The following is a 70,317-nucleotide window of genomic DNA, read 5'->3' on the forward strand; positions in this document are numbered from 1 at the left end:
CTCCCCTGAGTGAGTGCCTGAGGGCCCTGCTCCTTCCTGCCACTTACCATCTGGCCTGGGGCGGGGCCTGAAGCCTCACAAGGACTGCTTGCTGCTTACTGCCTCCTGCCCGGGAGGACTCCCCTGAGTGAGTGCCTGAGGGCCCTGCTCTTGTCACTTACCATCTGGCCTGGGGTGGGGCCTGAAGCCTCACAAGGACTGCTTGCTGCTTGCTGCCTCCTGCCCATGAGGTCTCCCCTGAGTGAGTGCCTGAGGGCCCTGATCTTGTCACTTACCATCTGGCCGGGGGCGGGGCCTGAAGCCTCACAAGGACTGCTTGCTGCTTGCTGCCTCCTGCCCGGGAGGACTCCTCTGAGTGAGTGCCTGAGGGCCCTGTTCTTGTCACTTACCATCTGGCCGGGGACAGGGCCTAAAGCCTCACAAGGACTGCTTGCTGCTTGCTGCCTCCTGCCCGGGAGGACTCCTCTGAGTGAGTGCCTGAGGGCCCTGCTCTTGCCACTTACCATCTTGCCTGGGGCAGGGCCTGAAGCCTCACAAGAACTGCTTGCTGCTTCCTGCCGCTGCCCAGGAGGACTCCCCTGAGTGAGTGCCTGAGGGCCCTGCTCCTTCCTGCCACTTACCATCTGGCCTGGGGCGGGGCCTGAAGCCTCACAAGGACTGCTTGCTGCTTACTGCCTCCTGCCCGGGAGGACTCCCATGAGTGAGTTCCTGAGGGCTCTGCTCTTGTCACTTACCATCTGGCCTGGGGTGGGGCCTGAAGCCTCACAAGGACTGCTTGCTGCTTGCTGCCTCCTGCCCATGAGGTCTCCCCTGAGTGAGTGCCTGAGGGCCCTGCTCTTGCCACTTACCATCTGGCCTGGGGCAGGGCCTGAAGCCTCACAAGGACTGCTTGCTGCTTGCTGCCTCCTGCCTGGGAGGACTCCTCTGAGTGAGTGCCTGCGGGCCCTGCTCTTCTCACTTACCATCTGGCCTGGGGCGGGGCCTGAAGCCTCACAAGGACTGTTTGCTGCTTGCTGCCTCCTGCCCATGAGGACTCCCCTGAGTGAGTGCCTGAGGGCCCTGCTCCTTCCTGCCACTTACCATCTGCCCTGCGGCGGGGCCTGAAGCCTCACAAGGACTGCTTGCTGCCTCCTGCCCGGGAGGACTCCTCTGAGTGAGTGCCTGAGGGCCCTGCTCTTGCCACTTAAGATCTGGCCTTGGGCGGGGCCTGAAGCCTCACAAGGACTGTTTGCTGCTTGCTGCCTCCTGCCCGGGAGGACTCCTCTGAGTGAGTGCCTGAGGGCCCTGTTCTTGTCACTTACCATCTGGCCGGGGACAGGGCCTAAAGCCTCACAAGGACTGCTTGCTGCTTGCTGCCTCCTGCCCGGGAGGACTCCTCTGAGTGAGTGCCTGAGGGCCCTGCTCTTGCCACTTAAGATATGGCCTGGAGCGGGGCCTGAAGCCTCACAAGAACTGCTTGCTGCTTACTGCCTCCTGCCCGGGAGGACTCCCCTGAGTGAGTGCCTGAGGGCCCTGCTCTTGTCACTTACCATCTGGCCTGGGGCGGGGCCTGAAGCCTCACAAGGACTGCTTGCTGCTTGCTGCCTCCTGCCCATGAGGACTCCCCTGAGTGAGTGCCTGAGGGCCCTGCTCTTCCCACTTACCATCTGGCCTGGGGCAGAGCCTGAAGCCTCACAAGGACTGCTTGCTGCTTGCTGCCTCCTGCCCGGGAGGACTCCCCTGAGTGAGTGCCTGAGGGCCCTGCTCTTGCCACTTACCATCTTGCCTCGGGCAGGGCCTGAAGCCTCACAAGGACTGCTTGCTGCTTCCTGCCGCTGCCCAGGAGGACTCCCCTGAGTCAGTGCCTGAGGGCCCTACTCCTTCCTGCCACTTACCATCTGGCCTGGGGCGGGGCCTGAAGCCTCACAAGGACTGCTTGCTGCTTGCTGCCTCCTGCCCGGGAGGACTCCCCTGAGTGAGTGCCTGAGGGCCCTGCTCTTGTCACTTACCATCTGGCCTGGGGCGGGGCCTGAAGCCTCACAAGGACTGCTTGCTGCTTGCTGCTTGCTGCTTGCTGCCTCCTGCCCGGGAGGACTCCCCTGAGTGAATGCCTGAGGGCCCTGCTCTTGCCACTTACCATCTGGCCTGGGGTAGGGCCTGAAGCCTCACAAGGACTGCTTGCTGCCTCCTGCCCGGGAGGACTCCCCTGAGTGAGTGCCTGGGAGCCCTGCTCCTTCCTGCCACTTACCATCTGGCCTGGGGCAGGGCCTGAAGCCTCACAAGGACTGCTTGCTGCTTGCTGCCTCCTGCCTGGGAGGACTCCTCTGAGTGAGTGCCTGAGGGCCCTGCTCTTCTCACTTACCATCTGACCTGGGGTGGGGCCTGAAGCCTCACAAGGACTGTTTGCTGCTTGCTGCCTCCTGCCCATGAGGACTCCCCTGAGTGAGTGCCTGAGGGCCCTGCTCCTTCCTGCCACTTACCATCTGCCCTGCGGCGGGGCCTGAAGCCTCACAAGGACTGATTGCTGCCTCCTGCCCGGGAGGACTCCTCTGAGTGAGTGCCTGAGGGCCCTGCTCTTGCCACTTACCATCTTGCCTCGGGCAGGGCCTGAAGCCTCACAAGGACTGCTTGCTGCTTGCTGCCTCCTGCCCGGGAGGACTCCTCTGAGTGAGTGCATGAGGGCCCTGCTCCTTCCTGCCACTTACCATCTTGCCTCGGGCAGGGCCTGAAGCCTCACAAGGACTGCTTGCTGCTTGCTGCCTCCTGCCCGGGAGGACTCCCCTGAGTGAGTGCCTGAGGGCCCTGCTCTTGCCACTTACCATCTTGCCTCGGGCAGGGCCTGAAGCCTCACAAGGACTGCTTGCTGCTTCCTGCCGCTGCCCAGGAGGACTCCCCTGAGTGAGTGCCTGAGGGCCCTGCTCCTTCCTTCCACTTACCATCTGGCCTGGGGCGGGGCCTGAAGCCTCACAAGGACTGCTTGCTGCTTGCTGCCTCCTGCCCGGGAGGACTCCCCTGAGTGAGTGCCTGAGGGCCCTGCTCTTGCCACTTACCATCTTGCCTGGGGCAGGGCCTGAAGCCTCACAAGAACTGCTTGCTGCTTCCTGCCGCTGCCCAGGAGGACTCCCCTGAGTGAGTGCCTGAGGGCCCTGCTCCTTCCTGCCACTTACCATCTGGCCTGGGGCGGGGCCTGAAGCCTCACAAGGACTGCTTGCTGCTTACTGCCTCCTCCCCGGGAGGACTCCCCTGAGTGAGTGCCTGAGGGCCCTGCTCTTGTCACTTACCATCTGGCCTGGGGCGGGGCCTGAAGCCTCACAAGGACTGCTTGTTGCTTGCTGCCTCCTGCCCATGAGGTCTCCCCTGAGTGAGTGCCTGAGGGCCCTGCTCCTTCCTGCCACTTACCATCTGGCCTGGGGCGGGGCCTGAAGCCTCACAAGGACTGCTTGCTGCTTCCTGCCGCTGCCCAGGAGGACTCCCCTGAGTGAGTGCCTGAGGGCCCTGCTCTTGTCACTTACCATCTGGCCGGGGGCGGGGCCTTAAGCCTCACAAGGACTGCTTGCTGCTTGCTGCCTCCTGCCCGGGAGGACTCCTCTGAGTGAGTGCCTGAGGGCCCTGTTCTTCCTGCCACTTACCATCTGGCCGGGGACAGGGCCTAAAGCCTCACAAGGACTGCTTGCTGCTTGCTGCCTCCTGCCCGGGAGGACTCCCCTGAGTGAGTGCCTGAGGGCCCTGCTCTTGTCACTTACCATCTGGCCTGGGGCGGGTCCTGAAGCCTCACAAGAACTGCTTGCTGCCTGCTGCCCGGGAGACTCCCCTGAGTGAGTGCCTGAGGGCCCTGCTCTTGCCACTTACCATCTGGCCTGGGGCAGGGCCTGAAGCCTCACAAGGACTGCTTGCTGCTTGCTGCCTCCTGCCTGGGAGGACTCCTCTGAGTGAGTGCCTGCGGGCCCTGCTCTTCTCACTTACCATCTGGCCTGGGGCGGGTCCTGAAGCCTCACAAGAACTGCTTGCTGCTTGCTGCTTGCTGCCTCCTGCCCGGGAGGACTCCCCTGAGTGAATGCCTGAGGGCCCTGCTCTTGCCACTTACCATCTGGCCTGGGGCAGGGCCTGAAGCCTCACAAGGACTGCTTGCTGCTTGCTGCCTCCTGCCTGGGAGGACTCCCCTGAGTGAGTGCCTGAGGGCCCTGCTCTTGTCACTTACCATCTGGCCTGGGGCGGGGCCTGAAGCCTCACAAGGACTGCTTGCTGCTTGCTGCTTGCTGCCTCCTGCCCGGGAGGACTCCCCTGAGTGAATGCCTGAGGGCCCTGCTCTTGCCACTTACCATCAGGCCTGGGGCAGGGCCTGAAGCCTCACAAGGACTGCTTGCTGCTTGCTGCCTCCTGCCCGGGAGGACTCCCCTGAGTGAGTGCCTGAGGGCCCTGCTCCATCCTGCCACTTACCATCTGGCCTGGGGCGGGGCCTGAAGCCTCACAAGGACTGCTTGCTGCTTGCTGCCTCCTGCCCGGGAGGACTCCCCTGAGTGAGTGCCTGAGGGCCCTGCTCTTGCCACTTACCATCTTGCCTGGGGCAGGGCCTGAAGCCTCACAAGAACTGCTTGCTGCTTCCTGCCGCTGCCCAAGAGGACTCCCCTGAGTGAGTGCCTGAGGGCCCTGCTCCTTCCTGCCACTTACCATCTGGCCTGGGGCGGGGCCTGAAGCCTCACAAGGACTGCTTGCTGCTTACTGCCTCCTGCCCGGGAGGACTCCCCTGAGTGAGTGCCTGAGGGCCCTGCTCTTGTCACTTACCATCTGGCCTGGGGTGGGGCCTGAAGCCTCACAAGGACTGCTTGCTGCTTGCTGCCTCCTGCCCATGAGGTCTCCCCTGAGTGAGTGCCTGAGAGCCCTGATCTTGTCACTTACCATCTGGCCGGGGACAGGGCCTAAAGCCTCACAAGGACTGCTTGCTGCTTGCTGCCTCCTGCCCGGGAGGACTCCTCTGAGTGAGTGCCTGAGGGCCCTGCTCTTGTCACTTACCATCTGGCCGGGGGCGGGGCCTGAAGCCTCACAAGGACTGCTTGCTGCTTGCTGCCTCCTGCCCGGGAGGACTCCTCTGAGTGAGTGCCTGAGGGCCCTGTTCTTGTCACTTACCATCTGGCCGGGGACAGGGCCTAAAGCCTCACAAGGACTGCTTGCTGCTTGCTGCCTCCTGCCCGGGAGGACTCCTCTGAGTGAGTGCCTGAGGGCCCTGCTCTTGCCACTTACCATCTTGCCTGGGGCAGGGCCTGAAGCCTCACAAGAACTGCTTGCTGCTTCCTGCCGCTGCCCAGGAGGACTCCCCTGAGTGAGTGCCTGAGGGCCCTGCTCCTTCCTGCCACTTACCATCTGGCCTGGGGCGGGGCCTGAAGCCTCACAAGGACTGCTTGCTGCTTACTGCCTCCTGCCCGGGAGGACTCCCATGAGTGAGTTCCTGAGGGCCCTGCTCTTGTCACTTACCATCTGGCCTGGGGTGGGGCCTGAAGCCTCACAAGGACTGCTTGCTGCTTGCTGCCTCCTGCCCATGAGGTCTCCCCTGAGTGAGTGCCTGAGAGCCCTGATCTTGTCACTTACCATCTGGCCGGGGGCGGGGCCTGAAGCCTCACAAGGACTGCTTGCTGCTTGCTGCCTCCTGCCCGGGAGGACTCCTCTGAGTGAGTGCCTGAGGGCCCTGTTCTTGTCACTTACCATCTGGCCGGGGACAGGGCCTAAAGCCTCACAAGGACTGCTTGCTGCTTGCTGCCTCCTGCCCGGGAGGACTCCTCTGAGTGAGTGCCTGAGGGCCCTGCTCTTGCCACTTAAGATCTGGCCTGGAGCGGGGCCTGAAGCCTCACAAGGACTGCTTGCTGCTTACTGCCTCCTGCCCGGGAGGACTCCCCTGAGTGAGTGCCTGAGGGCCCTGCTCTTGTCACTTACCATCTGGCCTGGGGCGGGGCCTGAAGCCTCACAAGGACTGCTTGCTGCTTGCTGCCTCCTGCCCATGAGGACTCCCCTGAGTGAGTGCCTGAGGGCCCTGCTCTTCCCACTTACCATCTGGCCTGGGGCGGGGCCTGAAGCCTCACAAGGACTGCTTGCTGCTTGCTGCCTCCTGCCCGGGAGGACTCCTCTGAGTGAGTGCCTGAGGGCCCTGCTCTTCTCACTTACCATCTGGCCTGGGGCGGGGCCTGAAGCCTCACAAGGACTGCTTGCTGCTTGCTGCCTCCTGCCCGGGAGGACTCCCCTGAGTGAATGCCTGAGGGCCCTGCTCTTGCCACTTACCATCTGGCCTGGGGCAGGGCCTGAAGCCTCACAAGGACTGCTTGCTGCCTCCTGCCCGGGAGGACTCCCCTGAGTGAGTGCCTGGGAGCCCTGCTCCTTCCTGCCACTTACCATCTGGCCTGGGGCAGGGCCTGAAGCCTCACAAGGACTGCTTGCTGCTTGCTGCCTCCTGCCCGGGAGGACTCCTCTGAGTGAGTGCCTGAGGGCCCTGCTCTTCTCACTTACCATCTGGCCTGGGGCGGGGCCTGAAGCCTCACAAGGACTGCTTGCTGCTTGCTGCCTCCTGCCCGGGAGGACTCCCCTGAGTGAATGCCTGAGGGCCCTGCTCTTGCCACTTACCATCTGGCCTGGGGCAGGGCCTGAAGCCTCACAAGGACTGCTTGCTGCCTCCTGCCCATGAGGTCTCCCATGAGTGAGTGCCTGAGGGCCCTGCTCTTGCCACTTACCATCTGGCCTGGGGCAGGGCCTGAAGCCTCACAAGGACTGCTTGCTGCCTCCTGCCCATGAGGACTCCCATGAGTGAGTGCCTGAGGGCCCTGCTCTTGACACTTACCATCTGGCCTGGGGTGGGGCCTGAAGCCTCACAAGAACTGCTTGCTGCTTGCTGCCTCCTGCCCATGAGGTCTCCCCTGAGTGAGTGCCTGAGAGCCCTGATCTTGTCACTTACCATCTGGCCGGGGGCGGGGCCTGAAGCCTCACAAGGACTGCTTGCTGCTTGCTGCCTCCTGCCCGGGAGGACTCCTCTGAGTGAGTGCCTGAGGGCCCTGTTCTTGTCACTTACCATCTGGCCGGGGACAGGGCCTAAAGCCTCACAAGGACTGCTTGCTGCTTGCTGCCTCCTGCCCGGGAGGACTCCTCTGAGTGAGTGCCTGAGGGCCCTGCTCTTGCCACTTAAGATCTGGCCTGGAGCGGGGCCTGAAGCCTCACAAGGACTGCTTGCTGCTTACTGCCTCCTGCCCGGGAGGACTCCCCTGAGTGAGTGCCTGAGGGCCCTGCTCTTGTCACTTACCATCTGGCCTGGGGCGGGGCCTGAAGCCTCACAAGGACTGCTTGCTGCTTGCTGCCTCCTGCCCATGAGGACTCCCCTGAGTGAGTGCCTGAGGGCCCTGCTCTTCCCACTTACCATCTGGCCTGGGGCGGGGCCTGAAGCCTCACAAGGACTGCTTGCTGCTTGCTGCCTCCTGCCCGGGAGGACTCCTCTGAGTGAGTGCCTGAGGGCCCTGCTCTTCTCACTTACCATCTGGCCTGGGGCGGGGCCTGAAGCCTCACAAGGACTGCTTGCTGCTTGCTGCCTCCTGCCCGGGAGGACTCCCCTGAGTGAATGCCTGAGGGCCCTGCTCTTGCCACTTACCATCTGGCCTGGGGCAGGGCCTGAAGCCTCACAAGGACTGCTTGCTGCCTCCTGCCCGGGAGGACTCCCCTGAGTGAGTGCCTGGGAGCCCTGCTCCTTCCTGCCACTTACCATCTGGCCTGGGGCAGGGCCTGAAGCCTCACAAGGACTGCTTGCTGCTTGCTGCCTCCTGCCCGGGAGGACTCCTCTGAGTGAGTGCCTGAGGGCCCTGCTCTTCTCACTTACCATCTGGCCTGGGGCGGGGCCTGAAGCCTCACAAGGACTGCTTGCTGCTTGCTGCCTCCTGCCCGGGAGGACTCCCCTGAGTGAATGCCTGAGGGCCCTGCTCTTGCCACTTACCATCTGGCCTGGGGCAGGGCCTGAAGCCTCACAAGGACTGCTTGCTGCTTGCTGCCTCCTGCCTGGGAGGACTCCCCTGAGTGAGTGCCTGAGGGCCCTGCTCTTGTCACTTACCATCTGGCCTGGGGCGGGGCCTGAAGCCTCACAAGGACTGCTTGCTGCTTGCTGCTTGCTGCCTCCTGCCCGGGAGGACTCCCCTGAGTGAATGCCTGAGGGCCCTGCTCTTGCCACTTACCATCAGGCCTGGGGCAGGGCCTGAAGCCTCACAAGGACTGCTTGCTGCTTGCTGCCTCCTGCCCGGGAGGACTCCCCTGAGTGAGTGCCTGAGGGCCCTGCTCCATCCTGCCACTTACCATCTGGCCTGGGGCGGGGCCTGAAGCCTCACAAGGACTGCTTGCTGCTTGCTGCCTCCTGCCCGGGAGGACTCCCCTGAGTGAGTGCCTGAGGGCCCTGCTCTTGCCACTTACCATCTTGCCTGGGGCAGGGCCTGAAGCCTCACAAGAACTGCTTGCTGCTTCCTGCCGCTGCCCAAGAGGACTCCCCTGAGTGAGTGCCTGAGGGCCCTGCTCCTTCCTGCCACTTACCATCTGGCCTGGGGCGGGGCCTGAAGCCTCACAAGGACTGCTTGCTGCTTACTGCCTCCTGCCCGGGAGGACTCCCCTGAGTGAGTGCCTGAGGGCCCTGCTCTTGTCACTTACCATCTGGCCTGGGGTGGGGCCTGAAGCCTCACAAGGACTGCTTGCTGCTTGCTGCCTCCTGCCCATGAGGTCTCCCCTGAGTGAGTGCCTGAGGGCCCTGATCTTGTCACTTACCATCTGGCCGGGGGCGGGGCCTGAAGCCTCACAAGGACTGCTTGCTGCTTGCTGCCTCCTGCCCGGGAGGACTCCTCTGAGTGAGTGCCTGAGGGCCCTGTTCTTGTCACTTACCATCTGGCCGGGGACAGGGCCTAAAGCCTCACAAGGACTGCTTGCTGCTTGCTGCCTCCTGCCCGGGAGGACTCCTCTGAGTGAGTGCCTGAGGGCCCTGCTCTTGCCACTTACCATCTTGCCTGGGGCAGGGCCTGAAGCCTCACAAGAACTGCTTGCTGCTTCCTGCCGCTGCCCAGGAGGACTCCCCTGAGTGAGTGCCTGAGGGCCCTGCTCCTTCCTGCCACTTACCATCTGGCCTGGGGCGGGGCCTGAAGCCTCACAAGGACTGCTTGCTGCTTACTGCCTCCTGCCCGGGAGGACTCCCATGAGTGAGTTCCTGAGGGCCCTGCTCTTGTCACTTACCATCTGGCCTGGGGTGGGGCCTGAAGCCTCACAAGGACTGCTTGCTGCTTGCTGCCTCCTGCCCATGAGGTCTCCCCTGAGTGAGTGCCTGAGAGCCCTGATCTTGTCACTTACCATCTGGCCGGGGGCGGGGCCTGAAGCCTCACAAGGACTGCTTGCTGCTTGCTGCCTCCTGCCCGGGAGGACTCCTCTGAGTGAGTGCCTGAGGGCCCTGTTCTTGTCACTTACCATCTGGCCGGGGACAGGGCCTAAAGCCTCACAAGGACTGCTTGCTGCTTGCTGCCTCCTGCCCGGGAGGACTCCTCTGAGTGAGTGCCTGAGGGCCCTGCTCTTGCCACTTAAGATCTGGCCTGGAGCGGGGCCTGAAGCCTCACAAGGACTGCTTGCTGCTTACTGCCTCCTGCCCGGGAGGACTCCCCTGAGTGAGTGCCTGAGGGCCCTGCTCTTGTCACTTACCATCTGGCCTGGGGCGGGGCCTGAAGCCTCACAAGGACTGCTTGCTGCTTGCTGCCTCCTGCCCATGAGGACTCCCCTGAGTGAGTGCCTGAGGGCCCTGCTCTTCCCACTTACCATCTGGCCTGGGGCGGGGCCTGAAGCCTCACAAGGACTGCTTGCTGCTTGCTGCCTCCTGCCCGGGAGGACTCCTCTGAGTGAGTGCCTGAGGGCCCTGCTCTTCTCACTTACCATCTGGCCTGGGGCGGGGCCTGAAGCCTCACAAGGACTGCTTGCTGCTTGCTGCCTCCTGCCCGGGAGGACTCCCCTGAGTGAATGCCTGAGGGCCCTGCTCTTGCCACTTACCATCTGGCCTGGGGCAGGGCCTGAAGCCTCACAAGGACTGCTTGCTGCCTCCTGCCCGGGAGGACTCCCCTGAGTGAGTGCCTGGGAGCCCTGCTCCTTCCTGCCACTTACCATCTGGCCTGGGGCAGGGCCTGAAGCCTCACAAGGACTGCTTGCTGCTTGCTGCCTCCTGCCCGGGAGGACTCCTCTGAGTGAGTGCCTGAGGGCCCTGCTCTTCTCACTTACCATCTGGCCTGGGGCGGGGCCTGAAGCCTCACAAGGACTGCTTGCTGCTTGCTGCCTCCTGCCCGGGAGGACTCCCCTGAGTGAATGCCTGAGGGCCCTGCTCTTGCCACTTACCATCTGGCCTGGGGCAGGGCCTGAAGCCTCACAAGGACTGCTTGCTGCCTCCTGCCCATGAGGTCTCCCATGAGTGAGTGCCTGAGGGCCCTGCTCTTGCCACTTACCATCTGGCCTGGGGCAGGGCCTGAAGCCTCACAAGGACTGCTTGCTGCCTCCTGCCCATGAGGACTCCCATGAGTGAGTGCCTGAGGGCCCTGCTCTTGACACTTACCATCTGGCCTGGGGTGGGGCCTGAAGCCTCACAAGAACTGCTTGCTGCTTGCTGCCTCCTGCCCATGAGGTCTCCCCTGAGTGAGTGCCTGAGAGCCCTGATCTTGTCACTTACCATCTGGCCGGGGGCGGGGCCTGAAGCCTCACAAGGACTGCTTGCTGCTTGCTGCCTCCTGCCCGGGAGGACTCCTCTGAGTGAGTGCCTGAGGGCCCTGTTCTTGTCACTTACCATCTGGCCGGGGACAGGGCCTAAAGCCTCACAAGGACTGCTTGCTGCTTGCTGCCTCCTGCCCGGGAGGACTCCTCTGAGTGAGTGCCTGAGGGCCCTGCTCTTGCCACTTAAGATCTGGCCTGGAGCGGGGCCTGAAGCCTCACAAGGACTGCTTGCTGCTTACTGCCTCCTGCCCGGGAGGACTCCCCTGAGTGAGTGCCTGAGGGCCCTGCTCTTGTCACTTACCATCTGGCCTGGGGCGGGGCCTGAAGCCTCACAAGGACTGCTTGCTGCTTGCTGCCTCCTGCCCATGAGGACTCCCCTGAGTGAGTGCCTGAGGGCCCTGCTCTTCCCACTTACCATCTGGCCTGGGGCGGGGCCTGAAGCCTCACAAGGACTGCTTGCTGCTTGCTGCCTCCTGCCCGGGAGGACTCCTCTGAGTGAGTGCCTGAGGGCCCTGCTCTTCTCACTTACCATCTGGCCTGGGGCGGGGCCTGAAGCCTCACAAGGACTGCTTGCTGCTTGCTGCCTCCTGCCCGGGAGGACTCCCCTGAGTGAATGCCTGAGGGCCCTGCTCTTGCCACTTACCATCTGGCCTGGGGCAGGGCCTGAAGCCTCACAAGGACTGCTTGCTGCCTCCTGCCCGGGAGGACTCCCCTGAGTGAGTGCCTGGGAGCCCTGCTCCTTCCTGCCACTTACCATCTGGCCTGGGGCAGGGCCTGAAGCCTCACAAGGACTGCTTGCTGCTTGCTGCCTCCTGCCCGGGAGGACTCCTCTGAGTGAGTGCCTGAGGGCCCTGCTCTTCTCACTTACCATCTGGCCTGGGGCGGGGCCTGAAGCCTCACAAGGACTGCTTGCTGCTTGCTGCCTCCTGCCCGGGAGGACTCCCCTGAGTGAATGCCTGAGGGCCCTGCTCTTGCCACTTACCATCTGGCCTGGGGCAGGGCCTGAAGCCTCACAAGGACTGCTTGCTGCCTCCTGCCCATGAGGTCTCCCCTGAGTGAGTGCCTGAGGGCCCTGCTCTTGTCTCTTACCATCTGACCAGGGGCGGGGCCTGAAGCCTCACAAGGACTGCTTGCTGCTTGCTGCCTCCTGCCCATGAGGACTCCCCTGAGTGAGTGCCTGAGGGCCCTGCTCTTGTCACTTACCATCTGGCCTGGGGCGGGTCCTGAAGCCTCACAAGAACTGCTTGCTGCCTGCTGCCCGGGAGACTCCCCTGAGTGAGTGCCTGAGGGCCCTGCTCTTGCCACTTACCATCTGGCCTGGGGCAGGGCCTGAAGCCTCACAAGGACTGCTTGCTGCTTGCTGCCTCCTGCCTGGGAGGACTCCTCTGAGTGAGTGCCTGCGGGCCCTGCTCTTCTCACTTACCATCTGGCCTGGGGCGGGGCCTGAAGCCTCACAAGGACTGTTTGCTGCTTGCTGCCTCCTGCCCATGAGGACTCCCCTGAGTGAGTGCCTGAGGGCCCTGCTCCTTCCTGCCACTTACCATCTGCCCTGCGGCGGGGCCTGAAGCCTCACAAGGACTGCTTGCTGCCTCCTGCCCGGGAGGACTCCTCTGAGTGAGTGCCTGAGGGCCCTGCTCTTGCCACTTAAGATCTGGCCTTGGGCGGGGCCTGAAGCCTCACAAGGACTGTTTGCTGCTTGCTGCCTCCTGCCCGGGAGGACTCCTCTGAGTGAGTGCCTGAGGGCCCTGTTCTTGTCACTTACCATCTGGCCGGGGACAGGACCTAAAGCCTCACAAGGACTGCTTGCTGCTTGCTGCCTCCTGCCCGGGAGGACTCCTCTGAGTGAGTGCCTGAGGGCCCTGCTCTTGCCACTTAAGATCTGGCCTGGAGCGGGGCCTGAAGCCTCACAAGGACTGCTTGCTGCTTACTGCCTCCTGCCCGGGAGGACTCCCCTGAGTGAGTGCCTGAGGGCCCTGCTCTTGCCACTTACCATCTTGCCTCGGGCAGGGCCTGAAGCCTCACAAGGACTGCTTGCTGCTTCCTGCCGCTGCCCAGGACGACTCCCCTGAGTGAGTGCCTGAGGGCCCTGCTCCTTCCTGCCACTTACCATCTGGCCTGGGGCGGGGCCTGAAGCCTCACAAGGACTGCTTGCTGCTTGCTGCCTCCTGCCCGGGAGGACTCCCCTGAGTGAGTGCCTGAGGGCCCTGCTCTTGTCACTTACCATCTGGCCTGGGGCGGGGCCTGAAGCCTCACAAGGACTGCTTGCTGCTTGCTGCTTGCTGCCTCCTGCCCGGGAGGACTCCCCTGAGTGAATGCCTGAGGGCCCTGCTCTTGCCACTTACCATCTGGCCTGGGGCAGGGCCTGAAGCCTCACAAGGACTGCTTGCTGCCTCCTGCCCGGGAGGACTCCCCTGAGTGAGTGCCTGGGAGCCCTGCTCCTTCCTGCCACTTACCATCTGGCCTGGGGCAGGGCCTGAAGCCTCACAAGGACTGCTTGCTGCTTGCTGCCTCCTGCCTGGGAGGACTCCTCTGAGTGAGTGCCTGAGGGCCCTGCTCTTCTCACTTACCATCTGACCTGGGGTGGGGCCTGAAGCCTCACAAGGACTGTTTGCTGCTTGCTGCCTCCTGCCCATGAGGACTCCCCTGAGTGAGTGCCTGAGGGCCCTGCTCCTTCCTGCCACTTACCATCTGCCCTGCGGCGGGGCCTGAAGCCTCACAAGGACTGCTTGCTGCCTCCTGCCCGGGAGGACTCCTCTGAGTGAGTGCCTGAGGGCCCTGCTCTTGCCACTTACCATCTTGCCTCGGGCAGGGCCTGAAGCCTCACAAGGACTGCTTGCTGCTTGCTGCCGCTTTCCAGGACGACTCCCGTGAGTGACTGCCTGAGGGCCCTGCTCCTTCCTGCCACTTACCATCTGGCCTGGGGCGGGGCCTGAAGCCTCAAAAGGACTGCTTGCTGCTTGCTGCCTCCTGCCCGGGAGGACTCCCCTGAGTGAGTGCCTGAGGGCCCTGCTCTTGTCACTTACCATCTGGCCTGGGGCGGGGCCTGAAGCCTCACAAGGACTGCTTGCTGCTTGCTGCTTGCTGCCTCCTGCCCGGGAGGACTCCCCTGAGTGAATGCCTGAGGGCCCTGCTCTTGCCACTTACCATCTGGCCTGGGGCAGGGCCTGAAGCCTCACAAGGACTCCTTGCTGCTTGCTGCCTCCTGCCCGGGAGGACTCCCTTGAGTGAGTGCCTGAGGGCCCTGCTCCTTCCTGCCACTTACCATCTGGCCTGGGGCGGGGCCTGAAGCCTCACAAGGACTGCTTGCTGCTTGCTGCCTCCTGCCCGGGAGGACTCCCCTGAGTGAGTGCCTGAGGGCCCTGCTCTTGTCTCTTACCATCTGACCTGGGGCGGGGCCTGAAGCCTCACAAGGACTGCTTGCTGCTTGCTGCCTCCTGCCCATGAGGACTCCCCTGAGTGAGTGCCTGAGGGCCCTGCTCTTGTCACTTACCATCTGGCCTGGGGCGGGTCCTGAAGCCTCACAAGAACTGCTTGCTGCCTGCTGCCCGGGAGACTCCCCTGAGTGAGTGCCTGAGGGCCCTGCTCTTGCCACTTACCATCTGGCCTGGGGCAGGGCCTGAAGCCTCACAAGGACTGCTTGCTGCTTGCTGCCTCCTGCCTGGGAGGACTCCTCTGAGTGAGTGCCTGCGGGCCCTGCTCTTCTCACTTACCATCTGGCCTGGGGCGGGGCCTGAAGCCTCACAAGGACTGCTTCCTGCTTGCTGCTTGCTGCCTCCTGCCCGGGAGGACTCCCCTGAGTGAATGCCTGAGGGCCCTGCTCTTGCCACTTACCATCTGGCCTGGGGCAGGGCCTGAAGCCTCACAAGGACTGCTTGCTGCTTGCTGCCTTCTGCCCAGGAGGACTCCCCTGAGTGAGTGCCTGAGGGCCCTGCTCCTTCCTGCCACTTACCATCTGGCCTGGGGCGGGGCCTGAAGCCTCACAAGGACTGCTTGCTGCTTGCTGCCTCCTGCCTGGGAGGACTCCCCTGAGTGAGTGCCTGAGGGCCCTGCTCTTGTCACTTACCATCTGGCCTGGGGCGGGGCCTGAAGCCTCACAAGAACTGCTTGCTGCTTGCTGCTTGCTGCCTCCTGCCCGGGAGGACTCCCCTGAGTGAATGCCTGAGGGCCCTGCTCTTGCCACTTACCATCTGGCCTGGGGCAGGGCCTGAAGCCTCACAAGGACTGCTTGCTGCTTGCTGCCTCCTGCCCGGGAGGACTCCCCTGAGTGAGTGCCTGAGGGCCCTGCTCCTTCCTGCCACTTACCATCTGGCCTGGGGCGGGGCCTGAAGCCTCACAAGGACTGCTTGCTGCTTGCTGCCTCCTGCCCGGGAGGACTCCCCTGAGTGAGTGCCTGAGGGCCCTGCTCTTCTCACTTACCATCTGGCCTGGGGCGGGGCCTGAAGCCTCACAAGGACTGCTTGCTGCTTGCTGCCTCCTGCCCGGGAGGACTCCTCTGAGTGAGTGCCTGAGGGCCCTGCTCTTCTCACTTACCATCTGGCCTGGGGCGGGGCCTGAAGCCTCACAAGGACTGCTTGCTGCTTGCTGCCTCCTGCCCGGGAGGACTCCCCTGAGTGAATGCCTGAGGGCCCTGCTCTTGCCACTTACCATCTGGCCTGGGGCAGGGCCTGAAGCCTCACAAGGACTGCTTGCTGCCTCCTGCCCATGAGGTCTCCCCTGAGTGAGTGCCTGAGGGCCCTGCTCTTGTCTCTTACCATCTGACCAGGGGCGGGGCCTGAAGCCTCACAAGGACTGCTTGCTGCTTGCTGCCTCCTGCCCATGAGGACTCCCCTGAGTGAGTGCCTGAGGGCCCTGCTCTTGTCACTTACCATCTGGCCTGGGGCGGGTCCTGAAGCCTCACAAGAACTGCTTGCTGCCTGCTGCCCGGGAGACTCCCCTGAGTGAGTGCCTGAGGGCCCTGCTCTTGCCACTTACCATCTGGCCTGGGGCAGGGCCTGAAGCCTCACAAGGACTGCTTGCTGCTTGCTGCCTCCTGCCTGGGAGGACTCCTCTGAGTGAGTGCCTGCGGGCCCTGCTCTTCTCACTTACCATCTGGCCTGGGGCGGGGCCTGAAGCCTCACAAGGACTGTTTGCTGCTTGCTGCCTCCTGCCCATGAGGACTCCCCTGAGTGAGTGCCTGAGGGCCCTGCTCCTTCCTGCCACTTACCATCTGCCCTGCGGCGGGGCCTGAAGCCTCACAAGGACTGCTTGCTGCCTCCTGCCCGGGAGGACTCCTCTGAGTGAGTGCCTGAGGGCCCTGCTCTTGCCACTTAAGATCTGGCCTTGGGCGGGGCCTGAAGCCTCACAAGGACTGTTTGCTGCTTGCTGCCTCCTGCCCGGGAGGACTCCTCTGAGTGAGTGCCTGAGGGCCCTGTTCTTGTCACTTACCATCTGGCCGGGGACAGGACCTAAAGCCTCACAAGGACTGCTTGCTGCTTGCTGCCTCCTGCCCGGGAGGACTCCTCTGAGTGAGTGCCTGAGGGCCCTGCTCTTGCCACTTAAGATCTGGCCTGGAGCGGGGCCTGAAGCCTCACAAGGACTGCTTGCTGCTTACTGCCTCCTGCCCGGGAGGACTCCCCTGAGTGAGTGCCTGAGGGCCCTGCTCTTGCCACTTACCATCTTGCCTCGGGCAGGGCCTGAAGCCTCACAAGGACTGCTTGCTGCTTCCTGCCGCTGCCCAGGACGACTCCCCTGAGTGAGTGCCTGAGGGCCCTGCTCCTTCCTGCCACTTACCATCTGGCCTGGGGCGGGGCCTGAAGCCTCACAAGGACTGCTTGCTGCTTGCTGCCTCCTGCCCGGGAGGACTCCCCTGAGTGAGTGCCTGAGGGCCCTGCTCTTGTCACTTACCATCTGGCCTGGGGCGGGGCCTGAAGCCTCACAAGGACTGCTTGCTGCTTGCTGCTTGCTGCCTCCTGCCCGGGAGGACTCCCCTGAGTGAATGCCTGAGGGCCCTGCTCTTGCCACTTACCATCTGGCCTGGGGCAGGGCCTGAAGCCTCACAAGGACTGCTTGCTGCCTCCTGCCCGGGAGGACTCCCCTGAGTGAGTGCCTGGGAGCCCTGCTCCTTCCTGCCACTTACCATCTGGCCTGGGGCAGGGCCTGAAGCCTCACAAGGACTGCTTGCTGCTTGCTGCCTCCTGCCTGGGAGGACTCCTCTGAGTGAGTGCCTGAGGGCCCTGCTCTTCTCACTTACCATCTGACCTGGGGTGGGGCCTGAAGCCTCACAAGGACTGTTTGCTGCTTGCTGCCTCCTGCCCATGAGGACTCCCCTGAGTGAGTGCCTGAGGGCCCTGCTCCTTCCTGCCACTTACCATCTGCCCTGCGGCGGGGCCTGAAGCCTCACAAGGACTGCTTGCTGCCTCCTGCCCGGGAGGACTCCTCTGAGTGAGTGCCTGAGGGCCCTGCTCTTGCCACTTACCATCTTGCCTCGGGCAGGGCCTGAAGCCTCACAAGGACTGCTTGCTGCTTGCTGCCGCTTTCCAGGACGACTCCCGTGAGTGACTGCCTGAGGGCCCTGCTCCTTCCTGCCACTTACCATCTGGCCTGGGGCGGGGCCTGAAGCCTCAAAAGGACTGCTTGCTGCTTGCTGCCTCCTGCCCGGGAGGACTCCCCTGAGTGAGTGCCTGAGGGCCCTGCTCTTGTCACTTACCATCTGGCCTGGGGCGGGGCCTGAAGCCTCACAAGGACTGCTTGCTGCTTGCTGCTTGCTGCCTCCTGCCCGGGAGGACTCCCCTGAGTGAATGCCTGAGGGCCCTGCTCTTGCCACTTACCATCTGGCCTGGGGCAGGGCCTGAAGCCTCACAAGGACTCCTTGCTGCTTGCTGCCTCCTGCCCGGGAGGACTCCCTTGAGTGAGTGCCTGAGGGCCCTGCTCCTTCCTGCCACTTACCATCTGGCCTGGGGCGGGGCCTGAAGCCTCACAAGGACTGCTTGCTGCTTGCTGCCTCCTGCCCATGAGGACTCCCCTGAGTGAGTGCCTGAGGGCCCTGCTCTTGTCACTTACCATCTGGCCTGGGGCGGGTCCTGAAGCCTCACAAGAACTGCTTGCTGCCTGCTGCCCGGGAGACTCCCCTGAGTGAGTGCCTGAGGGCCCTGCTCTTGCCACTTACCATCTGGCCTGGGGCAGGGCCTGAAGCCTCACAAGGACTGCTTGCTGCTTGCTGCCTCCTGCCTGGGAGGACTCCTCTGAGTGAGTGCCTGCGGGCCCTGCTCTTCTCACTTACCATCTGGCCTGGGGCGGGGCCTGAAGCCTCACAAGGACTGCTTCCTGCTTGCTGCTTGCTGCCTCCTGCCCGGGAGGACTCCCCTGAGTGAATGCCTGAGGGCCCTGCTCTTGCCACTTACCATCTGGCCTGGGGCAGGGCCTGAAGCCTCACAAGGACTGCTTGCTGCTTGCTGCCTTCTGCCCAGGAGGACTCCCCTGAGTGAGTGCCTGAGGGCCCTGCTCCTTCCTGCCACTTACCATCTGGCCTGGGGCGGGGCCTGAAGCCTCACAAGGACTGCTTGCTGCTTGCTGCCTCCTGCCTGGGAGGACTCCCCTGAGTGAGTGCCTGAGGGCCCTGCTCTTGTCACTTACCATCTGGCCTGGGGCGGGGCCTGAAGCCTCACAAGAACTGCTTGCTGCTTGCTGCTTGCTGCCTCCTGCCCGGGAGGACTCCCCTGAGTGAATGCCTGAGGGCCCTGCTCTTGCCACTTACCATCTGGCCTGGGGCAGGGCCTGAAGCCTCACAAGGACTGCTTGCTGCTTGCTGCCTCCTGCCCGGGAGGACTCCCCTGAGTGAGTGCCTGAGGGCCCTGCTCCTTCCTGCCACTTACCATCTGGCCTGGGGCGGGGCCTGAAGCCTCACAAGGACTGCTTGCTGCTTGCTGCCTCCTGCCCGGGAGGACTCCCCTGAGTGAGTGCCTGAGGGCCCTGCTCTTGCCACTTACCATCTTGCCTGGGGCAGGGCCTGAAGCCTCACAAGAACTGCTTGCTGCTTCCTGCCGCTGCCCAGGAGGACTCCCCTGAGTGAGTGCCTGAGGGCCCTGCTCCTTCCTGCCACTTACCATCTGGCCTGGGGCGGGGCCTGAAGCCTCACAAGGACTGCTTGCTGCATACTGCCTCCTGCCCGGGAGGACTCCCCTGAGTGAGTGCCTGAGGGCCCTGCTCTTGTCACTTACCATCTGGCCTGGGGTGGGGCCTGAAGCCTCACAAGGACTGCTTGCTGCTTGCTGCCTCCTGCCCATGAGGACTCCCCTGAGTGAGTGCCTGAGGGCCCTGCTCCTTCCTGCCACTTACCATCTGCCCTGCGGCGGGGACTGAAGCCTCACAAGGACTGCTTGCTGCCTCCTGCCCGGGAGGACTCCTCTGAGTGAGTGCCTGAGGGCCCTGCTCTTGCCACTTAAGATCTGGCCTTGGGCGGGGCCTGAAGCCTCACAAGGACTGCTTGCTGCTTCCTGCCGCTTTCCAGGACGACTCCCCTGAGTGACTGCCTGAGGGCCCTGCTCCTTCCTGCCACTTACCATCTGGCCTGGGGCGGGGCCTGAAGCCTCAAAAGGACTGCTTGCTGCTTGCTGCCTCCTGCCCGGGAGGACTCCCCTGAGTGAGTGCCTGAGGGCCCTGCTCTTGTCACTTACCATCTGGCCTGGGGCGGGGCCTGAAGCCTCACAAGGACTGCTTGCTGCTTGCTGCTTGCTGCCTCCTGCCCGGGAGGACTCCCCTGAGTGAATGCCTGAGGGCCCTGCTCTTGCCACTTACCATCTGGCCTGGGGCAGGGCCTGAAGCCTCACAAGGACTCCTTGCTGCTTGCTGCCTCCTGCCCGGGAGGACTCCCTTGAGTGAGTGCCTGAGGGCCCTGCTCCTTCCTGCCACTTACCATCTGGCCTGGGGCGGGGCCTGAAGCCTCACAAGGACTGCTTGCTGCTTGCTGCCTCCTGCCCGGGAGGACTCCCCTGAGTGAGTGCCTGAGGGCCCTGCTCTTGTCTCTTACCATCTGACCTGGGGCGGGGCCTGAAGCCTCACAAGGACTGCTTGCTGCTTGCTGCCTCCTGCCCATGAGGACTCCCCTGAGTGAGTGCCTGAGGGCCCTGCTCTTGTCACTTACCATCTGGCCTGGGGCGGGTCCTGAAGCCTCACAAGAACTGCTTGCTGCCTGCTGCCCGGGAGACTCCCCTGAGTGAGTGCCTGAGGGCCCTGCTCTTGCCACTTACCATCTGGCCTGGGGCAGGGCCTGAAGCCTCACAAGGACTGCTTGCTGCTTGCTGCCTCCTGCCTGGGAGGACTACTCTGAGTGAGTGCCTGCGGGCCCTGCTCTTCTCACTTACCATCTGGCCTGGGGCGGGGCCTGAAGCCTCACAAGGACTGCTTCCTGCTTGCTGCTTGCTGCCTCCTGCCCGGGAGGACTCCCCTGAGTGAATGCCTGAGGGCCCTGCTCTTGCCACTTACCATCTGGCCTGGGGCAGGGCCTGAAGCCTCACAAGGACTGCTTGCTGCTTGCTGCCTTCTGCCCGGGAGGACTCCCCTGAGTGAGTGCCTGAGGGCCCTGCTCCTTCCTGCCACTTACCATCTGGCCTGGGGCGGGGCCTGAAGCCTCACAAGGACTGCTTGCTGCTTGCTGCCTCCTGCCTGGGAGGACTCCCCTGAGTGAGTGCCTGAGGGCCCTGCTCTTGTCACTTACCATCTGGCCTGGGGCGGGGCCTGAAGCCTCACAAGGACTGCTTGCTGCTTGCTGCTTGCTGCCTCCTGCCCGGGAGGACTCCCCTGAGTGAATGCCTGAGGGCCCTGCTCTTGCCACTTACCATCTGGCCTGGGGCAGGGCCTGAAGCCTCACAAGGACTGCTTGCTGCTTGCTGCCTCCTGCCCGGGAGGACTCCCCTGAGTGAGTGCCTGAGGGCCCTGCTCCTTCCTGCCACTTACCATCTGGCCTGGGGCGGGGCCTGAAGCCTCACAAGGACTGCTTGCTGCTTGCTGCCTCCTGCCCGGGAGGACTCCCCTGAGTGAGTGCCTGAGGGCCCTGCTCTTGCCACTTACCATCTGGCCTGGGGCGGGGCCTGAAGCCTCACAAGGACTGCTTGCTGCTTGCTGCCTCCTGCCCGGGAGGACTCCCCTGAGTGAGTGCCTGAGGGCCCTGCTCTTGTCTCTTACCATCTGACCTGGGGCGGGGCCTGAAGCCTCACAAGGACTGCTTGCTGCTTGCTGCCTCCTGCCCATGAGGACTCCCCTGAGTGAGTGCCTGAGGGCCCTGCTCTTGTCACTTACCATCTGGCCTGGGGCGGGTCCTGAAGCCTCACAAGAACTGCTTGCTGCCTGCTGCCCGGGAGACTCCCCTGAGTGAGTGCCTGAGGGCCCTGCTCTTGCCACTTACCATCTGGCCTGGGGCAGGGCCTGAAGCCTCACAAGGACTGCTTGCTGCTTGCTGCCTCCTGCCTGGGAGGACTCCTCTGAGTGAGTGCCTGCGGGCCCTGCTCTTCTCACTTACCATCTGGCCTGGGGCGGGGCCTGAAGCCTCACAAGGACTGCTTCCTGCTTGCTGCTTGCTGCCTCCTGCCTGGGAGGACTCCCCTGAGTGAGTGCCTGAGGGCCCTGCTCTTGTCACTTACCATCTGGCCTGGGGCGGGGCCTGAAGCCTCACAAGGACTGCTTGCTGCTTGCTGCTTGCTGCCTCCTGCCCGGGAGGACTCCCCTGAGTGAATGCCTGAGGGCCCTGCTCTTGCCACTTACCATCTGGCCTGGGGCAGGGCCTGAAGCCTCACAAGGACTGCTTGCTGCTTGCTGCCTCCTGCCCGGGAGGACTCCCCTGAGTGAGTGCCTGAGGGCCCTGCTCCTTCCTGCCACTTACCATCTGGCCTGGGGCGGGGCCTGAAGCCTCACAAGGACTGCTTGCTGCTTGCTGCCTCCTGCCCGGGAGGACTCCCCTGAGTGAGTGCCTGAGGGCCCTGCTCTTGCCACTTACCATCTTGCCTGGGGCAGGGCCTGAAGCCTCACAAGAACTGCTTGCTGCTTCCTGCCGCTGCCCAGGAGGACTCCCCTGAGTGAGTGCCTGAGGGCCCTGCTCCTTCCTGCCACTTACCATCTGGCCTGGGGCGGGGCCTGAAGCCTCACAAGGACTGCTTGCTGCATACTGCCTCCTGCCCGGGAGGACTCCCCTGAGTGAGTGCCTGAGGGCCCTGCTCTTGTCACTTACCATCTGGCCTGGGGTGGGGCCTGAAGCCTCACAAGGACTGCTTGCTGCTTGCTGCCTCCTGCCCATGAGGACTCCCCTGAGTGAGTGCCTGAGGGCCCTGCTCCTTCCTGCCACTTACCATCTGCCCTGCGGCGGGGCCTGAAGCCTCACAAGGACTGCTTGCTGCCTCCTGCCCGGGAGGACTCCTCTGAGTGAGTGCCTGAGGGCCCTGCTCTTGCCACTTAAGATCTGGCCTTGGGCGGGGCCTGAAGCCTCACAAGGACTGCTTGCTGCTTCCTGCCGCTTTCCAGGACGACTCCCCTGAGTGACTGCCTGAGGGCCCTGCTCCTTCCTGCCACTTACCATCTGGCCTGGGGCGGGGCCTGAAGCCTCACAAGGACTGCTTGCTGCTTGCTGCCTCCTGCCCGGGAGGACTCCCCTGAGTGAGTGCCTGAGGGCCCTGCTCTTGTCACTTACCATCTGGCCTGGGGCGGGGCCTGAAGCCTCACAAGGACTGCTTGCTGCTTGCTGCTTGCTGCCTCCTGCCCGGGAGGACTCCCCTGAGTGAATGCCTGAGGGCCCTGCTCTTGCCACTTACCATCTGGCCTGGGGCAGGGCCTGAAGCCTCACAAGGACTCCTTGCTGCTTGCTGCCTCCAGCCCGGGAGGACTCCCTTGAGTGAGTGCCTGAGGGCCCTGCTCCTTCCTGCCACTTACCATCTGGCCTGGGGCGGGGCCTGAAGCCTCACAAGGACTGCTTGCTGCTTGCTGCCTCCTGCCCGGGAGGACTCCCCTGAGTGAGTGCCTGAGGGCCCTGCTCTTGTCTCTTACCATCTGACCTGGGGCGGGGCCTGAAGCCTCACAAGGACTGCTTGCTGCTTGCTGCCTCCTGCCCATGAGGACTCCCCTGAGTGAGTGCCTGAGGGCCCTGCTCTTGTCACTTACCATCTGGCCTGGGGCGGGTCCTGAAGCCTCACAAGAACTGCTTGCTGCCTGCTGCCCGGGAGACTCCCCTGAGTGAGTGCCTGAGGGCCCTGCTCTTGCCACTTACCATCTGGCCTGGGGCAGGGCCTGAAGCCTCACAAGGACTGCTTGCTGCTTGCTGCCTCCTGCCTGGGAGGACTCCTCTGAGTGAGTGCCTGCGGGCCCTGCTCTTCTCACTTACCATCTGGCCTGGGGCGGGGCCTGAAGCCTCACAAGGACTGCTTCCTGCTTGCTGCTTGCTGCCTCCTGCCCGGGAGGACTCCCCTGAGTGAATGCCTGAGGGCCCTGCTCTTGCCACTTACCATCTGGCCTGGGGCAGGGCCTGAAGCCTCACAAGGACTGCTTGCTGCTTGCTGCCTTCTGCCCGGGAGGACTCCCCTGAGTGAGTGCCTGAGGGCCCTGCTCCTTCCTGCCACTTACCATCTGGCCTGGGGCGGGGCCTGAAGCCTCACAAGGACTGCTTGCTGCTTGCTGCCTCCTGCCTGGGAGGACTCCCCTGAGTGAGTGCCTGAGGGCCCTGCTCTTGTCACTTACCATCTGGCCTGGGGCGGGGCCTGAAGCCTCACAAGGACTGCTTGCTGCTTGCTGCTTGCTGCCTCCTGCCCGGGAGGACTCCCCTGAGTGAATGCCTGAGGGCCCTGCTCTTGCCACTTACCATCTGGCCTGGGGCAGGGCCTGAAGCCTCACAAGGACTGCTTGCTGCTTGCTGCCTCCTGCCCGGGAGGACTCCCCTGAGTGAGTGCCTGAGGGCCCTGCTCCTTCCTGCCACTTACCATCTGGCCTGGGGCGGGGCCTGAAGCCTCACAAGGACTGCTTGCTGCTTGCTGCCTCCTGCCCGGGAGGACTCCCCTGAGTGAGTGCCTGAGGGCCCTGCTCTTGCCACTTACCATCTTGCCTGGGGCAGGGCCTGAAGCCTCACAAGAACTGCTTGCTGCTTCCTGCCGCTGCCCAGGAGGACTCCCCTGAGTGAGTGCCTGAGGGCCCTGCTCCTTCCTGCCACTTACCATCTGGCCTGGGGCGGGGCCTGAAGCCTCACAAGGACTGCTTGCTGCATACTGCCTCCTGCCCGGGAGGACTCCCCTGAGTGAGTGCCTGAGGGCCCTGCTCTTGTCACTTACCATCTGGCCTGGGGTGGGGCCTGAAGCCTCACAAGGACTGCTTGCTGCTTGCTGCCTCCTGCCCATGAGGACTCCCCTGAGTGAGTGCCTGAGGGCCCTGCTCCTTCCTGCCACTTACCATCTGCCCTGCGGCGGGGCCTGAAGCCTCACAAGGACTGCTTGCTGCCTCCTGCCCGGGAGGACTCCTCTGAGTGAGTGCCTGAGGGCCCTGCTCTTGCCACTTAAGATCTGGCCTGGGGCGGGGCCTGAAGCCTCACAAGGACTGCTTGCTGCTTCCTGCCGCTTTCCAGGACGACTCCCCTGAGTGACTGCCTGAGGGCCCTGCTCCTTCCTGCCACTTACCATCTGGCCTGGAGCGGGGCCTGAAGCCTCAAAAGGACTGCTTGCTGCTTGCTGCCTCCTGCCCGGGAGGACTCCCCTGAGTGAGTGCCTGAGGGCCCTGCTCTTGTCACTTACCATCTGGCCTGGGGTGGGGCCTGAAGCCTCACAAGGACTGCTTGCTGCTTGCTGCCTCCTGCCCATGAGGTCTCCCCTGAGTGAGTGCCTGAGGGCCCTGTTCTTGTCACTTACCATCTGGCCGGGGACAGGGCCTAAAGCCTCACAAGGACTGCTTGCTGCTTGCTGCCTCCTGCCCGGGAGGACTCCTCTGAGTGAGTGCCTGAGGGCCCTGCTCCTTCCTGCCACTTACCATCTGGCCTGGGGCGGGGCCTGAAGCCTCACAAGGACTGCTTGCTGCTTGCTGCCTCCTGCCCGGGAGGACTCCCCTGAGTGAGTGCCTGAGGGCCCTGCTCTTGTCACTTACCATCTGGCCTGGGGCGGGGCCTGAAGCCTCACAAGGACTGCTTGCTGCTTGCTGCTTGCTGCCTCCTGCCCGGGAGGACTCCCCTGAGTGAATGCCTGAGGGCCCTGCTCTTGCCACTTACCATCTGGCCTGGGGCAGGGCCTGAAGCCTCACAAGGACTGCTTGCTGCCTCCTGCCCGGGAGGACTCCCCTGAGTGAGTGCCTGGGAGCCCTGCTCCTTCCTGCCACTTACCATCTGGCCTGGGGCAGGGCCTGAAGCCTCACAAGGACTGCTTGCTGCTTGCTGCCTCCTGCCTGGGAGGACTCCTCTGAGTAAGTGCCTGAGGGCCCTGCTCTTCTCACTTACCATCTGACCTGGGGTGGGGCCTGAAGCCTCACAAGGACTGTTTGCTGCTTGCTGCCTCCTGCCCATGAGGACTCCCCTGAGTGAGTGCCTGAGGGCCCTGCTCCTTCCTGCCACTTACCATCTGCCCTGCGGCGGGGCCTGAAGCCTCACAAGGACTGCTTGCTGCCTCCTGCCCGGGAGGACTCCTCTGAGTGAGTGCCTGAGGGCCCTGCTCTTGCCACTTACCATCTTGCCTCGGGCAGGGCCTGAAGCGTCACAAGGACTGCTTGCTGCTTGCTGCCTCCTGCCCGGGAGGACTCCTCTGAGTGAGTGCCTGAGGGCCCTGCTCCTTCCTGCCACTTACCATCTTGCCTCGGGCAGGGCCTGAAGCCTCACAAGGACTGCTTGCTGCTTGCTGCCTCCTGCCCGGGAGGACTCCCCTGAGTGAGTGCCTGAGGGCCCTGCTCTTGCCACTTACCATCTTGCCTCGGGCAGGGCCTGAAGCCTCACAAGGACTGCTTGCTGCTTCCTGCCGCTGCCCAGGAGGACTCCCCTGAGTGAGTGCCTGAGGGCCCTGCTCCTTCCTGCCACTTACCATCTGGCCTGGGGCGGGGCCTGAAGCCTCACAAGGACTGCTTGCTGCTTGCTGCCTCCTGCCCGGGAGGACTCCCCTGAGTGAGTGCCTGAGGACCCTGCTCTTGTCACTTACCATCTGGCCTGGGGCGGGGCCTGAAGCCTCACAAGGACTGCTTGCTGCTTGCTGCTTGCTGCCTCCTGCCCGGGAGGACTCCCCTGAGTGAATGCCTGAGGGCCCTGCTCTTGCCACTTACCATCTGGCCTGGGGCAGGGCCTGAAGCCTCACAAGGACTGCTTGCTGCCTCCTGCCCGGGAGGACTCCCCTGAGTGAGTGCCTGGGAGCCCTGCTCCTTCCTGCCACTTACCATCTGGCCTGGGGCAGGGCCTGAAGCCTCACAAGGACTGCTTGCTGCTTGCTGCCTCCTGCCCGGGAGGACTCCCCTGAGTGAATGCCTGAGGGCCCTGCTCTTGCCACTTACCATCTGGCCTGGGGCAGGGCCTGAAGCCTCACAAGGACTGCTTGCTGCCTCCTGCCCATGAGGTCTCCCCTGAGTGAGTGCCTGAGGGCCCTGCTCTTGTCTCTTACCATCTGACCTGGGGCGGGGCCTGAAGCCTCACAAGGACTGCTTGCTGCTTGCTGCCTCCTGCCCATGAGGACTCCCCTGAGTGAGTGCCTGAGGGCCCTGCTCTTGTCACTTACCATCTGGCCTGGGGCGGGTCCTGAAGCCTCACAAGAACTGCTTGCTGCCTGCTGCACGGGAGACTCCCCTGAGTGAGTGCCTGAGGGCCCTGCTCTTGCCACTTACCATCTGGCCTGGGGCAGGGCCTGAAGCCTCACAAGGACTGCTTGCTGCTTGCTGCCTCCTGCCTGGGAGGACTCCTCTGAGTGAGTGCCTGCGGGCCCTGCTCTTCTCACTTACCATCTGGCCTGGGGCGGGGCCTGAAGCCTCACAAGGACTGTTTGCTGCTTGTTGCCTCCTGCCCATGAGGACTCCCCTGAGTGAGTGCCTGAGGGCCCTGCTCCTTCCTGCCACTTACCATCTGGCCTGGGGCGGGGCCTGAAGCCTCACAAGGACTGCTTGCTGCCTCCTGCCCGGGAGGACTCCTCTGAGTGAGTGCCTGAGGGCCCTGCTCTTGCCACTTAAGATCTGGCCTTGGGCGGGGCCTGAAGCCTCACAAGGACTGCTTGCTGCTTCCTGCCGCTTTCAAGGACGACTCCCCTGAGTGACTGCCTGAGGGCCCTGCTCCTTCCTGCCACTTACCATCTGGCCTGGGGCGGGGCCTGAAGCCTCAAAAGGACTGCTTGCTGCTTGCTGCCTCCTGCCCGGGAGGACTCCCCTGAGTGAGTGCCTGAGGGCCCTGCTCTTGTCACTTACCATCTGGCCTGGGGCGGGGCCTGAAGCCTCACAAGGACTGCTTGCTGCTTCCTGCCGCTTTCCAGGACGACTCCCCTGAGTGACTGCCTGAGGGCCCTGCTCCTTCCTGCCACTTACCATCTGGCCTGGAGTGGGGCCTGAAGCCTCACAAGGACTGCTTGCTGCTTGCTGCCTCCTGCCCGGGAGGACTCCCCTGAGTGAGTGCCTGAGGGCCCTGCTCTTGTCACTTACCATCTGGCCTGGGGTGGGGCCTGAAGCCTCACAAGGACTGCTTGCTGCTTGCTGCCTCCTGCCCATGAGGTCTCCCCTGAGTGAGTGCCTGAGGGCCCTGTTCTTGTCACTTACCATCTGGCCGGGGACAGGGCCTAAAGCCTCACAAGGACTGCTTGCTGCTTGCTGCCTCCTGCCCGGGAGGACTCCTCTGAGTGAGTGCCTGAGGGCCCTGCTCTTGCCACTTAAGATCTGGCCTGGAGCGGGGCCTGAAGCCTCACAAGGACTGCTTGCTGCTTACTGCCTCCTGCCCGGGAGGACTCCCCTGAGTGAGTGCCTGAGGGCCCTGCTCTTGTCACTTACCATCTGGCCTGGGGCGGGGCCTGAAGCCTCACAAGGACTGCTTGCTGCTTGCTGCCTCCTGCCCATGAGGACTCCCCTGAGTGAGTGCCTGAGGGCCCTGCTCTTCCCACTTACCATCTGGCCTGGGGCAGGGCCTGAAGCCTCACAAGGACTGCTTGCTGCTTGCTGCCTCCTGCCCGGGAGGACTCCTCTGAGTGAGTGCCTGAGGGCCCTGCTCTTCTCACTTACCATCTGGCCTGGGGCGGGGCCTGAAGCCTCACAAGGACTGCTTGCTGCTTGCTGCCTCCTGCCCGGGAGGACTCCCCTGAGTGAGTGCCTGAGGGCCCTGCTCTTGCCACTTACCATCTTGCCTCGGGCAGGGCCTGAAGCCTCACAAGGACTGCTTGCTGCTTCCTGCCGCTGCCCAGGAGGACTCCCCTGAGTGAGTGCCTGAGGGCCCTGCTCCTTCCTGCCACTTACCATCTGGCCTGGGGCGGGGCCTGAAGCCTCACAAGGACTGCTTGCTGCTTGCTGCCTCCTGCCCGGGAGGACTCCCCTGAGTGAGTGCCTGAGGGCCCTGCTCTTGTCACTTACCATCTGGCCTGGGGCGGGGCCTGAAGCCTCACAAGGACTGCTTGCTGCTTGCTGCTTGCTGCCTCCTGCCCGGGAGGACTCCCCTGAGTGAATGCCTGAGGGCCCTGCTCTTGCCACTTACCATCTGGCCTGGGGCAGGGCCTGAAGCCTCACAAGGACTGCTTGCTGCCTCCTGCCCGGGAGGACTCCCCTGAGTGAGTGCCTGGGAGCCCTGCTCCTTCCTGCCACTTACCATCTGGCCTGGGGCGGGGTCTGAAGCCTCACAAGGACTGCTTGCTGCTTGCTGCCTCCTGCCCGGGAGGACTCCCCTGAGTGAGTGCCTGAGGGCCCTGCTCTTGTCTCTTACCATCTGACGTGGGGCGGGGCCTGAAGCCTCACAAGGACTGCTTGCTGCTTGCTGCCTCCTGCCTGGGAGGACTCCCCTGAGTGAGTGCCTGAGGGCCCTGCTCTTCTCACTTACCATCTGGCCTGGGGCGGGTCCTGAAGCCTCACAAGAACTGCTTGCTGCCTGCTGCCCGGGAGACTCCCCTGAGTGAGTGCCTGAGGGCCCTGCTCTTGCCACTTACCATCTGGCCTGGGGCAGGGCCTGAAGCCTCACAAGGACTGCTTGTTGCTTGCTGCCTCCTGCCTGGGAGGACTCCTCTGAGTGAGTGCCTGCGGGCCCTGCTCTTCTCACTTACAATCTGGCCTGGGGCGGGGCCTGAAGCCTCACAAGGACTGTTTGCTGCTTGCTGCCTCCTGCCCATGAGGACTCCCCTGAGTGAGTGCCTGAGGGCCCTGCTCCTTCCTGCCACTTACCATCTGCCCTGCGGCGGGGCCTGAAGCCTCACAAGGACTGCTTGCTGCCTCCTGCCCGGGAGGACTCCTCTGAGTGAGTGCCTGAGGGCCCTGCTCTTCTCACTTACCATCTGGCCTGGGGCGGGGCCTGAAGCCTCACAAGGACTGCTTGCTGCTTGCTGCCTCCTGCCCGGGAGGACTCCCCTGAGTGAGTGCCTGAGGGCCCTGCTCTTGCCACTTACCATCTTGCCTCGGGCAGGGCCTGAAGCCTCACACGGACTGCTTGCTGCTTCCTGCCGCTGCCCAGGAGGACTCCCCTGAGTGAGTGCCTGAGGGCCCTGCTCCTTCCTGCCACTTACCATCTGGCCTGGGGCGGGGCCTGAAGCCTCACAAGGACTGCTTGCTGCTTGCTGCCTCCTGCCCGGGAGGACTCCCCTGAGTGAGTGCCTGAGGGCCCTGCTCTTGTCACTTACCATCTGGCCTGGGGCGGGGCCTGAAGCCTCACAAGGACTGCTTGCTGCTTGCTGCTTGCTGCCTCCTGCCCGGGCAGGGCCTGAAGCCTCACAAGGACTGCTTGCTGCCTCCTGCCCGGGAGGACAACCCTGAGTGAGTGCCTGGGAGCCCTGCTGGCCTGGGGCGGGGCCTGAAGCCTCACAAGGACTGCTTGCTGCTTGCTGCTTGCTGCCTCCTGCCCGGGAGGACTCCCCTGAGTGAATGCCTGAGGGCCCTGCTCTTGCCACTTACCATCTGGCCTGGGGCAGGGCCTGAAGCCTCACAAGGACTGCTTGCTGCTTGCTGCCTTCTGCCCGGGAGGACTCCCCTGAGTGAGTGCCTGAGGGCCCTGATCCTTCCTGCCACTTACCATCTGGCCTGGGGCGGGGCCTGAAGCCTCACAAGGACTGCTTGCTGCTTGCTGCCTCCTGCCTGGGAGGACTCCCCTGAGTGAGTGCCTGAGGGCCCTGCTCTTGTCACTTACCATCTGGCCTGGGGCGGGGCCTGAAGCCTCACAAGGACTGCTTGCTGCTTGCTGCTTGCTGCCTCCTGCCCGGGAGGACTCCCCTGAGTGAATGCCTGAGGGCCCTGCTCTTGCCACTTACCATCTGGCCTGGGGCAGGGCCTGAAGCCTCACAAGGACTGCTTGCTGCTTGCTGCCTCCTGCCCGGGAGGACTCCCCTGAGTGAGTGCCTGAGGGCCCTGCTCCTTCCTGCCACTTACCATCTGGCCTGGGGCGGGGCCTGAAGCCTCACAAGGACTGCTTGCTGCTTGCTGCCTCCTGCCCGGGAGGACTCCCCTGAGTGAGTGCCTGAGGGCCCTGCTCTTGCCACTTACCATCTTGCCTGGGGCAGGGCCTGAAGCCTCACAAGAACTGCTTGCTGCTTCCTGCCGCTGCCCAGGAGGACTCCCCTGAGTGAGTGCCTGAGGGCCCTGCTCCTTCCTGCCACTTACCATCTGGCCTGGGGCGGGGCCTGAAGCCTCACAAGGACTGCTTGCTGCATACTGCCTCCTGCCCGGGAGGACTCCCCTGAGTGAGTGCCTGAGGGCCCTGCTCTTGTCACTTACCATCTGGCCTGGGGTGGGGCCTGAAGCCTCACAAGGACTGCTTCCTGCTTGCTGCCTCCTGCCCATGAGGACTCCCCTGAGTGAGTGCCTGAGGGCCCTGCTCCTTCCTGCCACTTACCATCTGCCCTGCGGCGGGGCCTGAAGCCTCACAAGGACTGCTTGCTGCCTCCTGCCCGGGAGGACTCCTCTGAGTGAGTGCCTGAGGGCCCTGCTCTTGCCACTTAAGATCTGGCCTTGGGCGGGGCCTGAAGCCTCACAAGGACTGCTTGCTGCTTCCTGCCGCTTTCCAGGACGACTCCCCTGAGTGACTGCCTGAGGGCCCTGCTCCTTCCTGCCACTTACCATCTGGCCTGGGGCGGGGCCTGAAGCCTCACAAGGACTGTTTGCTGCTTGCTGCCTCCTGCCCGGGAGGACTCCCCTGAGTGACTGCCTGAGGGCCCTGCTCCTTCCTGCCACTTACCATCTGGCCTGGAGCGGGGCCTGAAGCCTCAAAAGGACTGCTTGCTGCTTGCTGCCTCCTGCCTGGGAGGACTCCCCTGAGTGAGTGCCTGAGGGCCCTGCTCTTGTCACTTACCATCTGGCCTGGGGTGGGGCCTGAAGCCTCACAAGGACTGCTTGCTGCTTGCTGCCTCCTGCCCATGAGGTCTCCCCTGAGTGAGTGCCTGAGGGCCCTGTTCTTGTCACTTACCATCTGGCCGGGGACAGGGCCTAAAGCCTCACAAGGACTGCTTGCTGCTTGCTGCCTCCTGCCCGGGAGGACTCCTCTGAGTGAGTGCCTGAGGGCCCTGCTCTTGCCACTTAAGATCTGGCCTGGAGCGGGGCCTGAAGCCTCACAAGGACTGCTTGCTGCTTACTGCCTCCTGCCCGGGAGGACTCCCCTGAGTGAGTGCCTGAGGGCCCTGCTCTTGTCACTTACCATCTGGCCTGGGGCGGGGCCTGAAGCCTCACAAGGACTGCTTGCTGCTTGCTGCCTCCTGCCCATGAGGACTCCCCTGAGTGAGTGCCTGAGGGCCCTGCTCTTCCCACTTACCATCTGGCCTGGGGCAGGGCCTGAAGCCTCACAAGGACTGCTTGCTGCTTGCTGCCTCCTGCCCGGGAGGACTCCTCTGAGTGAGCGCCTGAGGGCCCTGCTCTTCTCACTTACCATCTGGCCTGGGGCGGGGCCTGAAGCCTCACAAGGACTGCTTGCTGCTTGCTGCCTCCTGCCCATGAGGACTCCCCTGAGTGAGTGCCTGAGGGCCCTGCTCTTGCCACTTACCATCTTGCCTCGGGCAGGGCCTGAAGCCTCACAAGGACTGCTTGCTGCTTCCTGCCGCTGCCCAGGAGGACTCCCCTGAGTGAGTGCCTGAGGGCCCTGCTCCTTCCTGCCACTTACCATCTGGCCTGGGGCAGGGCCTGAAGCCTCACAAGGACTGCTTGCTGCCTCCTGCCCATGAGGACTCCCCTGAGTGAGTGCCTGGGAGCCCTGCTCCTTCCTGCCACTTACCATCTGGCCTGGGGCGGGGTCTGAAGCCTCACAAGGACTGCTTGCTGCTTGCTGCCTCCTGCCCGGGAGGACTCCCCTGAGTGAGTGCCTGAGGGCCCTGCTCTTGTCTCTTACCATCTGACCTGGGGCGGGGCCTGAAGCCTCACAAGGACTGCTTGCTGCTTGCTGCCTCCTGCCCATGAGGACTCCCCTGAGTGAGTGCCTGAGGGCCCTGCTCTTGTCACTTACCATCTGGCCTGGGGCGGGTCCTGAAGCCTCAGAAGAACTGCTTGCTGCCTGCTGCCCGGGAGACTCCCCTGAGTGAGTGCCTGAGGGCCCTGCTCTTGCCACTTACCATCTGGCCTGGGGCAGGGCCTGAAGCCTCACAAGGACTGCTTGTTGCTTGCTGCCTCCTGCCTGGGAGGACTCCTCTGAGTGAGTGCCTGCGGGCCCTGCTCTTCTCACTTACCATCTGGCCTGGGGCGGGGCCTGAAGCCTCACAAGGACTGTTTGCTGCTTGCTGCCTCCTGCCCATGAGGACTCCCCTGAGTGAGTGCCTGAGGGCCCTGCTCCTTCCTGCCACTTACCATCTGCCCTGCGGCGGGGCCTGAAGCCTCACAAGGACTGCTTGCTGCCTCCTGCCCGGGAGGACTCCTCTGAGTGAGTGCCTGAGGGCCCTGCTCTTGTCACTTACCATCTGGCCTGGGGCGGGGCCTGAAGCCTCACAAGGACTGCTTGCTGCTTGCTGCTTGCTGCCTCCTGCCTGGGAGGACTCCCCTGAGTGAGTGCCTGAGGGCCCTGCTCTTGTCACTTACCATCTGGCCTGGGGCGGGGCCTGAAGCCTCACAAGGACTGCTTGCTGCTTGCTGCTTGCTGCCTCCTGCCCGGGAGGACTCCCCTGAGTGAATGCCTGAGGGCCCTGCTCTTGCCACTTACCATCTGGCCTGGGGCAGGGCCTGAAGCCTCACAAGGACTGCTTGCTGCTTGCTGCCTCCTGCCCGGGAGGACTCCCCTGAGTGAGTGCCTGAGGGCCCTGCTCCTTCCTGCCACTTACCATCTGGCCTGGGGCGGGGCCTGAAGCCTCACAAGGACTGCTTGCTGCTTGCTGCCTCCTGCCCGGGAGGACTCCCCTGAGTGAGTGCCTGAGGGCCCTGCTCTTGTCACTTACCATCTGGCCTGGGGTGGGGCCTGAAGCCTCACAAGGACTGCTTGCTGCTTGCTGCCTCCTGCCCATGAGGTCTCCCCTGAGTGAGTGCCTGAGGGCCCTGTTCTTGTCACTTAGCATCTGGCCGGGGACAGGGCCTAAAGCCTCACAAGGACTGCTTGCTGCTTGCTGCCTCCTGCCCGGGAGGACTCCTCTGAGTGAGTGCCTGAGGGCCCTGCTCTTGCCACTTAAGATCTGGCCTGGAGCGGGGCCTGAAGCCTCACAAGGACTGCTTGCTGCTTACTGCCTCCTGCCCGGGAGGACTCCCCTGAGTGAGTGCCTGAGGGCCCTGCTCTTGTCACTTACCATCTGGCCTGGGGCGGGGCCTGAAGCCTCAGAAGAACTGCTTGCTGCCTGCTGCCCGGGAGACTCCCCTGAGTGAGTGCCTGAGGGCCCTGCTCTTGCCACTTACCATCTGGCCTGGGGCAGGGCCTGAAGCCTCACAAGGACTGCTTGTTGCTTGCTGCCTCCTGCCTGGGAGGACTCCTCTGAGTGAGTGCCTGCGGGCCCTGCTCTTCTCACTTACCATCTGGCCTGGGGCGGGGCCTGAAGCCTCACAAGGACTGTTTGCTGCTTGCTGCCTCCTGCCCATGAGGACTCCCCTGAGTGAGTGCCTGAGGGCCCTGCTCCTTCCTGCCACTTACCATCTGCCCTGCGGCGGGGCCTGAAGCCTCACAAGGACTGCTTGCTGCCTCCTGCCCGGGAGGACTCCTCTGAGTGAGTGCCTGAGGGCCCTGCTCTTGTCACTTACCATCTGGCCTGGGGCGGGGCCTGAAGCCTCACAAGGACTGCTTGCTGCTTGCTGCTTGCTGCCTCCTGCCTGGGAGGACTCCCCTGAGTGAGTGCCTGAGGGCCCTGCTCTTGTCACTTACCATCTGGCCTGGGGCGGGGCCTGAAGCCTCACAAGGACTGCTTGCTGCTTGCTGCTTGCTGCCTCCTGCCCGGGAGGACTCCCCTGAGTGAATGCCTGAGGGCCCTGCTCTTGCCACTTACCATCTGGCCTGGGGCAGGGCCTGAAGCCTCACAAGGACTGCTTGCTGCTTGCTGCCTCCTGCCCGGGAGGACTCCCCTGAGTGAGTGCCTGAGGGCCCTGCTCCTTCCTGCCACTTACCATCTGGCCTGGGGCGGGGCCTGAAGCCTCACAAGGACTGCTTCCTGCTTGCTGCCTCCTGCCCGGGAGGACTCCCCTGAGTGAGTGCCTGAGGGCCCTGCTCTTGCCACTTACCATCTTGCCTGGGGCAGGGCCTGAAGCCTCACAAGAACTGCTTGCTGCTTCCTGCCGCTGCCCAGGAGGACTCCCCTGAGTGAGTGCCTGAGGGCCCTGCTCCTTCCTGCCACTTACCATCTGGCCTGGGGCGGGGTCTGAAGCCTCACAAGGACTGCTTGCTGCTTACTGCCTCCTGCCCGGGAGGACTCCCCTGAGTGAGTGCCTGAGGGCCCTGCTCTTGTCACTTACCATCTGGCCTGGGGTGGGGCCTGAAGCCTCACAAGGACTGCTTGCTGCTTGCTGCCGCCTGCCCATGAGGTCTCCCCTGAGTGAGTGCCTGAGGGCCCTGTTCTTGTCACTTACCATCTGGCCGGGGGCGGGGCCTGAAGCCTCACAAGGACTGCTTGCTGCTTGCTGCCTCCTGCCCGGGAGGACTCCTCTGAGTGAGTGCCTGAGGGCCCTGTTCTTGTCACTTACCATCTGGCCGGGGACAGGGCCTAAAGCCTCACAAGGACTGCTTGCTGCTTGCTGCCTCCTGCCCGGGAGGACTCCTCTGAGTGAGTGCCTGAGGGCCCTGCTCTTGCCACTTAAGATCTGGCCTGGAGCGGGGCCTGAAGCCTCACAAGGACTGCTTGCTGCTTACTGCCTCCTGCCCGGGAGGACTCCCCTGAGTGAGTGCCTGAGGGCCCTGCTCTTGTCACTTACCATCTGGCCTGGGGCAGGGCCTGAAGCCTCACAAGGACTGCTTGCTGCTTGCTGCCTCCTGCCCGGGAGGACTCCTCTGAGTGAGTGCCTGAGGGCCCTGCTCTTGCCACTTACCATCTGGCCTGGGGCAGGGCCTGAAGCCTCACAAGGACTGCTTGCTGCTTGCTGCCTCCTGCCCGGGAGGACTCCCCTGAGTGAGTGCCTGAGGGCCCTGCTCTTTCCTGCCACTTACCATCTGGCCTGGGGCGGGGCCTGAAGCCTCACAAGGACTGCTTGCTGCTTCCTGCCGCTGCCCAGGAGAACTCCCCTGAGTGAGTGCCTGAGGGCCCTGCTCCTTCATGCTGCTTACCATCTGGCCTGGGGCGGGGCCTGAAGCCTCACAAGGACTGCTTGCTGCCTGCTGCCCGGGAGACTCCCCTGAGTGAGTGCCTGAGGGCTCTGCTCCTTTCTGCCACTTACCATTTGGCCTGGGGCGGGGCCTGAAGCCTCACAAGGACTGCTTGCTGCTTGCTGCCGCTGCCCGTGAGGACTCCTCTGAGTGAGTGCCTGAGGGCCCTGCTCTTGCCACTTACCATCTGGCCGGGGGCAGGGCCTGAAGCCTCACAAGGACTGCTTGCTGCTTGCTGCCGCTGCCCGTGAGGACTCCTCTGAGTGAGTGCCTGAGGGCCCTGCTCTTGCCACTTACCATCTGGCCGGGGGCAGGGCCTGAAGCCTCATAAGGACTGCTTGCTGCTTGCTGCCTCCTGCCCGGGAGGACTCCCCTGAGTGAGTGCCTGAGGGCCCTGCTCCTTCCTGCCACTTACCATCTGGCCTGGGGCGGGGCCTGAAGCCTCACAAGGACTGCTTGCTGCTTGCTGCCTCCTGCCCGGGAGGACTCCCCTGAGTGAGTGCCTTAGGGCCCTGCTCTTGCCACTTACCATCTTGCCTGGGGCAGGGCCTGAAGCCTCACAAGAACTGCTTGCTGCTTCCTGCCGCTGCCCAGGAGGACTCCCCTGAGTGAGTGCCTGAGGGCCCTGCTCCTTCCTGCCACTTACCATCTGGCCTGGGGCGGGGCCTGAAGCCTCACAAGGACTGCTTGCTGCTTACTGCCTCCTGCCCGGGAGGACTCCCCTGAGTGAGTGCCTGAGGGCCCTGCTCTTGTCACTTACCATCTGGCCTGGGGCGGGGCCTGAAGCCTCACAAGGACTGCTTGCTGCTTGCTGCCTCCTGCCCATGAGGTCTGCCCTGAGTGAGTGCCTGAGGGCCCTGTTCTTGTCACTTACCATCTGGCCGGGGACGGGGCCTGAAGCCTCACAAGGACTGCTTGCTGCTTGCTGCCTCCTGCCCGGGAGGACTCCTCTGAGGGAGTGCCTGAGGGCCCTGCTCTTGCCACTTAAGATCTGGCCTGGAGCGGGGCCTGAAGCCTCACAGGGACTGCTTGCTGCTTGCTGCCTCCTGCCCATGAGGACTCCCCTGAGTGAGTGCCTGAGGGCCCTGCTCTTTCCACTTACCATCTGGCCTGGGGCAGGGCCTGAAGCCTAACAATGACTGCGTGCTGCTTGCTGCCTGCTGCCCGGGAGACTCCCCTGAGTGAGTGCCTGAGGGCCCTGCTCCTTCCTGCCACTTACCATCTGGCCTGGGGCGGGGCCTGAAGCCTCACAAGGACTGCTTGCTGCTTACTGCCTCCTGCCCGGGAGGACTCCCCTGAGTGAGTGCCTGAGGGCCCTGCTCTTGCCACTTACCATCTGGCCTGCGGTGGGGCCTGAAGCCTCACAAGGACTGCTTGCTGCCTCCTGCCCATGAGGACTCCCCTGAGTGAGTGCCTGAGGGCCCTGCTCCTTCCTGACACTTACCATCTGGCCTGCGGCGGGGCCTGAAGCCTCACAAGGACTGCTTGCTGCCTCCTGCCCATGAGGACTCCCCTGAGTGAGTGCCTGAGGGCCCTGCTCCTTCCTGCCACTTACCATCTGGCCGGGGGCAGGGCCTGAAGCCTCAGAAGGACTGCTTGCTGCTTGCTGCTCTTGCCACTTACCATCTGGCCTGGGGCGGGGCCTTAAGCCTCATAAGGACTGCTTGCTGCTTGCTGCTTGCTGCTTGCTGCCTCCTGCCCGGGAGGACTCCCCTGAGTGAGTGCCTGAGGGCCCTGCTCTTGCCACTTACCATCTTGCCTGGGGCAGGGCCTGAAGCCTCACAAGGACTGCTTGCTGCTTGCTGCCTCCTGCCCGGGAGGACTCCCCTGAGTGAGTGCCTGAGGGCCCTGCTCTTGCCACTTACCATCTTGCCTGGGGCAGGGCCTGAAGCCTCACAAGAACTGCTTGCTGCTTCCTGCCGCTGCCCAGGAGGACTCCCCTGAGTGAGTGCCTGAGGGCCCTGCTCCTTCCTGCCACTTACCATCTGGCCTGGGGCGGGGCCTGAAGCCTCACAAGGACTGCTTGCTGCTTGCTGCCTCCTGCCCGGGAGGACTCCTCTGAGTGAGTGCCTGAGGGCCCTGCTCTTGCCACTTAAGATCTGGCCTGGAGCGGGGCCTGAAGCCTCACAAGGACTGCTTGCTGCTTGCTGCCTCCTGCCCATGAGGACTCCCCTGAGTGAGTGCCTGAGGGCCCTGCTCTTTCCACTTACCATCTGGCCTGGGGCAGGGCCTGAAGCCTCACAAGGACTGCTTGCTGCTTGCTGCCTCCTGCCCGTGAGGACTCCTCTGAGTGAGTGCCTGAGGGCCCTGCTCTTCTCACTTACCATCTGGCCTGGGGCGGGGCCTGAAGCCTCACAAGGACTGCTTGCTGCTTGCTGCTTGCTGCTTGCTGCCTCCTGCCCGGGAGGACTCCCCTGAGTGAGTGCCTGAGGGCCCTGCTCCTTCCTGCCACTTACCATCTGGCCTGCGGCGGGGCCTGAAGCCTCACAAGGACTCCTTGCTGCTTGCTGCCTCCTGCCCGGGAGGACTCCCCTGAGTGAGTGCCTGAGGGCCCTGCTCTTGGCACTTACCATCTGGCCTGGGGCGGGGCATGAAGCCTCACAATGACTGCTTGCTGCTTGCTGCCTGCTGCCCGGGAGACTCCCCTGAGTGAGTGCCTGAGGGCCCTGCTCTTGCCACTTACCATCTGGCCTGGGGCGGGGCCTGAAGCCTCACAAGGACTGCTTCCTGCTTGCTGCCTCCTGCCCGGGAGGACTCCTCTGAGTGAGTGCCTGAGTCCCTGCTCTTGCCACTTACCATCTGGCCTGGGGCAGGGCCTGAAGCCTCACAAGGACTGCTTGCTGCCTCCTGCCCGGGAGGACTCCCCTGAGTGAGTGCCTGAGGGCCCTGCTCTTTCCTGCCACTTACCATCTGGCCTGGGGCGGGGCCTGAAGCCTCACAAGGACTGCTTGCTGCTTCCTGCCGCTGCCCAGGAGAACTCCCCTGAGTGAGTGCCTGAGGGCCCTGCTCCTTCCTGCTGCTTACCATCTGGCCTGGGGCGGGGCCTGAAGCCTCACAAGGACTGCTTGCTGCCTGCTGCCCGGGAGACTCCCCTGAGTGAGTGCCTGAGGGCTCTGCTCCTTCCTGCCACTTACCATTTGGCCTGGGGCGGGGCCTGAAGCCTCACAAGGACTGCTTGCTGCTTGCTGCCGCTGCCCGTGAGGACTCCTCTGAGTGAGTGCCTGAGGGCCCTGCTCTTGCCACTTACCATCTGGCCGGGGGCAGGGCCTGAAGCCTCACAAGGACTGCTTGCTGCTTGCTGCTGCTGCCCGTGAGGACTCCTCTGAGTGAGTGCCTGAGGGCCCTGCTCTTGTCACTTACCATCTGGCCGGGGGCAGGGCCTGAAGCCTCACAAGGACTGCTTGCTGCTTGCTGCTCTTGCCACTTACCATCTGGCCTGGGGCGGGGCCTGAAGCCTCATAAGGACTGCTTGCTGCCTGCTGCCCGGGAGACTCCCCTGAGTGAGTGCCTGAGGGCCCTGCTCAATAGAAAAAGACAATACCAACTTCTGGAAAATTATCTCCAGCCAAACCAAAGCTCCTAACGAGGGCACAATAATCCCTGCAAACTCATGGGAAGAGCACTATAAAGTGCTGTTTAGGGAACATCGACCTTCTGCGCTGCTTAACATCCCCTTAGACAATGATACATCATGGCCCCCAACATCTGAAACTGAAATCACTTCGTTAATTCTTCAAATGAAATCTGGCAAAGCCCCAGGAAGTGATTTCATTGTCGCTGAACTTCTGAAAGCGCAAATAAACTGGTGGGCCCCGGTTCTTGCAAATCTATTTTCATATATAGATAAGACAACTGAAATCCCTAAAGATTGGGGACTGGCTATAATTGTTCCTTTATTTAAAAAGGGCAACCCCTCTGACCCATCTAATTATAGACCAATTAGTCTTCTGAATGTGATCTGCAAACTTTATACAAAACATCTATGCCTAAAATTATGTGAATGGTTAGATCATAATGATTTACTAGAAATTGAACAAGCAGGGTTTACATCTGGACGTTCCACCATTGATCACTGCTTAGTGTTAGATTATTTTGTCTATAAGTATGTGAAACATTGGAAAAAGTCATTGTATGCAGCTTTTGTGGACCTAAAGGCAGCATTTGATTCTGTATCCAGGGGTAGGCTCTGGGCCAAATTGGCCAATATGGGTATTAACAGAAGGTTATTACTTCTGATGATTAAGCTTCATGAGAACAATACCCTCCAGATAAGACTCGCACAGGACGGCAGACTCTCTAGAGAAATCCCAGTCCAAAGAGGAGTTAGACAAGGATGCCTATTAGCCCCATTTTTATTTAACATCTATGTTAACTCCCTGGTCACATGTTGCCGTGAAATCGAAACACACACACACACACACACACCCCGTGTTCTCTAACGGCAGAAAAGTACCAGTTTTAATGTATGCGGATGACGCTGTTCTTCTCTCTCAAACCAAAGTGGGTCTGAAACGTGCCTTAGGAAAGTTTAGTGACCAATGTAACACTGAACTGTTAACAATTAACTTTGCCAAAACCAAAATTGTACATTTTAACCGCTCCTTCAGGAAAGATAATTGGAGCGTAAAGGGAAACGCCATTGAACAGACTAAGACCTTCCAATACTTAGGCATTACTTTCTCTTACAATGCCAAATTGTCAACACACCTGACCACATCAGCTATATCAGCAGGAAGAAGTGCAAATGCCATCCTTAGATTATTCAGAAGGAAAGGAGCTGGCTTCCTCCCGATGGCCCTAAAAGTTTCTCAGGCAAAATCTTTAGCCCAACTCCTGTATGGCTCTCAAATTAGCCCCTCTGCCAACCTTAAGACCCTTGAAACAGTACAATCAAAATTCTTAAGATCATTATTTGCTACCCCAAAGTGTACACCTAATGCAGTCTTAAGGCAAGAGGCAGGACTGCCCAGAGTGGAATTAAAAGTCTGGGAGCAAGCAATATCCCTCTGGCTGAAAATCCATTACAATCCTAAGGGACTGTTACCTTGCTTCCTGGCCGCAGTCCCCTATCCTCCTTGGCTTATGCAAATAACTAACAAGATCAAACAAATCGGCCTAAACCCTGAAAATCTTCTTCTTGGAACTCTGAACAAGGCAAAAGCAATTATCACTCAGAGACTTTACGATGTCGAATTACAACAAGAAGACGCCCTACTCCCGGAGATGTATAGATGTTTAAAGGCTTGGCCTAACTTTGCAGCTGTCCCTTACTTAACTAACATCACTAACGAAGCTTATAGATGGGCTTTCTCTAGAGCCCGCTTTGAGACAATGCCCTCAGCAGTGCTGTACGGCAAATTCACGCGGGTACCAATGTAGCACCTCTGCTTGTGGTTAACGCTTAGCTGGAATGAAATATTCAACGCAGCAATAGAGAAATTAAAATATTAATTTATTTGTCAGACAAATAAATGAGAGGCTCAGTGGTATATGGTTACCAAGCTCTGGCCTGCCCTCCTGCCATTCTGGCCAGCACTTATATTCCCTTAATCCAGCCCCCTTTGCTCCTCCTGTGGCTGCCTCTGTCCAATCAGCCTGGTTGGAATTCCTATTGGCTGTTTGCTAGAACCAATCACAATAGATACACCCATTTCCTTCTATCCTTATAAGGGAGACAAAGAGCTATATATAAATGACAAATAAGTAATAATATATCTTACATGGAATCTTAATTACCAGCTCACCTCTTGCCCTCCTTGCCCTATTGCCTTCTAAAACAAATGTTTAATCTTACATTTTTATCTTCAACAGATGTCAAGGATCTTGAGTTCACATCAACATTGAAAGATCTCCTTCATTGAAGGTTTCTAAACAAATGCCTGACAACTATATATCAGGAGTGTTCGATGGCGTCTCCTGTCTGGCAAGGGGCTGGGCTCATTTGCCCCTCTGGTCTCCTATTGCAATATGACTCTAAGAATCTAGCATTTCTTAAATCCTTTGCATAATTACATTTAAGCCAATATATTTAAGCTAATATATTTCATACATTATCATAGGTAGCCTTTTAAAAGAATAAAGCTTCTCAAAGTAAAAAGGAAGGAACTCAGTAAAAAACAGCTTTTGAAGAAGCCTCTTTAGTTTACACCTCCCCCTTTCACCCTCCTTTCCAGCCTCAAAATAAAATAGGAAGAAGCTTCTTCTTCTCCAGCCAAGCCAGTTGCCTTTCCCAACATTTATTGCCCTTTTTAACTCTCTCAGTTTAAGAAAGAAACAGCTTTAAAAGATTTCCCAAAAATGCTCTCATTCAGCCAGCTAGATGTTTTTCCCCATTTGCCTCTGGCCTTAGAAAATACAGCTCAAGGTTTAAGAGAGGCCCATAGTATCATTTTACTATTTGCCCATTCCTAATTGTGTTTTCTCAGCCTTTTTTATCTTCTGTAACATGCAGGATCAGTGTCCTTGCTCTCAGTCTGTAATTTCCTCTTTTTTTTTAACGACTTTGAGAATTGTTTTTCCTGCTATAAATCAGGGGGGCACTTATCTAGGAGGATAGCCAAGGTTTTCTGCCTGGCATGAAACATTTGAAAATCCTTTTTAAGCTCATTTTAAAATACAAGCCTTGATTGAAATATATAAGCTTTGATAAAAATGCAGGCTTATAATTAGATGCCTCATTCCCCCCTTTCAAGCTCAAGGACCTTCATCCCAAGTGTCCTTGATAGCTTGACCTTCATCATATTCCTGAGGTAAAGCTCTGTATAGGGCCATGATATGAGGTAGAGTTTCATTTGAAACCATCTTGCTAATTGTACTTCTAAAACATGAAATGATACATGGCATCATACATAAAACCATTACTACTACTGTCAAGAAAAACAAGCAAGACAATAGTATCCCTTTGAGTCCTGTGACATTAGGTAACCAATTGGTGAGCCATCCCATATCCCATCCTTCCCATGTTTGTACTGGGACATGTGCTATATTCTCCATCTTTGTGGCCAACACACGGATTGCCTCACCATTATCAGAAATGTTAAAGCAACAGGCATTCCCTGTCAAGTTCAAGACTCCACATAGGCCTCCCTGCCTGGCAAGTACATAATCCATTCCCATTTTCAGCTGCAAAATGGCGGCTCTACTTTCATCCAACTGTTGTGCAATAAGTCTCAAACTCTGGGCCGTTGCATTGGTTACAAGTTCCACTACTGCTTGCAATCGAATTATTCTATTTAGATTATAAATAGGATCCCGTGCCCCTTGTATGAGCTCACCAGGATTCCAGGAGGCAGGATCATAATAGGCTATAATGCGCTCTGGTGGCCAATCATCAGTACCGCTCCAACTTTGGGTACTTCCTCCTGCTATATGAGAAATATCAGCGTTTCTTCGTGTACGCTTGACCGAACTAGTGGGCATAATCCACATTGGTGGTAATACCCATCCCAAGAAACAAGTCCCACTCCATTTGGAAGGGAGTTTCTTGTATGCCCATTCTCCACATATCCACCACAACCATCGGGTCTGAGGTTTTTGGTACGTGGAGTGCATAAGGCGAAATATCAAAAGGGGTAGAGAGTTCACAGTGCAGTATGTTAGATTGCCTTTTTCTGTCACAGTTATGTTCCACACCACTTTCCATGCATGAATAAAAGGAGGTGCACAGGGCAAGGTATTCCGAGTTCGATAGGTAGTACCGTTTGCCCAGGTTTGACTATTCTTAATATAATCCCAAGTATAGTGGCAATGAGAAGAGCCTATCATGGTAGGATCAGCTGCATCTGATGATTTATGCACACAGATTTCCCCTTGCACAGGTATAACTCGTATTGGTTTAGTTGAGTTCCAACCGGGGAAATTCTGTACTTCTGTTTGGTGTGGTATTTCGCTTACCATACCAATGGCACTTAATGGTATTGGTAATAAGGGCATACCTCCCTCTGAATCATCTGGCCCAAGAGAGCAAACAAGGCAATTAGTCCTATTTGCAACATTGGCTACCATTTCAGCTAAGCCTACCCACATATTGTGGTCATGGCGGAATCCATATTTAGCAAATTTGGTCAGATTCATGGACCCTTCCCCTTCCCAAGGGATCAGGATTAATAATGAAATCATGTTGATGTCTAGCATATGCATTCCTTCCACAAAAGATTACCTTATTGTGATAGCAAATAAATATTAGTCCCAATATAATTCCCCCAGTGACAGAAATGGGGAACCACCAAGACCAAAACATATATCCCGAGGATCCCCAATGAGTAATATCCCTTATAATTGTTCCACAAGGGGGCAGTCAATCGATTGTATAAGAGAATCTTCCCGTTCACAGTCGCTGGTTCAGACGCTCCTCAAGCTTCAGGCGTGCGCAGGTCAGCCAGCTTCCAGGTTGTGGCTGCAGCAGGCCGGTCGTCAAATGTTGCCCGTGACCTAGCCCGTTCCCGGTAGGGCTAGATACAGGGGTTTTTGGAGAGAGTCAGTTTTAAAGGATTAGAGGGGTCACCTTTGCACGTCCAACTGCCTTCAGACTTCTTCAAACGAGAGTGATGAATCCAGGGGGTCACCTCAGCTACCTTCACCGCTGTTGGAGTAGAGAGCAAGACAGTGTAAGGTCCACGCCATTTAGGTGCAAGTGGATCGCGTTTCCACTCTTTCACCCATACGCTATCGCCAGCCTGGAACTGATGAATCGGCTTGGCAATGCTGCACGGCGTGCGTTCGAGGGCCCACCTGTTAAGAGAAACAAAAACACGGGAGAGAGATTGCACTTGTCCCTGTGTCACATAGTCTCCTATTTGATTAAGATCAGCTGGAATATCCTGAACAAAGGAGGGCGGTCTCCCATACAGGAGCTCAAAAGGTGACAACTTAAGTCTTTTTGTGGGTGCACACCGAACACGAAACAGTGTTATGGGTAACACATCTACCCATCCCAATCCCGTTTCCTGGGTTAATTTTGCCAATTGGGTTTTCAGAGTCCGATTCATTCTTTCAGTTTTCCCTGAACTCTGAGGCCTATATGCTGCATGCAGTCTCCATTTTACTTGTAGGACTCGACATACTTCTTGTACTACTTGATCAATGAATGCTGGCCCATTATCACTTCCAATGCATCTAGGTAATCCAAACCTTGGGATCAATTCAGTGAGGAGTCTCTTAGTTACCTCTCGTGCCTTTTCAGTTCGGGTGGGAAAAGCTTCAACCCATCCGGTAAGAGTATCTACAAACACAAGGAGATACTTGAATCCCTTAGAAGGGACCAGCTCTGTGAAGTCCACAATTAGGCTTTCCATGGGGACGTATCCCACATGCTGAATTCCAGGAGGTTGTACCGGTCCCTGCCTGGGATTGTTTTTAGCACAAAGAACACATTTCTGTGAAATGCAAGTTGCTAATTGTGATAGATTAATAATATACAACTTCCGACTGAGACTCTCTCTGGTTGCAGTACCGCCAAGGTGAGTAGATTCATGATAATTTCTTACAATTGTGCCTGCTAGATGATGAGGTACATAAATCCTATTGTCCGGCAGGATCATCCAACTGTCCTTCACAACCGCTCCTTCCTGTTCAGCCCACTTCCTCTCTTCTGGGGTATAGTGAGGTTTAACTTCTTCTGGAACTACCTCTGGTATGAGGGCTGCTATAAATCCTCCCACAGGCTTTTGGGCTGCCTCTCGGGCTGCTTTGTCAGCAGCATGATTTCCTCTGGTTATTGGATCCCTTCCTCGTCCATGACCTTTGCAGTGCATTACAGCAATCTGTTCTGGAGCCCATACTGCTTCTAACAGGATTTCTACTTCAGGTCCATATTTCAAGGCCTTCCCGTGGGCTCCGATTAGACCTCTTTCTTTCCATAGAGCTCCATGTGCATGCAGGGTTAAGAAGGCATATTTAGAATCAGTATAGATGTTTGCCTTACATCCAGCTGCCAATTGCAGAGCTCTAGTTAAGCCTATAAATTCAGCTTTTTGTGCTGAGGTGCCAGCAGGCAAAGCTTCAGCTTCCACAACTTCCTCATTGGTGACCACAGCATATCCTGCTCGTCTGGCACCTTCATGCAGGTAACTGCTACCATCCGTATAATATACAACATCTGGATTTTTCAATGGCTCATCTTTCAGATCAGGTCTACTGGAATAAACTTCATCCATTATTTGGAGACAATCATGTGATTCTTCATCATCTACCTCTGGTAGGGGCAGCAAAGTTGCTGGATTGAGCATATTCACTACTCGTAGATGAATCCTGGGATTTTCACACAATAGGCCTTGGTATCTAGCCATCCTTGGGTTCGTTAGCCAATAACTACCCTTATATTCCATGAGTGTCAGAACAGCATGAGGTACATTCACATACATCGTCTGGCCGAAGGTAAATTTATCAGCTTCTTTGACAAGGCTTGCAGTGGCCGCTACTGCCCTTAGGCATGGAGGCCATCCTTTTGCTACTGAGTCCAATTGTTTAGACAAATAAGCTACTGGACGGTTCCAACTTCCTAATCTCTGGGTCAGGACTGCCGCTGCAATCCCATTCTGTTCATGTACATACAGCTGAAAGGGTTTTTCCGAATTAGGCAATCCAAGGGCTGGGGCCTCCATAAGTCGTTGTTTGATAACTAAAAAAGCTTGTTTCTGCTCAGGTCCCCATACGAATGGGTCCTTTTCTGCACCTCGAGTGCTTTCATGTAAGGGCTTGGCCAGACTGCTGAAATCAGGTATCCATAGTCTACAAAACCCTGCTGTTCCCAGGAATCCTCTAAGTTGTTTTCTTGTGGTAGGTTCCTTGATAAGGCAAATAGCTTCTTTCCTCTCTGGTCTCAATGCTCGTTGTTGGTGTGAGATGTCAAAGCCCAAATATTTGACCTTTTCTAAACATAACTGTGCCTTTTTCTGGGAAACTCGGTAGCCAGCTTCCCAGAGCAAGTGGAGCAGTTCCTCTGTCCCTTCTATACAGGTATCAAAATCTTTTGCCGCTAATATAAGGTCATCTACATATTGCAGAACCACCTTTTCTCCCGGTATTGAGGGGTAACTTGTTAGATCCCTCGCCAAGGCAGTGCCAAATAAAGTTGGGGAATTTTTGAATCCCTGGGGCAATCTTGTCCAGGTTAGCTGGCCTTTTGTTCCTGTCAAAGGGTCTTCCCACTGGAAGGCAAATATAGGTTGGCTCTGTGGTGCCAGCCGGCAACAGAAGAATGCATCTTTCAAGTCCAATACAGTAAAAAATGTTGCTTCTGGTGGGATCAAACTCAGCAAGGTATATGGGTTTGGTACATTTGGGTGCAAGGTCTCGATAGCCTGGTTTACGAGCCTCAAGTCCTGCACTGGCCTGTATTCATCTGTCCCAGGTTTTCGAACAGGCAAAAGGGGTGTGTTCCATTCTGATTGGCAAGGCTTAAGCAGACCATATTTTAATAGGCGGTCCAAATGTTTCTGGATGCCCTCTGCTGCTCGCCGGGGTAAGGGATATTGCCTTACAGATACAGGGGTAGCCATAGGTTTTAGGGTTACTACAATTGGAGCTATATTCTTAGCCATTCCTGGTGGGCTATTTTCGGCCCATACTCCTGGTGGCACCTGTAGAGTTCGGAGGAGCTTGTTTAATTCTGTATCCAATGTGGGTTGGACTTGCAAGGCTGACATTAGGCGCCATGATTGTTCCTTAGGTACTGAGAGGGTAATTATTCCTGCTGCTTTTGATGGCAGTTTCATTTCTGGACCTCGAGGAGTGAAGGTGATTTGGGCCTGCAATTTGGACAGCATATCTCTGCCTAAGAGAGGTATTGGACACTCAGGTATATACAAAAACTGATGGGTTAAACGATGTCCCCCAATCTGGCATTCCAAAGGTTGGAGGAAAGACCTCTTAGCTGACTGTCCAGTGGCACTTTTAATGACTACACTTTTGGATGCCTTTTTCTGCAATAGTTCTGGGAGTACTGAGTATTCAGCCCCAGTATCAATCATAAAGTCTATTAAATGGCTCCCTAATTGAATCGTGACCGTGGGCTCCTGGAAGCCTAACTTTATGGAGTCCGGTCGTTCCTAGTCTTGAGTAAAATCCTCTTCTGCCAGTCCAATGAAATTGTCTCTACTCCGTCCCTGTCCTGGTCTCTGATATCTTCCATCTCGGATCATTCCCCGTCCCCGTCCCTGGTTTCTTGGGCCGGAGCCTGGGCCTGGGCCTGGGCCTGGGCGTACTTCTTCCAACCTCAAGGGTTCAGGACACTCCCGCTTCCAGTGACCCTCCTTCTTGCAATTTGCACATTGATTCCTTCCCAATGGTGGATTCTTTCCCCGCCCTCTCCCTCCATTTAAGGGGCGGTGGTCTTGCTTCACTGCTGTGGCTAGCATCACCATCTTTTCCTTCTGCCACTTCTTCTTCTCTTGTTTCTCAGCCTCATCCCTATTCCGATAAACTCGGCGTGCAATGGCCATAATTTGGCTCATCAGCATCCCTTCCCATCCTTCTGACTTCTGAATTTTCTTACGAATGTCAGAAGCGCACTGGGCCACAAATGTAGCAGTAATCATTCTGCTGTTTTCAGGGGCTTCAGGGTCAAAAGGAGTCCATATACGATAGGCTTCCTGCAGCCTCTCTAAAAAGTCTCCCGGACTCTCATTTGGTTTCTGTTCTACTTCTGAGACTTTAGACATATTAGTGGGCTTCTGACATGCCCTGCGGATACCTTGCACAAGCGTCTGGCGGTAGGTGGTAAGTCTGGTCAGGTGAATTGCATTGTTTGGATCCCAATTAGGATCTTCCAAGGGAAAGTTGTCTTGGAGATGACGGTCAATATTAAAAATATTTCCCACTCTGGCCTGCTCACGCAAATATATCTGTGCCTTTTCAATTATGTCTCTCCTTTCCTCAGTGGTGAAAAGAGTATTTAGGAGCTGGCGACAATCTGTCCAAGTAGGGCTATGAGTATTTACTATTGAAGTCACCAAGTCCATCATAGCCTGAGGTTTTTCTGCAAAAGATGGGGTGTGTGTTTTCCAATTCATCAGATCTGTAGTCGTGAATGGAATATATTGCAGGGTCGAAGTTCGAGGTGGCCGTGGTCCGGGTTGCCCATTAACCAGCACAGGCTCCTCAAGTGCATCAAATACTCTTCTAAGAGGGGCTACTACGTGACCTTTCTCTTCACTTTGCTCTAGGGGCCTCAAATCATAGGGGATGGTATCTGTCCCAAGGCGTTCTTTTAGCAGCTTTATACGCCTGGCTGTATTGCTTGCTGACCGATCAAGGTCTCCCTGTAACTTCTGTAATATTTCTCTGGGACTTGGATGTACAGGGGTTTGGGGTGGGCAATCAGTTGTTCCACTAAAGGAGACTGTAGATGGAGGTCTATTAGGAGTCACAGGTGGAATAACCACTTCTGCTTGGGCTTTATTATAGGACTCCAATGCCTCCTGAAGATATTTATCATAATCTATCAAGGAATCAAGCTCTGTGACTCCACCCCCATTATTCATTCCACTTTCTTGCCTTGGGGTTACAACTGGTGGAGTGTTTGGATTAGGCTCCCTTCGATGTGGAGCATAGGGTGGGGGTGGAAGCACCTCTTCCTCTGGCCCCTCAAAAATGGGTTTAAGTTTATTTGGCAAGATTCCTTTCCTAGCTTCAGCTTTTACAGCCAATAATTTGCATCGTTTGACTTTGCATTCCCTTATCCATGGAGGATTTTTATTTAATGTGCTCAGCCAGGAATCTATATATGGAAATTGTTCTGGGCACCCTCCAGTTTCTTTGGCGATATCAGACCAAAGTTTGCTTACTAAATTTATATCAAAGGTTCCCTGAGATGGCCATCCAGTAATTTGTTTTGGCCATTCTAGTTCACATAACGTTCTCAAGCGCTCTGGCGTCATTTTGACTCCATATGCCCCTGAGAAGGCTTTCTTAAAATTATTTAACATACACTCAAGAGGTGTATTTTCCCCCTTTGAACCCCCAACTCCCATTGTATGGCCCTGTGAAGTATCCACTCAGTCACTCACAGACGCGCTTTGTGGGGTTTCTTGCCCAGATGGAGTCGCCTCACTGGGAACCGAAGTACTACCCACTCCACACTCAGGTCAGCTACAGATTGCTCTGTACTTTCTCACACATACAATGCGCTGGATACTTCACCACACTCTACCTCCCAATTTTCCCTTTTCCTCCACCAGACCAACATCTGATGTACCCAACCACCTAGCGTACTCAGTTTCCCCTTACTGAGACGCAGAAGTTTGATCAAGACTTCTCTTCCTCCCAGTTAATTGGAGGGCCAAAAATCCCTTTGTGCACTTACCCTTGGTTGGTTCCCTGGTTCCCCCCGGTCCGTCGCCGCCAGTGAGCAGGGTATCAGACAGACGAGACTTCTGCGTTCCCCCTGGAAAAATTTACCAGTGCGCGCTGGGTAAGCAGTTTAGAGATCCTCTCTCTTGTACCCTGCCCAGTAGGGCGAAGGGGCTGCGTTCCAGCAGACCACTTATCCGAGTCACAGGGCACCATAAAATGTAGCACCTCTGCTTGTGGTTAACGCTTAGCTGGAATGAAATATTCAACGCAGCAATAGAGAAATTAAAATATTAATTTATTTGTCAGACAAATAAATGAGAGGCTCAGTGGTATATGGTTACCAAGCTCTGGCCTGCCCTCCTGCCATTCTGGCCAGCACTTATATTCCCTTAATCCAGCCCCCTTTGCTCCTCCTGTGGCTGCCTCTGTCCAATCAGCCTGGTTGGAATTCCTATTGGCTGTTTGCTAGAACCAATCACAATAGATACACCCATTTCCTTCTATCCTTATAAGGGAGACAAAGAGCTATATATAAATGACAAATAAGTAATAATATATCTTACATGGAATCTTAATTACCAGCTCACCTCTTGCCCTCCTTGCCCTATTGCCTTCTAAAACAAATGTTTAATCTTACATTTTTATCTTCAACAGATGTCAAGGATCTTGAGTTCACATCAACATTGAAAGATCTCCTTCATTGAAGGTTTCTAAACAAATGCCTGACAACTATATATCAGGAGTGTTCGATGGCGTCTCCTGTCTGGCAAGGGGCTGGGCTCATTTGCCCCTCTGGTCTCCTATTGCAATATGACTCTAAGAATCTAGCATTTCTTAAATCCTTTGCATAATTACATTTAAGCCAATATATTTAAGCTAATATATTTCATACATTATCATAGGTAGCCTTTTAAAAGAATAAAGCTTCTCAAAGTAAAAAGGAAGGAACTCAGTAAAAAACAGCTTTTGAAGAAGCCTCTTTAGTTTACACCTCCCCCTTTCACCCTCCTTTCCAGCCTCAAAATAAAATAGGAAGAAGCTTCTTCTTCTCCAGCCAAGCCAGTTGCCTTTCCCAACATTTATTGCCCTTTTTAACTCTCTCAGTTTAAGAAAGAAACAGCTTTAAAAGATTTCCCAAAAATGCTCTCATTCAGCCAGCTAGATGTTTTTCCCCATTTGCCTCTGGCCTTAGAAAATACAGCTCAAGGTTTAAGAGAGGCCCATAGTATCATTTTACTATTTGCCCATTCCTAATTGTGTTTTCTCAGCCTTTTTTATCTTCTGTAACATGCAGGATCAGTGTCCTTGCTCTCAGTCTGTAATTTCCTCTTTTTTTTTTAACGACTTTGAGAATTGTTTTTCCTGCTATAAATCAGGGGGCCACTTATCTAGGAGGATAGCCAAGGTTTTCTGCCTGGCATGAAACATTTGAAAATCCTTTTTAAGCTCATTTTAAAATACAAGCCTTGATTGAAATATATAAGCTTTGATAAAAATGCAGGCTTATAATTAGATGCCTCACCAATGCATGCACGTCTCTGCCCCTGTATGTCTAATAAGGTAGAATCTGTTACACACATCCTTCTATTCTGCGAATTTTATAGTGAAGAACGAGTTCAACTTATTTTGCCGCTCTTATCAAAATGTATACCCCTACAACATTACTTGGAATCCTCCCCCGAAATTCTACGAAAATACCTTCTGGAAGATTCCTCAAGCTCAATATCATATGAGGTGGCCAAATTTTGCACTTTAGCAATCAGGAAGCGTAAATTTCTTCTGTTGAATGGCACACTGCGAAGTTCCCTTGTGTAATCTTTTTTTTCTCTTGATGTTGTTGTTGATTTCTTTTTGTTTGATCTTGTGGTGTTTAGTGTCACTGGCTTCTGCCGCAATAAAACTTAATCTGGTTCACAGGAAGAGAGCCCAGAAGTCACATATTCAGTCAACAGATATTGCGCTGCCATGATAGATATTTGACGAAGAATGATCTATGCTACAATTCAATCCTAAACTGAAGGCCCATATTATTAGATCCGCACTCCTGAAGCCCACCCCATATAGCTGTGTTAACTGATCTTTTAATCTTTCTTATAAATTTTTAGACCCATTACCTATCCTTAATGAAGTATTCTATGTATATGTTTAAATCTACGTTTGGTTCTAGCTCCTATTTATTTAATAATTATTCGCCTGGATTCATACTGTTATACTATTTATGTATATGTTTTGTTTATGCTGGTCTAAGACCGTAATAAAGTACTTGACTTGAAGGACTGCTTGCTGCTTGCTGCCTCCTGCCCGGGAGGACTCCTCTGAGTGAGTGCCTGAGGGCCCTGCTCCTTCCTGCCACTTACCATCTGGCGTGGGGCGTGGTCTGAAGCCTCACAAGGACTGCTTGCTGCTTGCTGCCTGCTGCCCGGGAGACTCCCCTGAGTAAGTGCCTGAGGGCCCTGCTCTTGCCACTTACCATCTGGCCTGGGGCGGGGCCTGAAGCCTCACAAGGACTGCTTGCTGCCTCCTGCCCGGGAGGACTCCTCTGAGTGAGTGCCTGAGGGCCCTGCTCCTTCCTGCCACTTACCATCTGGCCTGGGGCGGGGTCTGAAGCCTCACAAGGACTGCTTGCTGCTTGCTGCCTGCTGCCCGGGAGACTCCCCTGAGTAAGTGCCTGAGGGCACTGCTCTTGCCACTTACCATCTGGCCTGGGGCGGGGCCTGAAGCCTCACAAGGACTGCTTGCTGCTTGCTGCCTCCTGCCCGGGAGGACTCCTCTGAGTGAGTGCCTGAGGGCCCTCCTCTTGCCACTTACCATCTGGCCGGGGGCAGGGCCTGAAGCCTCACAAGGACTGCTTGCTGCTTGCTGCTGCTGCCCGTGAGGACTCCTCTGAGTGAGTGCCTGAGGGCCCTGCTCTTGCCACTTACCATCTGGCCGGGGGCAGGGCCTGAAGCCTCACAAGGACTGCTTGCTGCCTGCTGCCCGGGAGACTCCCCTGAGTGAGTGCCTGAGGGCCCTGCTCCTTCCTGCCACTTACCATCTGGCCTGGGGCGGGGCCTGAAGCCTCACAAGGACTGCTTGCTGCTTGCTGCCTGCTGCCCGGGAGACTCCCCTGAGTAAGTGCCTGAGGGCCCTGCTCTTGCCACTTACCATCTGGACTGGGGCGGGGCCTGAAGCCTCACAAGGACTGCTTGCTGCCTGCTGCCCGGGAGACTCCCCTGAGTGAGTGCCTGAGGGCTCTGCTCCTTCCTGCCACTTACCATAATAAAGTACTTGACTTGAAGGACTGCTTGCTGCTTGCTGCTTGCTGCCTCCTGCCCGGGAGGACTCCTCTGAGTGAGTGCCTGAGGGCCCTGCTCTTGCCACTTACCATCTGGCCTGGGGCGGGGCCTGAAGCCTCACAAGGACTGCTTGCTGCTTGCTGCCTGCTGCCCGGGAGACTCCCCTGAGTAAGTGCCTGAGGGCCCTGCTCTTGCCACTTACCATCTGGCCTGCGGCGGGGCCTGAAGCCTCACAAGGACTGCTTGCTGCTTGCTGCCTCCTGCCCGGGAGGACTCCTCTGAGTGAGTGCCTGAGGGCCCTGCTCCTTCCTGCCACTTACCATCTGGCCTGCGGCGGGGCCTGAAGCCTCACAAGGACTGCTTGCTGCCTCCTGCCCATGAGGACTCCCCTGAGTGAGTGCCTGAGGGCCCTGCTCCTTCCTGCCACTTACCATCTGGCCGGGGGCAGGGCCTGAAGCCTCAGAAGGACTGCTTGCTGCTTGCTGCTCTTGCCACTTACCATCTGGCCTGGGGCGGGGCCTGAAGCCTCATAAGGACTGCTTGCTGCTTGCTGCTCTTGCCACTTACCATCTGGCCTGGGGCAGGGCCTGAAGCCTCACAAGGACTGCTTGCTGCTTGCTGCTGCTGCCCGTGAGGACTCCTCTGAGTGAGTGCCTGAGGGCCCTGCTCTTGCCACTTACCATCTGGCCGGGGGCAGGGCCTGAAGCCTCACAAGGACTGCTTGCTGCCTGCTGCCCGGGAGACTCCCCTGAGTGAGTGCCTGAGGGCCCTGCTCTTGCCACTTACCATCTGGCCTGGGGCAGGGCCTGAAGCCTCACAAGGACTGCTTGCTGCTTGCTGCTGCTGCCCGTGAGGACTCCTCTGAGTGAGTGCCTGAGGGCCCTGCTCCTTCCTGCCACTTACCATCTGGCCTGGGGCGGGTCCTGAAGCCTCACAAGGACTGCTTGCTGCTTGCTGCTGCTGCCCGTGAGGACTCCTCTGAGTGAGTGCCTGAGGGCCCTGCTCTTGCCACTTACCATCTGGCCTGGGGCGGGGCCTGAAGCCTCACAAGGACTACTTGCTGCTTGCTGCCTGCTGCCCGGGAGACTCCCCTGAGTAAGTGCCTGAGGGCCCTGCTCTTGCCACTTACCATCTGGACTGGGGCGGGGCCTGAAGCCTCACAAGGACTGCTTGCTGCCTGCTGCCCGGGAGACTCCCCTGAGTGAGTGCCTGAGGGCTCTGCTCCTTCCTGCCACTTACCATAATAAAGTACTTGACTTGAAGGACTGCTTGCTGCTTGCTGCTTGCTGCCTCCTGCCCGGGAGGACTCCTCTGAGTGAGTGCCTGAGGGCCCTGCTCCTTCCTGCCACTTACCATCTGGCCTGGGGCGGGGCCTGAAGCCTCACAAGGACTACTTGCTGCTTGCTGCCTCCTGCCCGGGAGGACTCCTCTGAGTGATTGCCTGAGGGCCCTGCCCTTTTCACTTACCATCTGGCCTGGGGCGGGGCCTGAAGCCTCACAAGGACTGCTTGCTGCTTGCTGCCTCCTGCCCGGGAGACTCCCCTGAGTGAGTGCCTGAGGGCCCTGCTTTTGCCACTTACCATCTGGCCTGGGGTGGGGCCTGAAGCCTCACAAGGACTGCTTGCTGCTTGCTGCCTCCTGCCCATGAGGACTCCCTTGAGTGAGTGCCTGAGGGCCCTGCTCCTTCCTGCCACTTACCATCTGGCCTGGGGCGGGGCCTGAAGCCTCACAAGGACTACTTGCTGCTTGCTGCCTCCTGCCCGGGAGGACTCCTCTGAGTGAGTGCCTGAGGGCCCTGCTCTTGCCACTTACCATCTGGCCTGGGGCAGGGCCTGAAGCCTCACAAGGACTGCTTGCTGCTTGCTGCCTCCTGCCCGGGAGGACTCCTCTGAGTGAGTGCCTGAGGGCCCTGCTCTTGCCACTTACCATCTGGCCTGGGGCAGGGCCTGAAGCCTCACAAGGACTGCTTGCTGCTTGCTGCCTCCTGCCCATGAGGTCTCCCCTGAGAGAGTGCCTGAGGGCCCTGCTCCTTCCTGCCACTTACCATCTGGCCTGGGGCGGGGCCTGAAGCCTCACAAGGACTGCTTGCTGCTTGCTGCCTGCTGCCCGGGAGACTCCCCTGAGTAAGTGCCTGAGGGCCCTGCTCTTGCCACTTACCATCTGGCCGGTGGCGGGACCTGAAGCCTCACAAGGACTTCTTGCTGCTTGCTGCCTGCTGCCCGGGAGGACTCCTCTGAGTGAGTGCCTGAGGGCCCTGCTCCTTCCTGCCACTTACCATCTGTTTTTAAAAAATAAAATAAAATATTGAAGTTTCAGAGATTTATATAAAAACAAAACAGAACAAAAATACAAACGGACAAAAATAACAAAAAACAAGTAGAATTTCAATCCCTTATTTTCTTATAACTTACTTCCCCGACTTCCCCATACCTCCCCTTTCTGTATTCCAATTTCTGATTTATTAATTCAGCAAATCCTTTCCCTTGTTTTTCATTTAATTTTTAACCTTTATTTTCATTTTACTTATCCATTACAGCTGGAAACCACGTAATTTCTAAACCAACGTCATTCTAACATTCATTAATTTTGCAATGTTTCTTAAGATAGTCCTTAAATTTCTTCCAATCTTCTTCCGCTGTCTCTCTCCCCTGGTCTCGGATTCTGCCAGTCATTTCTGCCAGTCCCATATAGTCTATCACCTTCATCTGCCATTCTTCCAATACTTTGTGATTTATTTTATTTTGATGTTTTTGTAATTTTTACATTTTTTTGCTTGTACTGTTTTATTGGTTTTGTTTGTTTGTTTAAGGTGTTATTTTGTTCTTAGGGGGAGGGGTCAGGGCTGCCGGGGAGTGGGCCCCAGCCCACAAAATTGCTGGGGCATGTTCCACAGAGAGGGATGCACTGGGACAACCGATCTCAGTGATCACGGATAGGAGGAGGAGTTACGCTAAGACTATACCATGTCATTACAGAGTGGGCAGGTTTAGTCATTGTCTGAGGACTATTCCTGCCTCCGGGTCTGGTCCTGACCGGATGGATACTAGAATCAGCAAGGGATACCCACATGACCTGAAGGTGCTGCTGTGCAATGCCAGGTCAATGATTCATAAGACCACTGCCATCCATGACTTGATCATGGATGGAGGACTTGACCTGGCATGTGTAACAGAGACTTGGTTGGATGAAGCAGATGGGACTGTCTTTGTAGCTGCTTGTCCACCAGTTTTCTCTTACGCACAGCAACCCAGGTCATGTGGGCGGGGAGGGGGGGTTGCAGTGATTTTTAGGAAGTCATTAGTTTGCACCAGGCGTCCTATTGGGAAGACCCAGTATTCCGAGTGCATGTTCTGGAAGTTGGGCAATAGGGGCAGTACAGGATTCCTTTTGGTGTACCGACCTCCCCGCTGCACCAAGGATTCCCTGCCCGAGCTGCTTCAGGTCGTGGTGGATGTTCTCCTGGAGACACCTAGCTTGGTCGTCCTAGGGGATTTTAACATCCATGCCGACACGACCTTACAAGGGGCCGCTCGGGACTTCGTGGAAAGCATGGCCTCCATGGGGCTGTCCCTGAATAAGTCTGGCCCAACCCATAGCCGCGGACATGCCTTGGACCTGGTATTTACCTCTATGGATGTTGGTGATCTGACACTAAGTAAAAGCAAAACGAAAGAAGTGCCATGGTCAGATCACTTCCTGGTGCAACTGGACTTCTCTGCGACCCATCCCCTCTGCAGGGAGGTGGGACCAATTCGGATGGTCCGCCCCCGCCACTTAATGGATCCAAATGGTTTCCAGAGAGTGGTAGGGGATGCTTTATCCCATGTTGATGGCCTTTCAGCCGATTCCCTGGTGGCCCGCTGGAATGTGGAGGTAACCAGGGCTATTTACTGTTTGGCTCCGAAGCGCCCTCTCCGATTGCATGGAGCCCGGACAAACCCGTGGTTTTCCACGGATCTGAGGGCAATGAAACAATCGTTGAGACGGCTAGAGCGCTGGTGGCGGATAACTCATTCCGAATCTGACCGGACACAGGTTAGAGCTCAACGTCGAGCCTACCAAGTGGCGATAGCGACGGCGAAGAAGAATTTCTTCACCGCGGACTTCCGGGTCAGCGCCATCGATTAATGGCGGATTCCCTCTGAGTCTCGGAGGGACCAGCTCCGCAGGATCGGGTCTTACCGCTGCGGCAAAGCGGGGGCCCTTTAAAAATCACAGGCGGGGGAAGCCTGTGAACGTAGGGACTCGGCGGGCACCATTTGCGAAGGGACCCTTTTTAAGGGCTCCGGAGCGGGACGGGGTGAGCGGCGCGGTGCTGAGAATCGACTGCTTCTTCCGCTGAGTGAAGCCGCACAGCCGTTATTGGAGAGCGCTGACTTTTTCCTGTGACAATTGGACTTTGAAAGCAACTACCCGTGAGTAGGATTAAATTGGATTTAAAAGGAGAACAAGTTAATTTGATACCGAAGCGGGAAGGCATAAACAGGAAGTCTGCCTTCCCTTCTTGGAAACAGATTAAAGCAAAGAGACTGTAAAGCGGAAACTTGGAAAGACTTTCGGAAAAAGACTTAAATCCTAACATCAGGAAAGCGGTCTCCCCTCCAGATTGCAGGAGAGGAGGGGGGAAGGTTTGAGTTGTATTTACCTGCAAAAAAAGGGGGGAAAGGAAGCTAAAATCCGCTGCCTAAAACCTGGGAACGGACTGCCCCTAGATAAAGAAAGCCGCTCAGCGGAAAGCCTATCGGTAAGCAGAGGACTTTTGACTTAGCTCTGCAAAAGAGATACAGTGTCTCTGGACTTCTCCTGGTTTTAAAGTAACTGTCTAAGTGTACTGAAACTGTTATTTTTAAGTGAATTGGGGGACTCATAAGGACTATCTTTGTTATTAAAAGTTGCAAGCTTCGGCTGTTACTGTGTCCCCCTAGAGGAGGATTGACATTGTTAAAACAACAACTGGGCTCGAGGAAAATTCCATCTCAAAACAAACTCTTAACTGTGGGATTGACCTTGGACTCTCATGAGAGTGTTATGGCAGATGGGAGAGGAAAGTTAGAGCTGGCGCAGGAAAAAACTACTAGGTCTGGCAGACACTATCGGACAGACACTGCGCAGCAGCGAAGGGCTTCAACATCTGGAGCATCTGGAACATCAGGGGCTGCTCCTCCACAGGTCAAACCGAAAGTTATGTCGTCCGAAGACGTTTTGGCACATGCACTTGGAAAAATCAATGAATCTTTGGAAAATTTAGCTAAGCAGGTAGCTGAGACAAATAAACAAGTAGCTGAAGCATCAGTTAAAATTGACTTGAATACTACAAGCATTAATAATTTGGGACAGAAGGTGAATACCAATACACAGTCTATTGAAAAATTATTACAGGAATCTGCTTCGACCCGAAAGATAGCTGAAGAAGCAAAAGAGATTGCAACTGCTACCCAAGAGAAGATACCACCAGTATACAAGCAATTGGAGGACCACGGTTTGACATTGTCTATGATTGAATTGAAAGAGAAACAAAGAAATTTAAGAATCAGGGCTGTACCAGAACGTGAGAAAGATAATCTGGCTGACTTTCTTACACAGGAATTTACAGATTTTTGGCAACAGGACTTGGGGAAGGAAGAATTTAAGATAGTGAGTGCATTTAGACTTGGAAGAGGACAAAGGAGGAACAAGGTGAGGGACTGCTTGATTACTCTTCGAACAAAAGAGGAGAGAGACAAAATTTTGAACCTGCACTATCAAAGGACTTTGGAAATTGACGACTCAAGTGTGGAGATATTCAAGGACATTCCAAAACATCTTCTGGACTTAAGGCTTAACTACGGAGACCTTGTTGCCCTGTTGAGAAGAAATAGAATTCTTTTTAGGTAGGAATTTCCCCAAGGCCTATCCTTTAAATACAAAGGAAGAAAGATAAAAATAAGATCAGTTAACGACAAAGACAGGTTTCTGAAAGATCACGAAGAAGATTTACAGAAAGAAGTGGAATCCGGAGAAGAGCCAAGAGCACTGGAAAAAGGAATACTAGACATAGCAAACTTATCTTTTGGATTGCACGGTCCAGAGAAAGAGACACCATTGACAGAACAAGAACAGACACTTGGTGCAGTCGGAGGTAAAGCGAAGTAACCCCATCATGGCTCTGCAACTTTTAAGTTGGAATTGTAACGGTCTTAACTCTCCTCGGAAGAGAAAAAGTGTTTTTCATTTACTAAAAAAGGAACAATTGGACTTGATTTGCCTACAAGAAACACATGTAACAAGGTTACATAGGAAATTACTTATCAATAAGAGATTGGGACAGGAGTTTATCTCATCTGACAAAGTTAAAAAAAGAGGAGTTGTGATATATGCAAAGGAAAGATTATTACCGAAATTAATTTTCAAAGGTGAACAAGGAAGATTCCTGGCCATTGAAATTCAAGTTCAAGGAGAGAAATTTTTGATTGTAGGAATTTATGCACCGAATGAGGGGAAATCTGAATTTTTTAAAAAGTTGCATGAGACCTTATTGGACTATTTGGATTACAATCTGATTTTGATGGGGGACATGAATGGAGTAGTATCTACAAACATGGACAAGGCACAAAGACAGGTAGTTACCAAGGATGGTAGACTACCAAAAACTTTTTTTGAGATGACAGACAATATGGACTTAGTGGACATATGCAGAACAAAGAACCCCTTGGGAAGAGAGGGAACCTTCTTTTCTGAAGCCAAGATGACATGGACCAGAATTGACCAAATATGGGTAACTAGAGGTATGGCACCAAAGATAAAGAAAGTGGAAATCTGCCCAAAAACTTGCTCCGACCATAACGCTGTAAGGATGGAGATGAAACAAATATCAACTGGCTCCTTCAGATGGAGGATGAATGACACCTTATTTAGAGATGAAGAAGTGTATAAAAAGGCCTTTGACTGTGTCGACCATGGCAAACTATGGCAAGTTCTTAAAGAAATGGGAGTGCCAGATCACCTCATCTGTCTCCTGAGAAATCTCTATGTGGGACAAGAAGCTACAGTTAGAACTGGATATGGAACAACTGATTGGTTCAAAATTGGGAAAGGAGTACGACAAGGCTGTATTTTGTCTCCCTGCTTATTTAACTTATATGCAGAATTCATCATGCGAAAGGCTGGGCTGGATGAATCCCTAGCCGGAATTAAGATTGCCGGAAGAAATATCAACAACCTCAGATATGCAGATGACACAACCTTGATGGCAGAAAGTGAGGAGGAATTAAAGAACCTTTTAATGAGGGTGAAAGAGGAGAGCGCAAAATATGGTCTGAAGCTCAACATCAAAAAAACGAAGATCATGGCCACTGGTCCCATCACCTCCTGGCAAATAGAAGGGGAAGAAATGGAGGTAGTGAGAGATTTTACTTTCTTGGGCTCAATGATCACTGCAGATGGTGACAGCAGCCACGAAATTAAAAGACGCCTGCTTCTTGGGAGAAGGGCAATGACAGGCCTAGACAGCATCTTGAGAAGTAGAGACATCACCTTGCCAACAAAGGTTCGTATAGTTAAAGCTATGGTTTTCCCAGTAGTGATGTATGGAAGTGAGAGCTGGACCATAAAGAAGGCTGATCGCCGAAGAATTGATGCTTTTGAATTATGGTGCTGGAGGAGACTCTTGAGAGTCCCATGGACTGCAAGAAGATCAAACCTCTCCATACTGAAGGAAATCAACCCTGAGTGCTCACTGGAAGGACAGATTGTGAAGCTGAGGCTCCAGTACTTTGGCCACCTCATGAGAAGAGAAGACTGCCTGGAGAAGACCCTGATGTTGGGAAAGATGGAGGGCACAAGGAGAAGGGGGCGACAGAGGACGAGATGGTTGGATAGTGTTTTCGAGGCTACCAGCATGAGTTTGACCAAACTGCGGGAGGCAGTAGAGGACAGAGGTGCCTGGCGTTCTCTGGTCCATGGGGTCACGAAGAGTCGGACACGACTAAACGACTAAACAACAACAACAATAAAAAGGCCAAAAAAACTTTGAGAGATTATTTTGAAATAAATATGAACACCAATGTAGAAAAAAGAGTAATCTGGGACGCAAGCAAAGCTGTTATGAGAGGGTTTTTGATACAACAGAATGCAATAAAGAAGAGAAGTCAAAATGAGAAGAAAGATAAAATTTTGGAGAAAATAAAAGAAAGTGAGAAGAAATTGAGAGCAAAACCAAAGTCGCAGGAGATTTTGAGAGAAATAAAACTATATCAAGTACAATATATGTGTAATGGTTGTGAGGGGTTACTTGTGCGTAAATTGCCTTCAGTTTAGTTAGTTTGCTTGCCCAACCATACTTAGGGTCAGAGCTCGCCCTCCGTGACCTGTTAGTCACTTGCAGAATCCGAGAGTGGGCGTCTCTTGAACCTCTTCCAGCATAAAAGCTGTTTGACCCCGAGTCTCCTCCTATGTTCTCTGCGCGGAACGCGTCTGCGCAAGTAAGGGGAAGGCAGGGGCGTCCCAGCGCTCTCTCCACTAGTTTCGGGTGAAGGGTCTTGGAGCCCTGTCACCAATTCCTCCATCTCCCTCTCTTATGAAAAATGTTGGGCGGAAGTGAAAAAAGATTTAGAAAGATTTAGAAAGATTTAGAAATTTGGTCGAACTTGAAGCTTTTATTGTTGGGTCGTATTGCTGTGATAAAAATGAATGTATTGCCTAGAATGCTGTTTTTGTTTCAAACACTGCAAATTCTGGACAAGATGGACTGTTTCAAGAAGTGGCAGAAAGATATTTCTAGATTTGTCTGGCAGGGCAAGAAGCCCAGAATAAAATTCAAGATATTAACTGATGCAAAGGAAAGGGGTGGATTTGCCCTGCCAAACCTTAAACTTTACTATGAATCAGCAGCATTCTGCTGGTTGAAAGACTGGCTGCTTCTTGAGAACACAGACATTTTGGATCTAGAAGGTTTTAATAATGTTTTTGGGTGGCATGCATATTTATGGTATGTCAGGGAACTGCCATCGGAGCCAGGAGTGGAGGGAAGGCTCTCCAGCGATGCCGGAGAAGGGCCCAGCAGGGGGAGAGGGAACTCATCCACTGAGGAAGGAAATCAGCGTGACACCAGGAAGAAAGGGGAGCAGGGGAGGGCTTCGGAGAGATGTCTCCAGGACTCTTCCACAGAAACTAGCGGGGAGAGCACAGGTCCTCCGCTGGCCACGCCCACCCTGCGCAGAAGACTTCCGCGCAGGGAGGTTAGGTGGAGACTTGGCGTCAAAGAACTTTTATGCTGGAAGAAGTTCAGGAAACGCCCACTGACGGATTCTGCCAGTGACTGACACAGCCGCGGAGTAAGGGCTGTGCAGCCAGGGAAAGGTTTAACCAGGCAACTTTGCCAAGAGTAGAGGCAACTTACGCACGAGCAACCCCAATTCCCATTACATGGTATGACAAGCTGAAAGCACATAAAGCATTTAAAAATCATATTGTTAGGAAAGCATTGTTCAATGTCTGGATAAAATACAAGGACTTATTGGAAAATAAAACACCTAGGTGGCTGTCACCAATGGAAGCAAAAGCCCAGAAAAAGCTCAATATGGAGGCCAAATGGCCGAAATATTGGGAAATTTTGGAACAAGAGGGAGATAGACTGAAACTGCAGAGTTTTGAAAAACTAAAAAACAAAGTGTGAGATTGGCTTCATTATTATCAGATAATGGAGGCATATAATTTGGACAAGAAAATTGGCTTCCAGGTGGAAAAATCAAAATTAGAAACAGAACTGTTAGAACCCAAAACTAAGATTTTGTCAAAGATGTATAACTTGCTGTTGAAATGGAACACTCAGGATGAAACGGTTAAATCTGCTATGATTAAATGGGCACAAGATGTTGGACATAACATTATGTTTGCTGACTGGGAACAGTTGTGGACCACAGGTATGAAATTTACGGCATGTAATGCCTTAAGAGAGAATATTATGAAAATGGTATACAGGTGGTACATGACCCCAGTCAAGCTTGCAAAAATCTATCATTTGCCCGATAACAAATGTTGGAAATGTAAAGAAACTGAAGGTACATTCTTTCACCTTTGGTGGACGTGCCCAAGGATCAAGGCTTTCTGGGAAATGATCTATAATGAAATGAAAAAGGTATTTAAATATACCTTCCTGAAGAAACCAGAGGCCTTCCTCCTGGGCATTGTCGGCCAATTGGTGCCAAAGAAGGACAGAACTTTATGTACGCTACAACAGCAGCAAGAATACTGATTGCAAAGTATTGGAAGACACAAGATCTACCCACTTTGGAAGAATGGCAGACGAAGGTGATGGACTATATGGGACTGGCAGAAATGACTGGCAGAATCCGAGAACAGGGAGAAGAGTCGGTGGAAGAAGATTGGATGAAATTTAAAGTCTATCTACAGAAATATTGTAAAATTAATGAATGTTAGAATGATGTTGGATAGAAATTAAGTGGTTTCCAGCTGTAATGCTTTAAGAGAATATGAAAAAAGGGTTATAAACAGGTACAAATTTAATGGTAAGGATTTGCTAAACCAACAATTTGAAGTGGAATACAAAAAAGGGAGGTAGGAGGAGGTCCGGGAAACAAGCTAAAGGAAAACTAGCAATGGAAAATCTGTGTGTTTTTAACTATTTTTATTTTGTATTTTTGTTATTTCTTTTTTTCTTTTTCATTTTTTATTGTAATACTTTAAAAGAATCTTAACAAATATTCTACAAAAAAAAAAAAAGAATTTCTTCACCGCCTCTATTGCATCTGCAGAAAACAGCAGCAGGAGACTTTTTCAGGTGGTTCACAATTTTGCAGAACCACCTGCAACATCGGGGCCCAGTACGGGCCACATGTTCTCCTGCAATGATTATGCAAAGTTTTTTGCAGATAAAATCGCTCAGATTCGGGAAGAAGTAGACTCCACCGTGGGAGCAGGGCCGGGGCGGGAGAGCACTAGAGTTCTGTCTAGTCAAGTTGAGTGGGATCAATTCCAATCTGTTACCTCCGAGGATGTGGACAGGCTGCTTGGACGAGTGAAACCAACCACCTGTCTCTTGGATCCTTGCCCATCCTGGCTTATAAAAGCTAGCCGGGAAGGACTGGGCGATGGGCTTCGTGGGGTGGTGAATGCTTCCCTCCGTGAGGGAGCCTTCCCAGACCGCTGAAAGAGGCGGTTATTAAACCGCTTCTTAAAAAGCCATCTTTAGATGTGGCCACAATGGCCAACTATCGCCCAGTCTCAAATCTTCCATTCTTGGGCAAGGTGATTGAGTGAGCGGTTGCCGAACAACTCCAGGCACGCCTGGAAGAAGCGGACCATTTGGATCCCTTCCAGTCGGGATTCAGGCCTCATCATGGGACTGAAACTGCCTTGGTCGCACTGGTTGATGATCCCCGCTGGGCTAGGGACAAAGGTGAGAGCTGTTTCCTAGTTCTGCTGGATCTCTCAGCGGCGTTTGATACCATCGACCATAACATCCTTCTGGACCGTCTTGAGGGGCTGGGAGCTGGGGGCACTCTTATACAGTGGTTCCGCTCCTTCCTCCTGGGCCGTGTTCCAAAAGTGGTGGGGGGGGATGAGTGTTCAGACCCCTGGGCTCTCACTTGTGGGGTGCCTCAGGGTTCTGTCCTCTCCCCCATGCTTTTCAACATTTACATGCAGCCACTGGGAGAGATCATCAGGAGGTTTGGGCTGGGTGTTCATCAGTATGCGGATGATACCCAGCTCTACCTCTCTTTTAAATCAGAACCAGTGAGGGCGGTGAAGGTCCTGTGTGAGTGTCTGGAGGCGGTTGGAGGATGGATGGCGGCTAACAGATTGAGGTTGAATCCTGACAAGACAGAAGTACTGTTTTCTGGGGGACAGGAGGCGGGCAGGTGTGGAGGATTCACTGGTCCTGAATAGGGTAACTGTGCCCCTGAAGGACCAGGTGCGCAGCCTGGGAGTCATTTTGGACTCACAGCTGTCCATGGAGGCACAGGTCAAATCTGTGTCCAGGGCAGCAGTTTACCAGCTCCATCTGGTACGTAGGCTGAGACCCTATCTGCCTGCGGACTGTCTCGCCACAGTGGTGCATGCTCTGGTTATCTCCCACTTGGACTACTGCAATGCACTCTACGTGGGGCTACCTTTGAAGGTGACTCGGAAACTACAACTAATCCAGAATGCGACAGCTAGACTGGTGACTGGGGGCGGCCGCCGAGACCATATAACACCGGTCTTGAAAGGCCTACATTGGCTCCCGAGCACAAGTCAAAGTGTTGGTGCTGACCTTTAAAGCCCTAAACGGCCTCGGTTCAGTATACCTGAAGGAGCGTCTCCACCCCCATCATTCTGCCCGGACGCTGAGGTCCAGCGCCGAGGGCCTTCTGGCGGTTCCCTCATTGCAAGAAGCAAAGCTACAGGGAACCAGGCAGAGGGCCTTCTCGGTAGCGGCGCCCGCCCTGTGGAACGCCCTCCCATCAGATGTCAAAGCGATAAACAACTACCTGATATTCAGAAGACATCTTAAGGCAGCCCTGTTCGGGGAACTTTTTAACGTGTGATATTTTACTGTATTTTTGGTTTCTATGGAAGCCGCCCAGAGTGGCTGGGGAGGCCCAGCCAGATGGGCGGGGTATAAATAATAAATTATTATTATTATTATTATTATTATTATTATTATTATTATTATTATTATTATATGCTCTGGTTACCTTTTCGGCATAGATGCTCAGCAGGGACATCCAGGTAATGATTCTTCTCCCTTGGAGAAGACTTCTCAGTGCACCTAGGAGAAACAGGTAAGTTGTTTCATTTCCTTGTTGGAGAAAGGCTGAACTTTATCTCTCTCACACAATGCAAATGCAAGCAATCATATTATTTATAGAGGTTGCTTAGGGAAAGAAATTTATACAGCCAAGGTGTGTCACCATCACAACGGCATAGCACTGTGAATTTGGAGAGTAAGGGGGAACTCTGCATTTGTGTAATCAAGGAATAAAGTCCCAAAGGGGAGGAGTGAGGGATTAACGTGGCTTGAACTCAGTCAGGAGGAAAGATCACCCAGATGTGGCCTGCGTATTGTCCTACCCAGTGCTTTGTTTTCTGAGGGGACGCGAGGGGCATACGCATACCCCTAAACATCTTGTGAATCTACGTTTGGCCTCATTGAGGGGCGGTATTTCAATATGCCTAGGGAAATGAGAGTACCCCTAAACATTTTTTTTAAAAAAGGACTGGCTTTTTAAAAAAGCACTTTCTTTCTGTATTGTTGCCCCATAGTTTTTCACTGCTTAGAACAGGGGTTCCCAGAGTGGGCACAGGCTGTGGGATTAACCAGAGGGTGCTAGGAGGCAAGAGGGGCATTGGGGGTATAACTATGAGAATTTGAAGAACTGGTATCACTCGATCAAGCTCATCGATTTTACTGATTTAATTGAACTAAATAGTTTTAACTGGATTTGGAATAAATGTGCAATTGATTGTTGCTGTTTTGAATTTTATTGCGTTATTATCTTCCTTAGTTGGTCATGCAAACCACTATTCTGAATACCGTTGTACCTCTGCTCCCGAATGCCTTGGGAGTCAAACGTTCTTTTGGAAGCCGAACGTCCAGTGGGGCTTCCACGGCTTCTGATTGGCTGCAGGAGCTTCCTGAGGCCAATCAGAAGCCACACTTTGGGTTCCAAACGTTTCAGAAGTCAAATGGACTTCTGGAACAGACTCCGTTCGACTTCCAAGGTACGACTGTACAGTGGAACTTCGGTTGTCGAACATAATCCGTTCCGGAAGACCGTTCGACTTCCGAAACATTTGACAACCAAGGATCAATTGCCGATCGGCAAATTCTTTTTTAAAAATGGACTTCCGTTCGACTTCCGAGGTGCATTCAAAAATGGAAGCATTCGCTTCCGGGTTGTCGGCGTTCAGGTTCCGAATTGTTCGGCTTCCGAAGTATTCAACAACCAAGGTTCCCCTGTAATGCTTTTTATAGAGTGGGACTGTAGGAGGCACTGGGGATGAGTCTATGGAACCAAGCGGTCAGCAGCCCCAGAAAGTTTGGGAACCACTGGCTTAGAAGTCCAGAGTATGGTACAGGCAATCCTCGTTTTGCGTAAGGGTTTAGTTCCGGACCAGCATGTTCACTCCTTTTTTCACTCCTTTTTGTGACGTCTATATGACGTTTTAGGGCTATTTCTGGGTTTGGAGCCCTGCATGTGAGCAATATGAGGAACAAAATCAGATGAGCTTACGAAAATAAACTCATGAGAGTTGTTATGTACTGAGTGAATAGGATCCAAACTGCAACAGTCTGATTGGTCCTAGAACAATAGGATCCAAAAGGCAGCAGTCTGATTGGTCCTAGAACAATAGGATTCAGAATGCAGCAGTCTGATTGGTCCTAGAACAATGCAGCAATATGATTGGTTGGCAGGAACCACCCAATCATGCTCCAGATAGAAGTGAATCCACAACCTGATTGGCTTACAGTAGAATTCCAGAATTAGCCAATCATGTGCAGCCCATTGTGTAAATAATGTATATAAAGCAGATACTTTGAGGGGACTTTCATTCATTCCTCCTCACCACTATGAGCTGGCGGCGTAGAGACAGGAGGCAAAGGCGGGGTTGTCGGGCCGGCGTCCTGGTAAGATTGCAGAGGAGTCCATCTAAACCACCACTCCCTAGCATATTTCTTGCTAATGTGAGATCTCTTGCCAACAAGATGGATGAATTGAGGCTGCAGGCAGCAAAGAACAGCCTTGTAAAAGATTGCTGCGTTTTATTTGTCATTGAGACATGGCTTCAACCGTCCATACCAGACACAGCTATTCAGTTGGAAGGCTGTGCGGTACATCGTCATGACCGAGGCATGGACTTCGGAAAAACCAAAGGAGGGGGGCTGTGTGTATATGTGAACAAATGCTGGTCCAATAATTCTAAGACTGTGGGCAGTCACTGTTCACCGGATTTGGAATATGTGGCTGTTAAATGTAGACCAGCCTATCTCCCTAGGGAGTTCACAGCTGTTATGCTAACTGGTGTGTACGTGCCACCAGCTGCCAATGCCAACTTGGCTTTGGGATGCCTGCAGAGCCTTATCAGCAGCCAGCAAGACAAGTATCCTGAAGCTGTGCACATCATTGCGGGAGACTTCAACCATGTTGAACTTAAAACAGTGCTCCCAACGCTCTATCAGCATGTGAAATGTCCCACAAGAGGGGACAAGACACTGGATAAAGTTTATTCGAATGTAAATCACGGCTATAGGGCTTTACAGCTGCCACATTTGGGCCAGTCCGACCATATGTCTCTGTTCCTGGTACCAGCATATATCCCACTCAGGAAACGGGCTCCCACAATATCAAGGACTGTTAAAATCTGGCCTGAAGGTGCTATTCACCAGCTGCAGGACTGTTTTGAGAGAACCAATTGGAATATTTTCGATCGTTCAGACCTGGAGGAGCACACGGCGGCAGTTCTGTGCTATATCAATCACTGCACAGACACTGTCACAGTAAATAAATCCATCCGGTTTTACCCCAATCAGAAACCCTGGATGAATAGAGAGGTCCAGTGCCTGTTGCGGGAAAGGAACAGGGCTTTCAGGTCGGGCGAGGTCCAGCTTTACAGTGTGGCAAGAGCAAACTTGAAGAGGGGTATTCGACGGGCAAAACTGGATTATAGGCAGAGGATTGAGGATAATTTAAGGAGCAACAACACAAGACAGATGTGGCAGGGGATTCAGCATATTACCAACTACAAACCTAACCTTGGTGCTGTCGACGGTGACCCTTTGCTGGCGGAGGAGCTTAACCTCTTCTTTGCTCACTTCGAGAAGGAGCCACCTGAGACGCCGGTATTACAGCCACCAGCCCATAGGGGCCCCTCATTCACTGTAGAGGAGCATGAGGTGAGACAGGTATTGAGGATGGTGAATCCGAGGAAGGCTGCTGGACCTGATGGCATCACTGGAAAGGTGTTGAAGGGCTGTGCGGATCAGCTGGCGAGGGTCTTTACTAAGATCTTCAACAAGTCCTTACACCAGTCTATTGTCCCACCCTGCCTGAAGTCGTCAACTATTGTTCCTCTGCCTAAAAAATCCACAATCAGTAGTTTGAATGACTACAGACCAGTTGCACTGACTCCAATCATCATGAAGTGTTTTGAGAAACTGGTGCGCCGTCACATTATTTCCTGTCTTCCATCAACTTTTGACAACTACCAGTTTGCATACAGGGCAAATAGATCCACAGAAGATGCTATCACCACCACTCTCCATGCTGCTCTGTCCCATCTGGAGCAGCCGGGGAGTTATGTGAGGCTGCTGTTTGTGGATTTTAGCTCTGCTTTTAACACTATCCTCCCCCATAGACTGGTGTCCAAGCTAGAGGCGATTGGACTCTCCAACTCCACCTGTCTCTGGGTTTTGGATTTTTTGTCAGAACGTTCTCAGAGGGTTAGAGTAGGGTCACATATGTCCACAGCCCTTAGCCTTAACACCGGCTCACCACAGGGTTGTGTGTTGAGTCCCCTGCTCTATACTCTCTATACGTATGACTGTACAGCCATCTATTCCAGCAACAAAATCATCAAGTTTGCTGATGACACTACGGTGGTGGGGCTCATTTCAGGAGGGGATGAGTCCGCCTATCGGGACGAGGTGGAGCGGCTCTGTGTTTGGTGTGGAGAGAACAATCTGGCTCTTAATACGGCTAAGACCAAGGAATTGGTGGTGGATTACAGGAAAAAAAAGGCGGACATTCAGCCCTTGTATATCAACGGGGAACGGGTGGAGAGGGTGGCGGAATTCAGGTTTTTGGGAGTGACTATCGATCAGGGCATGACTTGGAGCGCAAATACCACTGCTCTGGTGAAGAAGGCCCAGCAGAGAATTTATTTCCTCAGACTTTTAAAGAAGAACAATCTGAGTGAGAGACTGCTGGTGTCCTTCTACCGAGGCTCCATAGAGAGCATTCTCACATACTGTATTTGTGCTTGGTTCTCCAGTTGTACAGCTAGGGAGAGGAAGGTGCTCCAGAAGGTCATAACCACAGCCCAAAGGATTATTGGTCATCCTCTCCCATCTTTGGAAGAACTGTACGGTTCCCGTTGTCTTAGGAAAGCAAACAACATCCTGCAGGATTCATCTCACCCGGGATACAGTCTGTTTGCACTACTGCCTTCTGGCAGGAGATATAGAAACATCAAGTCAAGGACAAATAGACTGAAAAATAGTTTCTATCCAAGAGCTGTGGCCTTTTT

The sequence above is a fragment of the Podarcis melisellensis genome (genome assembly GCF_964234715.1).
Source record: "Podarcis melisellensis genome assembly, chromosome: W".
NCBI classification, from domain to species: domain Eukaryota; kingdom Metazoa; phylum Chordata; class Lepidosauria; order Squamata; family Lacertidae; genus Podarcis; species Podarcis melisellensis.